Here is a 72,089-nt window from a genome sequence, read left to right on the forward strand (position 1 = left end):
TTATCAGCCTTGAGATGCTGCCGTATAGGGTTGTGGAAACGGAGTCCTTCAAAAGTATGATGGCGGCGGCGGCCCCGCGCTACTCAGTTCCCAGTCGCCACTACTTTTCCCGATGTGCCGTCCCAGCCCTGCACGACCACGTCTCCCGCAACATTGTACGCGCCCTCACCAACGCGGTTACTGCCAAGGTCCACTTAACAACGGACACGTGGACAAGCACAGGCGGGCAGGGCCACTACATCTCCCTGACGGCACATTGGGTGAATTTAGTGGAGGCTGGGACAGAGTCAGAGCCTGGGACCGCTCACGTTCTACCCACCCCCAGAATTGCGGGCCCCAGCTCGGTGGTGGTATCTGCGGCGGTGTATGCTTCCTCCACTAAACCACCCTCCTCCTCCTCCTCCTCCAACGCAACCTCTGTCTCGCAATCAAGATGTGTCAGCAGCAGCAGCACGTCGCCAGCAGTCGGTGTCGCGCGGCGTGGCAGCACAGCGGTGGGCAAGCGTCAGCAGGCCGTGCTGAAACTACTCAGCTTAGGAGATAAGAGGCACACGGCCCACGAACTGCTGCAGGGTCTGACAGAGCAGACCGACCGCTGGCTTGCGCCGCTGAGCCTCCAACCGGGCATGGTTGTGTGTGACAACGGCTGTAACCTGGTGGCGGCTCTGCAGCTCGGCAGCCTCACGCACGTGCCATGCCTGGCCCACGTCTTTAATTTGGTGGTTCAGCGCTTTCTGAAAAGCTACCCACGCTTGTCAGACCTGCTCGTAAAGGTGCGCCGGCTCTGCGCACATTTCCGCAAGTCCCACACGGACGCTGCCACCCTGCGGACGTGGCAACATCGGTTTAATCTGCCAGTGCACCGACTGCTGTGCGACGTGCCCACACGGTGGAACTCTACGCTCCACATGTTGGCCAGGCTCTATGAGCAGCGTAGAGCTATAGTGGAATACCAACTCCAACATGGGCGGCGCAGTGGGAGTCAGCCTCCTCAATTATTTTCAGAAGAGTAGGCCTGGTTGGCAGACATCTGCCAGGTCCTTCGAAACTTTGAGCAGTCTACCCAGGTGGTGAGCGGCGATGCTGCAATCATTAGCGTCACCATTCCTCTGCTATGCATCTTGAGAAGTTCCCTGCAAAGCATAAAGGCAGATGCTTTGCGCTCGGAAACAGAGCCGGGGGAAGACAGTATGTCGCTGGATAGTCAGAGCACCCTCCTGTCTATATCTCAGCGCGTTCAGGAGGAGGAGGAGGAGCATGAGGAGGATGAGGAGGAGGGGGAAGAGACAGCTAGGCCCACTGCTGACGGTACCCATGCTGCTTGCCTGTCATCCTTTCAGCGTGTATGGCCTGAGGAGGAGGAGGAGGAGGAGGAGGAGGATCCTGAAAGTGATCTTCCTAGTGAAGACAGCCATGTGTTGTGTACAGGTACCCTGGCACACATGGCTGACTTCATGTTAGGATGCCTTTCTCGTGACCCTCGCGTTACACGCATTCTGGCCACTACGGATTACTGGGTGCACACACTGCTCGACCCACGGTATAAGGAGAACCTTTCCACTCTCATTCCCGAAGAGGAAAGGGGTTCGAGAGTGTTGCTATACCACAGGACCCTGGCGGACAAGCTGATGGTAAAATTCCCATCCGACAGCGCTAGTGGCAGAAGGCGCAGTTCCGAGGGCCAGGTAGCAGGGGAGGTGCGGAGATCGAGCAGCATGTACAGCACAGGCAGTGCAACAGTCTTTAAGGCCCTGGACAGCTTTATGGCTCCCCAGCAAGACTGTGTCACCGCTCCCCAGTCAAGGCTGAGTCGGCGGGAGCACTGTAAAAGGATGGTGAGGGAGTACGTAGCCGATCGCACGACCGTCCTCCGTGACGCCTCTGCCACCTACAACTACTGGGTGTCGAAGCTGGACACGTGGCCTGAACTCGCGCTGTATGCCCTGGAGGTGCTTGCTTGTCCTGCGGCTAGCGTCTTGTCAGAGAGGGTGTTTAGTGCGGCTGGGGGAATCATCACAGATAAGCGTACCCGCCTGTCAACCGACAGTGCCGACAGGCTAACACTCATCAAGATGAACAAAGCCTGGATTTCCCCAGACTTCTCTTCTCCACCAGCGGACAACAGCGATACCTAAGCAATACGTAGGCTGCACCCGCGGATGGAAGCATCGTTCTCTCTCACCATCCAAAACGGGGACATTTCTGCTTCATCAATCTGTGTATAATATTCATCCTCCTCCTCCTGCTCCTCCTCCTGAAACCTCACGTAATCACGCCGAACGGGCAATTTTTCTTAGGGCCACAAGGCTCACTCATATAATTTTTCTAAACAATTTTTATACGTTTCAATGCTCTTAAAAGCGTTGGAACTTTAACTTGAACCAATTTTTCGTTCAACTGGGCTGCCTCCAGGCCTAGTTACCACTTAAGCCACATTAACCAAAGCGATTAATGGGTTTCACCTGCCATCTCGGTTGGGCATGGCCAATTTTTTCTGAGGTACATTACTACTGTTGGTACACCAATTATTTTTGGGCCCTCACCTACAGTGTAATCATAGTAATTTCTATGTTCTTCGCCTGCACTCATGGTGCAGAAAGGTGTGTGGGGTTGGCCTACACTTTAGCTACATAAATGTAACTGGGGCCTTGTCTATACTGCAGCTACTGAAATGTGAAAGAGACTGTTATCTCCCTAAACTGCAGCAATGGGAATGTTACTGGGGCCTGTCTTGAGTGCTACTATTACTGAAATGGAACTAAGACTGCGCTCCCCCTATACTGCTGCTAGTGATATGTTAGTGGGGCCTGTCCCTAATGCTACCGCTGAAATGTTAATAATTCTGGGCTCTGCCTATACCGCTGCTAATGGTATGTCACTGGGGTGTGGAAACAGAGGCTTCACAAAGACATGATGGCGGCGAGGCCATTTCCCACCAACGCTGTTACTGTTAACGTGCATATAACCACGGACACGTGTAGAGGACACATAGTGCCTCCAAAACATCCCCCTCCTCCTCCAACAATGAAAACATTCTTGGCAAATACCTTTGCATTGGTCCGTCTGGTGGCAGTCCAAGAATTTCACCTTTAACGACACAACAAGAGAGCACCACCACCATCCCCCCGCCACGGCCCACTTAATCCTGGCCACATTCCGAAAACCAACTACATAAAACCGCGCTACTAGGTCCGCAGTCACCACCACATTACCACCAACGAGGTTACTGTTAAGGTACATATTACCAGTCTGACTGGGGCACGCAGTGTGGGCCGAAGCCCACCTGTATTAAGCACGACATTACCTCAGCTGTGATGGGCAATGCAATGGGATATTTTTATGTACCGCCGGTGGCTTCCTGGCACCCACCCATGCTGTGGGTCCACAGGGAGTTGTTACTACATCTGTCCACTTGTAAAGAACCCCAGTCAGACTGGGGCATGCAGTGTGGGCCGAAGCCCACCTGTATTAAGCACGACATTACTACCTCAGCTGTGTTGGGCAATGCAATGGGATATTTTTATGTACCGCCGGTGGGTTCCAGGGAGCCACCCATGCTGTGGGTCCACAGGGAATTATAAATGCATCTGTTTCCACTTCTAAAGAACCCCAGTCAGACTGGGGCATGCAGTGTGGGCCGAAGCCCACCTGCATTAAGCACGACATTACTACCTCAGCTGTGTTGGGCAATGCAATGGGATATATTTATGTACCGCCGGTGGCTTCCTGGCACCCACCCATGCTGTGGGTCCACAGGGAATTATAAATGCATCTGTTTCCACTTCTAAAGAACCCCAGTCTGACTGGGGCATGCAGTGTGGGCCGAAGCCCACCTGCATTAAGCACGACATTACTACCTCAGCTGTGTTGGGCAATGCAATGGGATATTTTTATGTACCGCCGGTGGGTTCCAGGGAGCCACCCATGCTGTGGGTCCACAGGGAATTATAAATGCATCTGTTTCCACTTCTAAAGAACCCCAGTCAGACTGGGGCATGCAGTGTGGGCCGAAGCCCACCTGCATTAAGCACGACATTACTACCTCAGCTGTGTTGGGCAATGCAATGGGATATATTTATGTACCGCCGGTGGCTTCCTGGCACCCACCCATGCTGTGGGTCCACAGGGAATTATAAATGCATCTGTTTCCACTTCTAAAGAACCCCAGTCTGACTGGGGCATGCAGTGTGGGCCGAAGCCCACCTGCATTAAGCACGACATTACTACCTCAGCTGTGTTGGGCAATGCAATGGGATATATTTATGTACCGCCGGTGGCTTCCTGGCACCCACACATGCTGTGGGTCCACAGGGAATTATAAATGCATCTGTTTCCACTTCTAAAGAACCCCAGTCTGACTGGGGCATGCAGTGTGGGCCGAAGCCCACCTGAATTAAACATGACATTACTACCTCAGCTGTGATGGGCACTGCAATGGGATATTTTTATGTACCGCCGGTGGGTTCCAGGGAGCCACCCATGCTGTCGGTCCACAGGGACTTCACAATAGGGAGTTGTACCTGCCTGTGTCTATGAATTAAAAAGCCCGGTCTGACTGGGGCATGCAGACACCTTGACAGAATGAATAGTGTGTGGCACATAGGTTCCCCATTGCTATGCCCACGTGTGCAGCTCCTGATGGCGGTGGAACAGGATTATATTTCTCATTGCTTCTGTACAGCATTGTGGGCTATCGCCCCGCCCCTTTTAAAGAGGGTCGCTGCCTAGCCGTGCCAACCCTCTGCAGTGTGTGCCTGCGGTTCCTCCTCATGGCAGACTCACTTATAAATAGACATGAGGGTGGTGTGGCATGAGGGCAGCTGAAGGCTGCGCAGGGACACTTTGGTGTGCGCTGTGGACACTGGGTCGTGCGGGGGGGTTGGGCAGCATGTAACCCAGGAGAAGTGGCAGCGGAGTGTCATGCAGGCAGTGATTGTGCTTTGTTGGAGGTAGTGTGGTGCTTAGCTAAGGTATGCATTGCTAATGAGGGCTTTTCAGAAGTAAAAGTTGTTGGGAGGGGGGGGGCCCACTCTTGCCGGTATTGTGGCTTAATAGTGGGACCTGTGAACTTGAGATGCAGCCCAACATGTAGCCCCTCGCCTGCCCTATCCGTTGCTGTGTCGTTCCCATCACTTTCTTGAATTGCCCAGATTTTCACACATGAAAACCTTAGCGAGCATCGGCGAAATACAAAAATGCTCGGGTCGCCCATTGACTTCAATGGGGTTCGTTACTCGAAACGATCCCCCGAGCATCGCGATAATTTCGTCCCGAGTAACGAGCACCCGAGCATTTTGGTGCTCGCTCATCTCTACTCATGGTCCATCAACTGCCCTTATATTATTTCCTGTTTATTTCTCTCTTATGATAGATCTATGCTCATCATCAGGCTGCTTCAATTAATTTATTATTGACTTTCGAACCACGTCTGCCGGGTGTTTGCTCCAAACATGTACTACCCTTTCAGTTAAATACTTTCGGACATTGCTTCTGATGTTCCTCCCCAACTAATCTCAGATTGTGCCCCCTTGCGTTTAGTTTTTTATTAAAACAACTTCTCTCCTGAACCTTATTTAAACTTTAACATATTTATCGGCTTCCATCATGTTCCCCCTTCTCTCCTCCAGGCTATACAAATTAAAGGGGTTCTGTCATTAGAAAAAAAAATTATGTACTTCCCTATTCCGCCCCAGGCGGTCTTCATAGCGCATCTTTTCCTGGCTCCTGCAGTCCCCCGGGTCACCTCACCTCCAGGCGGATGGATCCTCTTCTTCCTGTGATGTTACATACATTCTCGGCAGTCTCCTTCCTGCAGGTCAATGTATTCTATGCCACTAGTGACGTAGCGTTCACTGCCTTGCAGGGAATGCCAAATCCTATGCCGGGGCTGCGCATGCCCACTGTTTTGCCGTGAGTGTTCATATACTACTGCACATGCGTAGTCGAGGCAATGGCCCGGCCTTCCCTGCTAGGCATTGACCTGCAGGAAGGAAACTGCTGAGAACGTACGTAACATCACAGGTAGAAGAGGAGCCAGGAGAAAATGTGATACCTATGCCTCTCCAGGCTGTCTTAAATATTGATTTTTTTTTCTAATGACAGAACCCCTTTAAGTGCCAAGTCCGTCCAGCCAAGTTTTGTACTTAAGACCTTCATTATTATTGTAGCAGCCTTTAGACCTGTTCAATTATATCAATGTTCTACACCAAGACGGTACTACTGAAATGGCACCTGCAGTTTCAGTCTGCAGCGCTCGTACTCCGTCAGCTGAAGATGGACCCATGTAGTGCTTGTATAGCAGTATATGAGGCAGTCTTCAGCTGCTAGGAGCCGGTGGAGTATGAGCTCTGCACATCAAGTACTCTTAATATATATTGCTACTAATGAACCTTTTTGTAGAGTGGAGGCACGTTGTGTGAATTGTCAGGTAATGTGGCCTGACAAAGACTGTTTGTAACGCGCAGCCCCAACAAAAATTATCCTTGTTACTCCGTTTTTATCCTACATTTATTGCAATGATATACTGGGACCATTCCCGGTGTTTGGGCTGGAGAAAGGCTGCAGCTGTCCTATTGCATTCTCCATCTAGCACTCCCAGAAAGCACTGAGGATCTTTTTTCTCCTCATACACTTCTAGGCCCTCTTACTCACCTACTTGGGGCTTCTTTTAAGCACTTGAATAAAGTTTCTATCCAGCTGTTCCTTAATGTCTGCTTGATAGACAAGTCGCTCATAGCATGATCTTGGAAGCAAACTGCTCTTCCAACCAATTTGGACTTCTATGCCAGACTGTGAGAAATCTGCTCACTTGAGTAGTTAACTACATCCATCAACACCACTCTGGTTAGGAAGTCATCGGACACCTTTAACCCTTTGCAATCCAATTTTGAATTCAGGGTTTCCTAGGGGGCTTTCTCCTTCTACCATTATACAATGGCGCCATCTGCTGACTAGAGCTAGTACTGCGGTATGTGACATGCTGGAGAGGCCCCCGACAACAGAGCGGCCTTTTAATCTACAGTAAGAATACCCTGCTGGACTTCTTCCGACATCAGAGCTGTACAGCCTTTAATCAGAATGTCTTTAGACGTCAGAGTGGATTGGAAAGGGTTAATATCCTCAGCGATCGGCGAGTCTGTGATGCTACCATTTTTTTTCTTGGAAAGACTATGGCCTAAACCACCATCATCCCTTTCTTCCCCAATGTCTCCTTGTGTGTTCTTCTCCCTTCTTTGTCAGTCTAGTAGTCCTATTTTGTTTCAAATATCAGTTCTATTTGCCCGTTTTAGATCAGGGAAACAGTTTACTTAGATGAGCTCAGATGTGACAGAATACTGAATGCCTTTATTTATGTTGACTGGCATGCACCACAAATGGATCTTGTCTAATTGCCTTGATTTTAAAGTTGCAACACTTGAATCTTTGAGTACTTTTTTTCCTTCAAATGTAATTATATTTTTTCCAATAAGAAACAATCAATTTGGCATCAACTTACTGATGCAGACCCGTAGAATAAAGTTAACATATTTTAACTGCTTAATGAATACCATGAAAATGAAAACTAGAAAACAATGGCAGAAGTGCATTGCTTTCCCATTCAACCTCACTCCACATAAAAGGTTTTAAAAGTAGTTCAATATATGATGTGGAACTGTACATTAAATGGTTCTATTAAAATGTAACTCATTCTGCAAAAATACAAGTCTTTGTATGGCTAGGTTGATTGGGATGGAAGGGGGGAGTGATGTGTTCTTAAGGACAGTTTCACACGGCCGAGAAACTCACTCAAGATTTGTGTGTTGTGAGACGCACAAATACAAACCCCATTCTTTTGACTGGAGTCATATAGATGAACGATGTTGCGGTGTAGGGAAAAAAAAAAAAAATCATCTTATCACGTTCCTCGGAATGCATTGCACATTGATTTCAGTGGGGCCTTTAATGCAACGCATGGCTCTCACATGCAGTGGGATTTTCATGTGAGTGCGATGCGAGGTGTAACATTGAAATCTATCATGCGTGAAACTCGTGTGAGAGGATCGTAATATCACAGATGTGAGGTGTTTTGCCTTAAAAACGTCTCGCATCTGCGGGTAAATAGCATGTTCACGAGCACAATATCAGGCAGAGTTTCACAGCCTGATATCGTGCTCGTCTGTGTGTAGGTAGCCTTAGGGGATAAAAGCTGCAGATATAGCCATGATTAAAAGGAACGGGGAGTCAAGTGCGGTATTTTTCAAGTTTAACCACTTCCTTGTTTCTGTGGTGCCCAACTAAGTGTGCGCCGGCCGAAAATCTGACTCTTTTCCGTGTCCCGTGCACCCCCATAGACTTATATAGATAAGTGCGCATGGGACTCTGTAAATCACTGAGTCATATTTTTGCCTGGCGAGCGGACTTTGTGGGTGGGAAACAGGAAGTGGGCGAGTATGAAAAGGATAGAATTTCTTACCGAAAATTCCTTTTTTCCGAGTCGTCATGACGGCAGTACCTAGAGGTTGCCCCTTGAACTTGTAGGGACAGGAAGCAAGAGACTTGAAAAGGCTCCTCCTGCCTCCCATTCTCCAGTGTCTTCCAAATTACTTACATGGACATGTCTCGGTTTATCAGGAAGAAATTTTATTGCTCGAAGACAAAAAAAACGACATAGTTAGGCCCATTGAACAGAAAATAGGAGGGTACCTTACCCGAACATTAACAGAGATCTTATGCCATAATGTTGCATGCAAATTATATATAGAAGTCTCTGGATATACACATATATATCCGCACACAGATATACACGCATATGTGTGCTCTTTTTTTTTTTTTATGGGAGGGAATAACGTGCCGTCATGATGACTCGGAAAAATTGAATTTTCGGTAAGAAATTCTATCCTGCAAGACCTTCCTACCCAACGACAGGTCCGAGGAGAGGTCGGTGTTTAATCTATAATGTTTTGTAAATGTGTGCAGGCTAGACCACGTGGCCGCCCTGCATATCTGATCCGGCGTAGCCATGGCCCTTTCTGCCCAAGAGCATGCTACTGCTCTCGTCGAGTGGGCCTTGAGTCCCTCTGGAATCGGCCTGTTGCTGGAAGAATACGCCTGCTGGATTGCTGTTTTTATCCAGCGGCTAATGGACCTCTTAGAAGCCGCCCTTCCTCTGCCCGGCCCCTGAAATTGAATAAAGAGATGGTCAGTCTTTCTAAAGGGGGACGTTTGTTCCAAATAGCACAGGATGGCTCTTTTTACGTCCAGGCTGTGGTATTCTCTCTCTTTATCGTTTTTGGGGTCCTGACAGAAGGATGGGAGGATAATCTCCTGCTGCCTATGGAATTTTGAGGCTACCTTAGGTAAAAAGAAGGGGTCCATTTTTAGTATGATTTTATCGTCCAGGACTAGTAAATATGGTGTCACATGAAAAGGGCTGGATCTCACGAACCCGCCTTGCCATTGTAACTGCGACTAAAAATATTGTTTTGAGGGTTAGCTTTTTTATCAATGTTTGATCGATGGGCTCGAAGGGGGGCCTACAGAGACTTTTGAGTACTAAGTTTAAGTCCCAGGGGGGTACTATACTACGGGATACCGGTCTCATCCTCTCTGCTGCCTTCATGAATCTGCGGATTAACCTATGATTGGCTAGCGGTTGGTCCAGCATGGCCGAAAGGCCCTAGTCTTAAGTTTTTATCCAGACCCTCCTGGAGGAAGTCCAAGATCTCCGCCACTGAGGTGTCTAGGTTGGAGACTTCCGACCCCCTCCAGGAAGAGAACCTCTTCCATATCTTGTTATAAATGGCGGTAGTTACAGGTTTGTGACACTGGCGCAGAGTTGATATTACCCTGGCGGACAGTCCTTGTCTTAGCAGCACCTGTTCCTCAACATCCATGCTGTCAGTTTCAGCCTCTGTATGTTGGGGCACAGAACTGGGCCCTGCGATAGGAGATCCTCTCTGGCTGCGAGGCAGATAGCATCTGCAATGGCCAGTTTTAGGAGCACGGGAAACCACGCCCGCTTTACCCAGTACGGGGCGATAAGTATGATGGTCGTACGGCTTTGCCGAATCTTCTGTAGGACCCTTTGGATAAGGGGAATGGGAGGGAAGGCATAGGCCAGACCGATGTCCCAGCTCTAAGAGAGCGCGTCCATCCCCTTGGCCCTGTCCCTTAGGTTGAGGGAAAAGTAATCGGGGCATTTTGTGTTTGTGCTGCTCGCAAAGAGGTCCACTCGCGGCCTGCCCCAGATGTCTATGATACGCTGGAACTCCTCCTGGTTCAGGGACCACACCCCTGGGTCCAGGCGTCTTCGGCTGAGGTAATCGGCTGTTGTATTCTGGGACCCGTTGAGGTGGACTGCTTTCAGGGATCGCACCGTGGCTTCGGCCCACCGGAAAATCCAGGCTGTCAATTTCAGGAGGTGGTAATTCCTGGTGCCTCCCTGGTGGCAGATAAGGGAGACCGCAGTCACGTTATCTGAGAAGACCATGACGTGTTTGTCCCTTAGGGCGTCTTGTGCCCTGTGCAATGCTTCCCAGATGGCCATGAGCTCCCTGAAATTTGAGGTCTGTTTTCTAGTACTTGGGCCCCATTCCCCTTGTAACAGGCGTTGTCCTACTTGTGCTCCCCAGCCGAGTTGGCTGGCATCGGTGACCACGCTAATAAATGGTTCCGCCACCCACGGGGATTCTGCATTTAAATTACGCGCTGCCTGCCACCAGTGAAGGGACCAAGTGACCGATAGTGACAGGGGCATCCTGGCGTCTAATGAGTTCGCTGCTCCGTCCCAGTTGCCCAGGACGGCCCTCTGCAATTTTCTTGAATGCGCCTGGGCCCATGGTATGATCTGAATGCACGATGTCATGAGGCCCAAGAGTCTTATTCCGTCCCGTATCGATATCTGCCTCTCCCCCCTGTATTTATGGATTGCCTGTCTTAGGCTCTCCCTCCTAGGTGGCGGTAAGGATAGGGTCTGTGACTCCGAGTTTATCCGCACCCCCAGAAATGTTTTGTGAATTTCGGGAAGCAGGCTGGACTTCTGGAAATTTATGATCCACCCCAGCCTCTGGAATAGGGTGATGGCCCGAGCGATATCCTCCTTCAAGGCTTCTGCCGAGGGTCCTATTAGTAGGAAGTCGTCCAGGTAGGGAACGATATTAACGCCCGATACGTGAAGGTGCGCGACCATCTCCATCATGATCTTTGAAAAGACTCTGGGTGCCATGGATATGCCAAATGGTAGGTACTAGAATTGGAAGTGACACAGGCGGCTTCCTATCTCGACCGCAAAGCGCAAGTACTTATGGTGTTGCGGCAGGATCAGGACATGGTAGTATGCATCCTTCAGGTCAATCGTGCACATATAGTCCCCCGCCTTTTCACTAGGGTTACTGCTGACCTGATGGTTTCCATTTTAAATTTTTTATAAATGATGTGTCTATTCAGGCCCTTCAGGTTGAGGATCATCCGATGCACACTGTTCGGTTTTTTAACGAGGAATAGGGGAGAGTAGTACCCTAATCCCTGCTCTACCGAGGGGACCTGTACTATAGCCCCCATATGAAGCAGATTAGTGATCTCCTTTCTGAAGACCTCCTGGAGGACGGGGGATTGCGTGGTAATCGTGAAATTGTTTGGTGGCTGGACGAAGAACTCTATCCTGTACCCCTGGGATATCAACCGGAGAACCCACGGGTTATCTGTAATGCGCCGCCACTCCAGCCCAAATTTTAGCAATCTACCCCCCACCTGGGATCCCCTACTGGGGTAGCGATTTCTTTTATCTTGGGGTAGGACCAACGGCCCGTCTTCCCTTTCCCCCGATAGGGTCTGAAGGCTGGCTGGCGCCTGGGGGGGGGGGGGGGCTGCGTTTCTGGCTGCTAGTCTCATCAACTCGGCGGAAGCGTCTGCCAGGAAGCCTGTTGCTAGCTTCAGCAGGGGTATGCATTCCTGTATCTCTTCTCTAGACGCTCTCTGCTTGACCTGGTCGTCCAGCTCCCCCAGCCAGAGAAACATAGATCTTGCGACGGACGTGGCTGCGACATTGGATTCCAGGGTATAGGCTGCTGTCTGCCATGCCCGCTTCATTAGGACGTCCACCTTATTGTCCATGGGATCCTTAGGGTGTGACGAGTCCTCAAAGGGACGCGCTGTCTTCTAGGCCATCCTGGCCACCTGCGCATCTACCTTTGGGACATCCTCATAAATCCGCACGTCCTCTCCACGAACCGGAGCCTCTCTTTGTATTCCCGTGGCAGATAAACATCTCTATCTGCGCAGGCCCACTCGTCGGCGATTACCTTCTTCAAGGTGGTATTCATCGGGAACACGGTCTTGTTTCTCGCTCTGAGCCCGCCGAACATATCGTCCTGAACGGATCTCGGGTCGACCGTGTCTATCTTCATGGTGTCTCTCACCGCCTTTACTAGTTGGTCGAAATCACCTGACGAAAAGTAATATTTTTTATTTTCGTCTTTAGCGTCGGGGGATGGTCGAATAACTCGCCTTCGGAGAATTTGCCCAATGACTGCTCCGAGTCTGAGCTCATTAACGGCGCGTAACTGGGCCTCTTTTTTCCTGCTGGGCTGGGGGAAGGCTAGAAATAGATGCCCGGACTTCTTCCCTAACAAGGGACCTTATGTCCTCCATGAACGCCGACTGTTCCTCTTTGAGGATTTTTGCAGTGCATTCTGGGAATAGTGCTTTTTTGTACGCCTCGTCTAGTTTTTTAAAACACAGGGAGCACTTCCTGTGCCTTTTCTTGGGATCCTGTTTTGTTTTGGCAGATTCCCTGTCCTGCAACGATACATGCATAGGCGTAAAAACCCCGCGTACGCTGCCGCCCCATAAAACCAATTTTGTACATATTGCACCCTTTTGGTTTTTAGATGGAACATTCACGGTTTGTAGGGCCTCCACATCGGTCTCTCTGCTTGTCATGCTGCCGGAAGGGGAGCTGAAGACAGACCTGTGCCTGGGTGCACCTTCTGTGAAGGTGTCCTGCAGTGGAGGCATGCCAGGGGGCTTTTTTGAATTTCCCAGGCTCTACTTCCGGGTTTGCCTGGCGTGTGACGTCACTGGCCCCACCTCCCCGACATCGCACGCGGCCGCGCTGGAGTCTGCTGTCGGTAGGAGAGGGGTCTTAGAGCCTCTGGCCCGCCGCTCTCCCCGGCGCTGCGGTGGTGAAGCGAGGAGGCAGTACCTGTGGTCTGCCGTGCCCCCGGACCGTGATGGGAGAGGGGTCTTAGAGCCTCTGGCCCGCCGCTCTCCCCGGCGTGGCGGTGAAGCGGGGAGGCAGGATCTGTGGCCCGCCATTCCCCCGGACCGCGGATAAGGAAAATGAAGGTAAGAGGGAGGTGAGCCTGTGGTCCGCACTCCCCGTCAACTTTTCAGCTCCCTGGAGGGAGCTCTCTTGCATGTTCCTGTAGGGACAGGAAGCACTGGAGAATGGGAGGCAGGAAGAGCCTTTTCAAGTCTTTTGCTTCCTGTCCCTACAAGGTCAAGAGGCAACCTCCAGGTATGCCGTCATGGTGACACCGGCGAAAAGTACAGAAGCCACCTTCCTGTCACCTGCCCATAAAGCACCATAAGTTAGTTTATGATGCTTTAGGCAGGTGACAGGTACCCTTTAACATGACTGGCATATCATGATAGCTCAATGATAACCTGATGTTTGCTACATCTGTATACACACACACACAGAACTTTCTAAACAGTCTTCACTATAAATGTTCTACCCCTTTTTTTGTTTTTTAAATGGCAACTGTCTATGACATCTAAGTTGATAGACGTCCACTATTATTTTCTATGGTAAAACCGGTCAGTAAAACTGCCCAACGATTCCTACTGTACATGTAAGGCTTTGTTTTTTGACCCTACCACCACTAACAATGGAGTTAAACACTGATACATCTGGCCCATGAACTTCATAGTTTAATATTTACTATGGTAACCGATCTAAAGCTGTAATCACATTCTACCACCACATGACCTCTAAAACCATTCTGTACAGGCGGTTTGTGAAAAGTATAACTTTTTATTCAAGTAATAAATTTGACAAATGCAGTTAAAACTTTCGAAATGTCACAGTATGAAGATTCAACAGTGCAAACAGCTTACAACACGGTGAAAATATAAACCTCTTCACGATAGAAAACTACAATTTAGATTATTCAGTGTGTTGTCAGAAAAACAAGTGCTTAAATAACCTCACAGAAATACTTAGAAAACATACCCAATTTTAGAAACGATTTTGAACATTTAATAAAGTATCTAAATTTCCACATATTTACATTAACTGCTGAGAAAATTATTGCTCGTTAAGGTGATCAAACACAATCAAACTACAATAGATTAAAAACCCCACACCACAGCAAAAAGATCGAAGTGGTGATAAATAAGCCGTGTTTTTGCCTTGGACAACAGTAAGGCCCCCTGACCACGGGCGTTGCGGTATCCCACGGCGGATCTCAGACGCGGGAGCCGCAGACGAATCTCCGCAGGTCAACCTATATGACAGATAGGCTGACCGCGGAGAATCGGGGCAATTCGCAGCATGCTGCAAATTGCCGTCCGTGAGCTGAGAATCGCAATGATTCTCTGCTTGTGGACACGGGGTCGGCGCTTTCCATAGCAAAGCTATCAGTGCCGTGGACAGGGGGCTAAAGGGTATGTTCATACTGTAGATTTGTTGAAGAAATTTCTACGACTGTTTTAACTATGTGTCAAAAATCAACCCCGATCAATCGTACGATCTGAAAGGCATAGCATTAAATTACTTTAGTCAGCGATTTAGATTTCCAATCTGCCGTATGGAATTATATTTTCAGTCGAAGACATTTCTGTAACAGATAGCCTTGTGTGAATTTACACATGGAGCATTGACTAGCAACACAGCAAACCATATATACACACGTGATCTACTGTGCAAATATAGTGACAGTGCCCCAATTATTCATGCCGCTGTTCTATAGTAACAAATCGGAGCAAACCTTGTGGGTTCTAAGTTAGCCAAGTCATCTTCACATGGGTTCATGAAGCAAACATCTATGTTGCACTTAGCAATGCACTTCTACATGATTGGATATAGGAGACACAGGATGGTCATCAGGCAATACTGTTTCCTTGGGTCACAAAGCAAGCTTCATTTTGCTATAGAACCGCTCAGCACTTTTCTTTATGTACGAGACTTGATATTTGACAGCTTTACCTTGCAGAGTTGGCACATTACGGAACGAGCTTTACTAGGGACTTACATCAGTTTATCTTTCTCAGTGTCAGCTTGAGGCAACTGTCCGGTGAGAAATTTACACAGTATTGAGTAACCCCCTTAATTACTCTACCTGGACCGCTGTCAGCAAAATGTAGAACAGTAACATTTGTGCCCAACTACAGCGATCGTTCGCGCAGCCGCTGACTTCTGTTTGGCTCCTACACTTTTTGACTTTAAGAATAGCAAAGTTTGTAGCACTATTCTTCAAGAACACTGAAACTTCAATGGAAACACCAGACCACAAGTTATGTCAATAAGATCAATCATACGTACCAAGAACAAAACATGACGCTTGTGTGAATGGAGCTTTAAACTTTGCTTGTTTGGCTGAAGTTGTCCTTTCGTTTAGAAGTTACTACTGAATGCTTCAAGGTGTTATCGTTTCAGATATGTGGGTAAGTGCTGATGCCAAAACCGGCACGGGCAGTGTGTACAGGTTTCTCATTTCAAACTAAAACTGAACTATAAACAGGGGTATCCCTATATCTGACATTGGTAGCATATCCACAGGATATGCTATAAATATCTAATGGATGCAGGTCCCAAGCCCTAGAACAAGGGGCCCTGCTGGAGAAAGGCTAAAACAGTTGAAACTCTGAAAAAGGAATAAAGATTTTTTTTTTTTTTATGCACCCAGGATGCCTCGACTCGTTCACATCTTGGCTCGGAGAGAAGGTCAGATTAAACTTCTATTTATAAGAGTGAATGGGAGTCACATAAACATCACAGTGCTTGGTAGTTTCTATAAAGCCTGCCCGACTCTTGACGGTCAACAGTTAATCTTTTTTTTTCCCCTTAGGATGTGATTGCGAGTGAAGAGGTGAGGCGGGATGATATCAGGGGCCCCTCATCCTAGGAACAGGTACGTATCCAAGAGGGGGACCAACATCTATTAGACATTTATAGCATACCCAGTGGATACGGCATAAGGTGTCTGAGATCGGAGTACTCATTTAATGCAAACTGTTCAAGTAACATCAGAAAAATAGTATTTTTACAAACTCATAACCCTGAAATGGCTTTTTTTTCTTTAAATCACATTGCTTTCAAGAACAAGTCATAGTTTATGTAATAACGGCAGTAAATGGTTAGAGCATGGGTTCATTCATTCTTTTTTGTATTCCCTTTCCTTGTAGATTCACTGGATTCTGAACGGCATGCTTCAGCTTCTTCCTTGGAAGGATTCTCTTCCACCTTTGGCTCCTCCTTTTTATTTGCTGTAACTTTCGGTTTTGTTACTTTAGGGGTTTGTTGCAATCCAAATAGGAAGCGGCCAACTACCTGTTCTACTGGCTGGAATGGAGAGGCAGAGACCTTTGTCAGCATCATTCTTACCTAGAAGAAAACAAAAAACACATGGTATGTGATCCACACAATCTAGACCATTCCGAATTTACACTTTAATTAAAAACTGTCTTTTTTTTTTAAATTAAAATCTGTTGCTTGGTTTAAAAAAAAAAAATCTAATTTTCCATTAACCTACTAGTGAATAGTGACTTATAGATTGATGTGGATTGAGATGGTATGGTAGGGAGGAGGCCTGATGCTGAGGACCCTCTTACATTACAGAGAGCAGAAAGTAGGCATAAAGCACGCCTTGCTCTACTGATCTTGGCCCCCTGCACACGGGCGGAAATTCTGCAACGGGATTTCCCGCAGAATTTCTGCCCCTGGCTGCCTTCATAGGATTGCATTACAAAATGCAACCTTATGCAGACATCCGCGATTTGTCTGCGTGAAAACACGCGCGGAAAACAAATCATGGCATGTTCTATTTCTGTGCGGGTCTCAGTGGTGACGGGGCGGGCTCCGCTCTGCACATGCGCCGACAGGCCGGCTGAGCTCTGCACAGCAGAAAACAGAAGACACCGGATGCGGGTGAGCCGCAGGCCTCTGCAGCGGCATGGGTCTGCATCCCGCTGTGAGAATTCTCACAGCAGGATCCGACCCAGCCATCTGTAGGCGGCCTTACACAGAGTTGTGTAATGCTTTATTTCACTTGTTGAGGAACTCCAGAGAAGTTAAAGACTTACTGCCAAACTCCCCCAAATATTAGGACTGATCCCCTGGGGTCTCAGTAGCTAAACACCTTGGAAATCAGAAGGTTCCCCAAAGAATAAACTAACAAAAACACGTTGCCCAAAGTGGACCATTTGGATGTTGAAGTGAATTTTTGCTGGACCCAATTTCCTAGGACATTGTTTGTGGTGAAAGCTTTGTATTGACAGAAGAAAGTAGCATCAGAATACATAACACTAAGGTTAATCATCTCTGTCTTAACACTAAACAAGGCGTATCTGTATGCAAAGCCAAAAAAACATGGCAACTGAATTTTATTACGGCTATATCTGATCAACATGTGTGCCAAGAACCTGATGCCAAGTCCCAACTGGCATGAAATAATGCCCAGTGTGAATAATTCACACTAGTATCTGGAAATGGGAATACCCAGTGGAGAAAACTAGATCTTGCCAGTGCCATCACTTCACAATGCTAGCTATACAACGGTTTTATTAATACTTTCTGTAAAGGCAAAAAAAAAAGTTAAGTAATCCAAACAAAATAAAATGTTGAACATCGTGCGACTTATAGAGCAGGGAAATACAAATAAAAGCAGTAATTGCTGCCTTCTGTTAGCGTTCAGCGATCGCACTTTAGATCTACAGATCTGCAATTATTTCAAAGGCTTATTTTGTTAAAAGCTCATGGTTAGTCAGTGAAGAACAAAGGGGGTTGTGTGCGTTTACCTGCTGAATATGGGTTTTTTCACAATAAAGTCAAGTCTTGCAGTTAATCTGAACTGAAAGAATTAATATTAATGCAAACTTTACTGACCTGAACTCAGTGTATCATAGGCCCATATAATGCTCTGGGCTCGGGTCTGTAAACCCCGTAGTCGGGCCGGCACACAAGTGCGTATTAGAGGAGTTCCGAAGAGTGTCCTGGCCTGGCTGCGGATCCCCAGACCCGAACTCAAAGCATCGTAAGTAGAGATGAGCGAGCGTACTCCCTAAGGTAAACTACTTGAGCGAGTAGTGCCTTATTCGAGTACTTGCCCGCTCGTCTCTAAAAATTCGAGATTCGGCTGCCGGCGCGGGTGAGAGGTGAGTTGCGGCAGTGAGCAGGGGGTAGCGGGGGGGTGGGAGAGAGGGAAAGAGAGATCTCCCCTCCGTTCCTCCCCGCTCTCCCCCGCCGGCAGCCGAATCTTTCGAGACAAGCGGGCAGGTACTCGAATAAGGCATTACTTGCTCAAGTAGTTTGCCTTAGCGAGTACGCTCGCTCATCTCTACTTACGATGCATTGAGTTCGGGGTCCGGGCAACCGCAGCCAGGCCAGGACACTCTTCGGCATTTCTCTAATACGCACTTGTGTGCCGGCCCGACTACGAGGTTTACAGACCTGAGCCCAGAGCATTATATGGGCCTATGATACACTGAGTTCAGGTCAGTAAAGTTTGCATTAATATTAATTCTTTCAGTTCAGATTAATTGCAAGACTTGACTTTATTGTGAAAAAAACCCATATTCAGCAGGTAAACGCACACAACCCCCTTTGTTCTTCACTGACTAACTATGAGCTTTTAACAAAATAAGCCTTTGAAATAATTGCAGATCTGTAGATCTAAAGTGCGATCGCTGAGCGCTAACAGAAGGCAGCAATTACTGCTTTTATTTGTATTTCCCGGCTCTATAAGTCGCACGATGTTCAAGATTTTATTTTGTTTGCCTTAGCGAGTATGCTCGCTCATCTCTAATCGTAAGTGTGTTGATGATGCTCTGAGTTCATGTCCAGAGACTCGCTGTTAGGTCAGGACACCCTTTCGACCTCAGTCACTGAAACGGATGGAGCTGAAGACCGTGTGGTTACCCCTTAAGGGTGTAGAAATGCAGCCATAATACGCTCATGTAAAAACAGACCATAATGGAATGAAGACATATTATATAAAAACTCTAAAAAGGGCAGGCTCACCCAAGTACGTGGTAAAGCGCTGAGTGTATAGAGTAGCTTTTTACCGCTGAGTGAGCCGGCATATCGTGGCGTATCTCAAGCACAGTCTTCCTGGTTTCATTTTTTTTTATTTTATTTTTTACATTTCCCGCTGTGTCGCTGAGCGACATTGCGTATAAACGCCACACATACGCAGTGTAATTGTGCATGAACAGCGTTTAATACGTACCCATAGAGAATATGGCTTCATCGTGTGTAATACGCTGTACAATAGAACATGTTGCTTTTTTTATGCAATGAATATACGCAAGTACGAATGAATCAAATGTACTTCCATAGACTCCATTTACCGTGTATTATGCGCGTAATACGCAATGAAATTACTCACGTGAGCCCGTCCTAAATCTACTTGGTATCACAAAGAATACAATGAATTGTAGAAAATTCAGAACATTGTCCTTCGTAGGTTAAGGAAAGCTCCAAAAGTGGTCGGTTAGCAGAAATCTCAAAATTTGTAAGCACGAGATGCCACGGCTGATGAAGGGGGAGTTAAGGGTGGGGGAGGCCTTACATTCCCACCAAAACGTATTTTTGGCATTAAGACTGCAGCTTCTGCTTTCGGAGCTTAAGCATACTCAGTGGTTTATTAGTAAACCTCCGATTCCTCGCAAGAATATACAGTAGATACATTTCTAACGTTCGAAATCCACACATGAACAACATTGAATTCTCCTGGTCTCAGACCGCCGGTGTCGTCATTACTGTAATCTTACCTTCATGCTAATAAGAAACATGGTATAGATTAACATCAGCTGGTGTCTTTCAACAGGCAGCAGCTCAAAATGTTGCAGCGTGAACAAAATCGATCCCACTAAACTAATTTTGACAGGGCTGTAAGCAAAGAAGAAGAAAAAACTTCAAAAACAAATATATAAACTAAGTGACACCAAAAATGGATCTACATTTCTATAAATGACTATAGTGACTGTAACCCTACAGTGGTTTTGCCAGGTCTCCTATGCTCCCCTATCTAAGGGCAGCATAGGATAGTGGAGACGATGCAGAGTACAGGGATACATAGTATTCCATGACTTGGTTCATGTAAAAAAAGGGTATAAAATGTAGCCAGGAAGATTGTGTGTCCTGTTTTCCAATCCACAAGGCATTTCCTGCTTCCAAAACACAGTCCACAATGTGGACAGGAGACGCAAACAGAGTAGCAGATACATCTGACAGAACCATTTAAATATGCTGCACTAATTAAAGGGATTCTCTACTTGAAAGTAACGGCTATGGCCTCCTGCACATGGGCGGAAATTCTGCAGCAGGATTTACCGCATAATTTCCGCCCGTGCCCGCCTGCATAGGATTGCTTTGAAAAACACAATCCTATGCAAACAGCCATGATTTGTCCGTGTGAAAACACAGGCAGGAAACAAATCGCGGCATGTTATATTTCTGTGCGGGTCTCGCAGAGGCCCGCAAAGAAATGTCAGTACTGCCAGGCCGGCTCCTTTCTGCGCATGCGCCGGCTGGGCGGAAGCCAGCACATAGCAGGAGACGGAGGACGCCGGGAGCGGGTGAGCTGCAGGCCTCTACAGGGACACGGGACCGCATCCCACTGCGAGAACTCGCAGGCAGCCCAACTCTTAGAGGGTCAGGCCCCTAATGGACTGATATCAAGGAAAGACCATCCACTTTTTAAAAGTTGAAGAACCCCTCTTAAATGGGCAGAATATTATAGATACAGGTAGCCGTGCTCGTGGGCTAAACAGAAACAGCCATTATTGTGAATACTAAAAGTGTAATTATTGTATATAAGGCCCTAGCTGAGAGAAACCGAGCCGCGGATGAAAGGTATAAAGCTACAATATACTAATGGGGTTATGTGGGATTTTAAAATTATCTAGCAATATTAGATCTGTGGGGGTCAGACTCCCGGAATCTTTGCCCAGCAGTTGTTTGAAGAGAGCGTTGCGCTCCTTTCATCATTTACTAGGTACAGCTCATTATTTTTCACTTTGTGTGTATTCTTCTCGCTCTTCTATTTCTCATACAATGAAATAATAAGTGTGGTGGCTCAGCTGTTATCACTGCTGCCTTGCAGTGCTGTCGTTGTAGGTTCAAACCTGACCAAGGGTGATGCCTGTATTGAGTTTTTCAAAGTTACAATTGCCCTTTTTGAGATTTGAACCTAAGACCCCAGCACAACAAGTCAGCAGTGTTAACCACTGAGACACATTCATTGAAGAGGCACCACCACGGATGCAAGCAGAAAGCTTAAAGATGCTTTCAACAACACTGGATTTGGCTAGTTCCAAACAGGCGAGGGCGATATCGGGCTGCGATATCACCCTTGCCATCCAAGTGAAAGCCCCAGTGATGCGAGGCGTGTTCATGTGAAAACATTACTGCGGGGGTGAATCCCCACCGCGGCTGTTACAGCTTCGGCAGAGGATCATGCAGTTTACCCATTGTTTTCAATGGGACCAGTGATGCTGCCGCCCGCCCCATTGAAAGGAATGGGATGTATCACAGGAAGATCGAACATGCTGCAATGTGTTTTCTGCATAGTATGGCGGCACCATGCAGGAGAACAATCGCTCATGTGTATGAACCCATTCAAATGAATGGGGCTGAGATTTGTGAGAGTTTTGTGCATCTCACAATGCACAAATATCGCGTGATTTTTTCATCCGAGTGAAACCGGCCTTAGTTTGTATTGAACATCATTAGGGTACAGGGGTTCAGAAGAGTGAAGCCATTCACATACTATGACATCTTTAGCAGCTCATTGCTTTCAGGTTTCCAGATCCCTCTTACAAGTTGTTCAAAGTTGGAGATCAGCCCACCGCCAGCAGCTGGAAGCAAAAACAGATATCCATTAACTACCTGCAGATACACATCACCGTAGAAGTTACCCCACCTTGTCTAATTTAATATGCATGAGCCCAACCACTGAGTAGGGAAAGATTCTTGTCATGCTTTGCCATTTGTTGATTAGGTGGGACTCATCCTCAATAAAAGATATTATGGGATAGGATAAAAAGCCATTTAATACAGGAAGATATTGAACATCTTTTATATAGTTTTCAGGGCCAATATTCTGCACTGATTAATTTTGTCAGGCCACCTCCACACGCTTTTTTTTTTTTTTTTTTTTTTTTTTAAACACACAAGCAAAAACTAATGCATTTCATGTCTTCATGGATTTTTTCCCTTTTTACAGGCATCTTTGGTGAAATTTTTCTCATTTTGTTACATAAGTAACATTGGCCTTTCCAAGTCCTAGAGAGGAAAAACTCCAGAAAAACCACTGCACCAGAGGAGGGAGCATTTTAAAAGAAATCGCCTCTTCTTGCCACAAAGAAATTAAATTGTTCAGCTACATTTTATACAATGTGAGCATAAGTAAAACTAGAAGTCTTCAGAGGTCTCTAGCAGAAAAATAAAAAATAAAAAACACGAGGCAGAAACCAATAAAAGGTTGGTGTTTACACTCAGCGGTGTATGGGGTTTAAATATTACAATTTGTTTTTGTTTTTTTAAATACCAAATATTGCCACCAGGGGAATATGTGGCACTGTATGAAAAGGTTACGGCATGTATAATGCAGCTGGTGAAAGGATTCCGTCAGTCAGATCATTCAGATCAGTACAGTCGCTAGGAGACCTCTGTACAGTTCTAATTAGGATCGCCCTCCATTACATCTCCACAAATGCTGCCGCCAAGTTCTCACCTTTTGCCCAGCCATTGGCAACCATGACTAGGAAAGCATCTCTAAAACGACTATGTGCGTGTGTGACCCCAGCCACAATCTTCCATGTTCTGGTCACTTCCTTCATTGCTGCAGCAATAACTCGCAGAGGTAGGAAAGAAAAGCATCTGTAGAACAGGTCTGATGGGAAGTAGAAGACCATGTACCTGAGTCGGAAAGGGAGAAAAAGCACATTGTAATCAGCAGGAAAAACAATAGAAAGAATCCAATGTTCTTTAATATAAACCCTTACATGTACTTATAAAGGAAGTCTGTCAGGAGTTAGAACCATGCAAAACTGGCAAGAATATTGTGTCCATAGCTTTGTTAGCAGCAACGCTCAGAATACAAACCTTCATTCCACTGTGTGCAGCTGCCACAACTGTCCAGAAGGTGGCCCCTCACCCTTAAAGCCCCGTTCACACAAGCAACACGGCATCGCTGCGAGAAAAATCACAGCGATAACGCATCACTAGTGCCTACGATATCGCCATGATACCACAACTTGGTAGCGCTACAAAGTCGTGCGACGTTGTAGCACCACATGCGAGGATTTTCGGGGGAGGCTTGAAATATAAGCCCTTCCCCGAAAATAAGCCGTAGCTGAAGAGGAAAAAAAAAAACAAAACAAAAAACACACATACATCACCTGTCTTGCGCTCTCAGCCCGGCTGCATCTCCTCTCCGGGTCCCCGGCAGTGATCATCATCATCTTCTCTTCTGGCTGGGGAATCAAAATTCCCCGCCTCCTGGAAGCACTGGCTGTAATTGGCTGATGCTTAGCCAATCACAGCCAGCACACAATGAATGGCTATGATTGGTTCAATCACTGCCATTCATCGATTGATGGCTGTGATTGGCTAAGCATCAGCCAATCACAGCCAGCGCTTCCAGGAGGCGGGGATTTTTGAATCCCCAGCCAGAAGAGAAGATCACTGCTGTGGATCCGGGGAAAAGATGCGTCTGGGCTGACAGCGTGGGACAGGTGATGTAGGTTTGTTTTTCTTTTTCTGCAGCCAGGGCTTAAATTTTAGCTTTGACAGTAGGATTTTCTATTGTCAAAGTTGCATCGCACGGAAATCGCGTTTTCGTGCAATGCAACAGAGAGGAAGGTGCCATAGGGACACATGGACCACAAAACCTCACCAGTCGCGTGCATATAGCGGGACTCGTGAGGTTTTTGTGTCTGATTGTCACATGCTACACAATATCGCATGCGTGAAGTAACCCATAGGAAAGCATGGGCTTCTCATGCATGCGATTTCTAGCATTGTAGCAATGCGACAAAGTCGCGCGACTTTGTCACCCCTGTGAACAAGGCCTAAGTGCTCCCTGTCCTCTACAGCCCCTCTGCTCCGACTCACAGCTGTAGTGGTCTACTGCCATCAGTCAGCTGTGGAGAGAGCAGGGAGCACAAGCTGTAGGACTGCCTTTGGGCAACTTGGACAGAGAGGCACATGGGGGAATAGAGGGTCATGTTATGAGCGCTGCCGATAAAATATATTTAAATCAACTTCATTTTTGCATAATCAAAACTGGTGATAGGCGCCCTATAGAGGGTGAGATGAAGCCGCTATTTGATATTACTTGCTTACGGTATACGTACGTTTTAGACTTTACAACGAAAGCCGTATTGGATAACGTCCAACACTTCACTTATGAACGGCCAAGGTGCATGGAAACTGGGCCTTTATATACAAGTTACCATCTTCTAATGTACAAGTGAAACATAAAGGAGACTGTAACCAATAATTATGCTCTCACTTAAAAGGAACCGGTCACATCCTCATGAACTAAGTTAAAGTGAGGTTAGGGGAGCCGAGAGATGCATTTCTTATACTCACATGACCCTGTGGTGTTCCCTTCTGAGGTCGGCGCACGCCAGGAAAACCTAATTTTCTCCAGAGCCCTGTGCTTCCCTATACAAATCTTTGGGATTGTGAGCGTACCGGACCGTGAAAGTGAGATTGTCCTGCGTCGCACGATCTTCAGAGTGACAACGCTGGAACCAGGAGTATAATATATACACACATTTATTTTTTCTCTTATATATATATTTATTACACAGCTCCCTGTAAAGTCATCTAACAGCGCCTTACAAAGACGTATTTGCACACGCAATATGCAGAGAACAATAGAACAGGTTCGTTTCAATGGGTTCGTTCCCGTGTGCAATTTAGTCATGCAAAAGTCCTGCTAATTGGCTATTTCAACATACAGAATTGTGGCTATGGGGGGGGGGGGGGTGCGTTCAAAAAAGTACAATAAAAATATCAGTAGTGCAAGCAAAGACTCTGATGTGCTCGCATTTGTTCCTTGCTGTTGCACAAGTACGCATACACTCATGTGAATCCAGCCTCAGTTTATGGCGCTGTGGAGATGTGGCGGGTTCCCTTTAATTGCATGAAAGTTTATTTGCACGAAGAAGCTAAAAATTACCTGATATTTGCAAAAGCCAAGTCTGCATGCTACATCTCATCAATGACATTATTCCATGCTGTCCGTTCTAACACCGATGTGCCAGTAGGTGGCGCACAAATGTAAACTAATGTGTGACAATTCTTTCCTTGCGTATCTAACAAACTCTCATGGAAGTGCGGGGCACCGATAGTCTGCAGGTTTAGTGGTTTTACATTAAAACAAAACACTATAAAGTTTGTATCACTCTGCCAATGATCCTTCTGAGACTAAATCCATTCATTTGTGGAAGGAGAGTAAAGTTAAAGCTCCTAATTTAAAGTCAGTTGAAATAATGAAATTAAAAATGACATAAATAATGGAAGATAAGAATTAAAAACCTGACTTAGCAGCCAGAGACGTGTGGGGAGAGCCGTGCCGTCTGTAGCTAAGGGGTGCACTTACTTTGCATTCCTACATAGGCAGGTGGTAGTAACATTGTGCAGAGAGGATTAGAGCTGAGGAATTAGCTGTAGTAACACCGCGCCTACAGGAACAATACCTCTAGGGCTTACAACACGATCCGATCCCACCAGATACAGGAGGTAGGCGCTCTCACTAGTGGATCAGACACCATTCCTGGCATTGTAAATGCTATAACGCTGCCCCATAAGCATTAGGCCTTATGCACACAGGTAGATTTGATTTGCGGGAGATCCGCAAATCAAGCCGCCGGTAGGGAGACACGGGCGCCCGCAGAGCAGCTAAAAGCATGCTGAAGTGATTTTTTTATTTTTTCCCAGTGTGTGGATCGCACACGCGGGAAGAAATCGCAACATGCTTGATTTTCCTGCATATCCCACAGGGACTGGCTTCCACTGAAGTCAATGCAAGCCGTCCGGTCCGTGGCATACCTGCAGCTGTCAATGCAGACGTGCCGTGGATCCGCAGGTAAAGCAGGAATTTAAAAATAAAGGACGCCAGAAATGCACTTTTTAGTCACCCTGCTTCCCAAAAAAATGCAATAAAAAGCGATCTAAAAGTCGTATGTATTCCGAAATGGTACCAATGTGAATTACAGGACATCTTACAAAAGTGAGCCCTAGCACAACGACGTCGACGGAAAAATAAAAAGTTATTGCGCGCAGAAGATGGCGGCAGAAAATAATTGTAAAAAATTTAATGTTTTTGAGAAAAAATAAAAGTAGTACAGAAAAAAAAAAGGAAAACCCTATACAAGTTTGGTATCGTAGTAATCACATTAACCCATAGAACACAGATATGTCATTTTTGTTGCGGTTTGTGCACCGTAGAAACATGACGCACTGAAAGATGGTGGAATGTCTTTTTTTTTTCCCCAAGTCTTTTCAGTACATTATATGGTACATTAAATAGCATCATTGAAAAATACAACTCGTCCCGCAAGAAACAAGCCCTCATACAGCGACGTTGATGGAGGGAGGGGGGGGGGGGGCGGGGGGAGTACATCAGCCAATCACAGGCAGCTCTTTCAGCAGGCAGGGATTTTAAATCCCCGCCTGCTGAAAAAACTGCATTACAGAGCCAGGGACAGCGCAGGGAGGACGCGGCTGAGCCCCGGCAGCTGAAGGAAGGTGAGTATGTGGTATTTATTGTTTTTAACACTACTGCCTTGTTTTTCAGGGAAGCACTTATATATTATGGGATGTCGGCAGCTGGATCCCTGGTAGGGAATTCTTTATTCCCCGGGGGGATGAAGAAAACATCTGCCGCATGGAGCAGATATGTTCTTTATCCCCGCGGGGGACACTGCATCAGCGGACGGTTAAGTATATTTTTATTTTATTTTATTTTTTTTACACTAAAATGGTTATTTTTCAGGGAAGAGCTTATATTTAAAGATCTTCCCTGAAAAATAATCAAGGGGTGCCGGCAGACCATTGCAGGCAATAGGCACAGACCTGCATTCCCGTGTGTTTGTTTTGCATTTACGTCGGTGCGCACTTTTGTGCGTACCTATGTACGGCACACGCTCGTGTGAAGCCACCCTTAGGCCGCCTGCAGACGGGCAGAAATTCCGTGGCGGGATTTCCCGCGGAATTTCCACCCTTGGAAGCTGCCATAGGATTGCGTTAACAAATGCAATCCTAGTCAGATGGCCGCGATTTGTCCGTGCGAAATCTCACTCCCCGGCTGCCGGCTCCGGTCTACGCATGTGTCAGCTGCCCGGCAGCCGGCACATCAAACAGCCGGGGCCGCGGGAGCAGGTGAGTACGCGCTGCTCTCTGCAGGGGCTCGGGTCATGTCCCGCTGTGAGAATTCTCGCAGCCGGATCCAACCCGGCTGTCTGCAGGCGGCCTTAGGGTGCAGCCTTATTTTGTATACTTACTGGAAATTCAGAAGCAAAAAAAAAAGTTGCATAATTCAAGTTTCACATCTGGGTGGAAAGCGGACAAACCCCATTATAGTCAATGAGGGTCCATTCGTCGCTGTCCAGTGACTGAGCCATTTGGCCGCAGGGATTCCCCTTCCAGGTATTTAAAAATGGATCAGGAAACCGGAATCCCCGGCGCTGACGTGAAGCCACCACTTACGAGCGTTTCACCAACTCACTAATCTACCAAACCTCATACAAGTAGAAGCCAACTCGCGTTTAAAAGTCAACCTCCTACTTTATCGGCAATGAAGCTTTGGATTGCTATGTATTCATTCAGATGACCGATTTTTAGCTCCGTAAAAACTTTGCACCGGGAATTATAAGACATTGGCGACCGAATAGGTCAGCTGATAGAGATAGATCTTGCCTATCTTTCGGGCGATATGCGCTGGCGGCTCTCATACAGATGCGGAAAAAGGAGGAGGGGGAAGTTTAGCAGCGTCTAACGCTCCGAGAACATTACGGATGGCTGTGGTTAACTTTTAGAAGCCATGCTGAGGATTTATGCCGCTTGAGTGCTTTCCGTGCTGCAGAGTATATATGCCACAGCCGCTCGTGTGAAAGAACAAGAAGATGCAAATTTTGGCCGCGACTTGACTGCGTTTTTTTTCCATTTATGCGTTTTTCAGCTACGCTGCATCCAGCGTGCAAACGCAACGCCCATGTGAAATGTTAAGCAATTGCTCATTAACCCCTTGAGTGGCGGGTTTCCTACCACCCTGTCGTGCCCACCAGGGCAGGTTTTTTAAAATGGTCTAATCATTGAATTTCAACTAATTTTGCAGTTGCGTCTCAAGAGCCATAACTTTTTCATTTTTCCATTGACATGGCCATATGAGGGCTTGTTTTTTGCGGGACAAGTTGTGATTTTTTAAACAGGGGGGAGGAAAAAAAGAAATGGGGAAAAAAGAAAAAAAGGGGCCATGTCATTAAGGGGTTAAATAATGCATTAACTTCCTTCTCTGGGTCATTACGACGCACACGGATACCACATGTCCGATTTGATTTTTGATTTTTTACCAAGTAAAGGGAGACAAGTGTTTTTATTTTTTTTACTTTTTCTTTTTTTTTGTCCCTTTAGGGGACTTCCACAGGGACCCATCAGGACCCCCGATCACATTCCGGGGGTCCGATGGTGACAGCCCTTTACATGCTGCAGTGACAGCCCTTTACATGCTGCAGTCAAATAGACTGCAGCATGTAAAGGGTTAACAGCAGAAATCGGAGGTTTTCTCTGATCTCTGCTGTAAGAGCTGGTACCTAGCTGTCCTCTGACAGCCAAGCACTAGCTCTCCCTGCCACAGAGACCATCGGCTTGCTTCTGACAAGCCGATGGTTTCTATGGCAACCTATAAACAAAGCAGGAGACTTAGAAGCAGGAGAATGCCGGCATATCGGCAATATCTTCTGCTGGTTTTTCAAAGTCCTTCCTTTGTTCTCTGTGGGTCTGTGCAGGCAGAGCACACTGTCACAGCTTGTGGCATTGTGCTCTGCATCTCCCATAGTGATACATAGCCCGGAAATCTTCCGGGCTATATCACTATCGGCAGTGGAGCTCGTCCCGGAAAATTTCCAGGCGTGCCACTCAAGGGGTTAAACCATTCTCTATTATATACAAATGAGCCTGCAGTAACCCGCTAACATCCCGCTACAGTTTTGTTTTCGCTTTTACAAAATGGTGCAACAATATGATACAGAAACAAGAGAGCTTTACAAGCCTTTAGACCCATTTACACAGGAAGCATGTCGGGCAAACGATGCCCAACATTCGTCCCTGCATGTACTCGCTCCCATGCTGCTGCACAGGAGCGAGTATAGCTGGCTCGTTCAGCAAGGGGCTGGGACGGCTGGAGATTTCTCTTCTGGCGCTCCACCGCCCCTCTCCATTCACTTTAGCAGCGGCCATTCAGTACTGAACGGCTGCTGTTTACACTGAACGCTCATCATTCAGGATTTTATGCCACTTAAAATCCTGAACACTGATCGTTCAATGTAAACAGCAGCCGTTCAGTACTGAATGGCCGCTGCTGAAGTGAATGGAGGAAAGAAATCTCCTCCAGGCGCCCCGCTGCGAGCCAACAATACCAAAGAACACACAGGGATGAGTGTCGGGGATTCTTTGCCCTACATTCGTTCCGTGTAGATGGGTCTTTACACATAGGAGCGATAAGGGGTTTCACACCCTCCCAAAAAAAAAAAAAAATGGGGGAAGACAAAATAAAGAAAGAAGATCTTACCAGACGACAGTTGCGAAGACAATATTTGTGCTATTTGACAGGACTGCAGCCGGAGGCTCAGCTAGCAATATGGAAGATAATATACCACCACCAAAGCAGCACAGCATGGCGCTGAACCAGGAAGCAACAGGACTCCGAGATGCTACATCAACAGCTCCTACAAGGAAAAGAAGAAAATACCAGCCTTAAAATCAATTAGTACGAATTAACCTCCAAACTCTTCCAAATATTCCGCAAACTTAGGCTGCATTACCACGAGCGAGAAACTCTCGTTTTATGCGTTGCGAGACGCACATAATTTGCGTGAATATGAACTCCATTCTTTTGAATAAAGTTATATACTTGAGCGATATTTTCCTCACTGCAATGCTGCAAGGTTACAAATTGCAGCATGTCCTATTTTTCCGCATGCCTCGGAACACAACGCCCATTGTTTTCAAAGGGACTAGTAATTATTAGGAAATTATAGTACCAGTGTTTCTGGTGGCACAGTGCGCCACACAGCTCTGCTTCATGCGCGTCACACACACAGCTCTGCTTCATGCGCGTCACACACACAGCTCTGCTTCATGCGCGTCACACACACACAGCTCTGCTACATGCGCGTCACACACACACAGCTCTGCTACATGCGCGTCACACACACACAGCTCTGCTACATGCGCGTCACACACACACAGCTCTGCTACATGCGCGTCACACACACACAGCTCTGCTACATGCGCGTCACACACACACAGCTCTGCTACATGCGCGTCACACACACACAGCTCTGCTACATGCGCGTCACACACACACAGCTCTGCTACATGCGCGTCACACACACAGCTCTGCTACATGCGCGTCACACACACAGCTCTGCTACATGCGCGTCACACACACAGCTCTGCTACATGCACGTCACACACACAGCTCTGCTACGTTGCTTTCGCATACGGGCTGCACGAGATTTACAAACTTCAGCTGCTCACTCAGGTGAAATCGCGGCTTGTCGCTGTATCATGTAAGCTGCATTAGCTTCACGGCGGCGTTGAACCCTCTGTGGTGACATGTTTGCATGACAGCGACAGTTTGTTTCAACACTGGACAACGGTTGACGATTAGATGAAGGCTGGACTGGTGTTGGCGGCATTAGCCCTTGAGATGATATGATATCACATTCAGGAGATGTGAAGATAGTGGTGAAGGTCTATGTTTCAATGTTGTTGGTCAGTATGCACCGCCAGGTATGTATGTGGACATTATTTTAGGTGTCATTTATTGGGATCTCCACATAGGTGTGCAGCTGTCTAACAACCAGCTACAAACTGCAAGACTGAGTACTGTTGTAGCCATAGCAACTGAGGCCGTGGGGGATGTTTTATGCCCATAATCCCTCATTCAGTGTACAAGCAGGATACAGGACCTGTGATTATGTCACAGTCATGTGATATGGCTAAGAGCCAGTAACTGATTACATGTGGTGACATCATCCCAGGTGCTGTCAGGCTCTGCATGTAACTCACACAGTACACACGGACTGACGGCCAAGCGGTGGTTAACACTTTGACAGTCAAATACATTGCACACCGTGTGACGTACAAGCAAGTGTGATGTGATGTTTCCCATTGTAATCAATGGAAAACTTGCCGATCCTGGAGGATCCCAATTTCTCAGAAATGATGACAGGCGGTTTTGCATGAAACACTCCTTGCATATGCAGGTAAGCACGCGTGGACAAGCGCGATAAGTGGGCCCAGTGTTTTAAGCACGATATCTCACTCGTCCGTGTGAATGTAGCCTCAGTGTCTTTTATACACGAGCCGATTCCCGTTTAAACGAGCGGGTGATTTGTCTTCTGCATCCAGCTGTTCCCCGCTCCGAGCACCCGACTGTTATACAGCCAAGCGCTCCGAGCGGGAGATGAGGAACACTGCTGGATAGCTGTGTTCTTCATACCTCGCCTGTCTTCAGGGAGCGGGATACAGCTGAAACAATAGTATCAGCTGCATCCCGCTGTGAATTCATGATCTGATCGCTGATCTTACAGCATGCGGAAAGATGAGCGATCAGCGACGGCTTAACGAAAACTGCACAATGCCAGTGCAGTTAGACAATGATTATCGCTCAAAAGACGGATTCGAGCGATTATCATTGTGTCTAAAAGGGCCTTAAGACTGAATGTTTGCCGTTTAAAGCGAACGAGCCAATAATTGCTCTTTTCGCTACATAAAAAGGACAAGCGAAAAGCGAACGATTCTCTTTGTTGTTCAGTTGTTGGCTCGCATTTAAATCGTTTATCATTCACTTTCGCTCTTTTAAATGACTTTTTCAACAATACTGTTCCGTCTAAAAGCGCCCTTAGGGCTGATAAAACAATTCTACCCACAAAGACAATAATGCTTCGTTAGGTGGAAGTCATTGTTAGTACAACATGAACCTATTAGTCACTAAACAGAAGGCTGGCAATACAATATTGTGATACCGACAAATTGACATGGGGGGGGGGGGGGACAAGTCAACAGACAGTTCTTGAAGTTGATGTATTCGAAGCAGTAAAAAAGACAATATAAGGATCTGAGTGACTTTGACAAGGACCAAATTGTGATAGCTAGAAAACTAGTCAGTGCATTTCCAAAATATCAGGTCTAGTCCGCCTTCCCGGTTTGTAGTGGTTAGTATCTCGCCAACATTGGCCTGAGGAAGCACGATAGGTGAACCAATGACAGGATCATTCGTCAACGGTTCATCGATTCACTTCAAGTGAAGCTTGGCCTGTCCAGTCCCAAAGATCTACTGTAGCACGAAATTATGAAAAAGCCACTACAGATAGGTGTCCGAACACAAAGTACGCTGCAGCTCACTGCACAGCCACAGGGGCGTCAGCGGCCATACTAAGTCTAGCCGATCACTTAAGAGCGCTTCTATCCAGTCTGTAAAGCACAGATGTTGGTGATTTCCTACACAGCTCTAAAAGAAGAAAACAGAGAGAAACTATGCAAAACAAAGACCAAAATGGTCTGACTTATTGGGGAACGTCCCCTTTGACCTGCCAGCCTTTACAGAGTCCGTCAGTCTACAGACTACAGGGGCTGTCACTTTGTGTAAACAGCTATCATGACAGTTAGGCTGGCAGATTCCAATTGCAGAATCCACGATCAGCATCCGCGGGCATTGAAAAGCATGCGCTTTCGCTTTTTCGCTCCCTCGCGGATACAAACGGCATATTTCGTGGAGGAGAAAAAAAAATTGCTGCATGCTTATTTTGTCTCGGACTCCATGCGGATGGCCTCCATTAAAGTCAGTGGAAGCCATTAAAACTCGCAGCCAATACGCAATTAACATTGATAATGGGCTGCGGGCAGCCGTGTCATCACTTAACGACGGAATGGGAAATACAGATATGGCAAAAAGAAACTGTACTTCACATGACCGATAGCCCGCCGCTGCAGTCCTTGCGGAATCTGACCCGCCCGTGGAGATTGTGCCACGATTCTTTTACACAGCAGAATGGGTGGGTGCATTAGCGCCCGACAGTTGTCCCTTACGATTATCACCTTTATGAGCAAGGACTGCTCACTGAATGGCGTGGAACGCGCCAGAGATCTCTTCCGCCCACCATTCAGCGTTAGCTGGCAGTCGATCATAAACAGGTGTAAATGGGCCGGTACGGCTGCCTGCGCGAACGATGATGAACCACCTTATATCCTTCCTAGACAGTTTTACTGTTTTATAATAGTTTATTGATAGGATCCATTATTTATTAATGTTTAACCACAAATAGGATACGGTGAGAAACAAACCATCCGCGGGTTCCCATACAACAGATTGTATCACTGTAAAGGATATCTATGCCAATAAATGAAAAAATTAATGTGCGAATAGAAATCAGTGTTCACGTTTCTGGAAGGGTGCCGCACAGCCAAAGAGAGAGCAATAAGCGAAAAAACATAATGTTAATATTCTATAAGGGACCAAAGAAAAAAAACAAACACAAGGATGGGTCAAAATTGGGAGGGGTAACCAACAAAATAACCACAGTACTTCTGCATTGTTATTTTGGGGGTTACCGCCACTACTTGTACCCTCCTGCTTTTGGCCCATCTACGTCTATTCCGTTTTTGATCTAGCAAGGTCTTTCCCTATTTAACAAGACATTGTATCTACACTCAGGACAGGACAATCCTGATGCAGGGACTGGTCTAGTCCCAAACACATAGCCAACTGCACTCATAACTACATAAAAGTTGTTTTTTGAAGTTGTGGCTTCAGAATTCCAATCACTTCAATCACGCATTCTTCTTCTTCTACACTGAAAAGAACTCTAAAGGCCCTTTTACATGCAACGATTATTTCACACAATTCGTTCAAACAGTCAAAAATGAACTATAATCGTTGCATGTAAACGTGGGCATCGCGCACTTTTAACGAAGGATTTCAGTTCACTTAAAATCCATCTTTTAGCTGCTGAAAGACTGAGCAAATACATGCAATTTGAATGTATTTTGCTCATCTTTCATTAGACTGCAGGATGTTCTCCCCGTGGCATGCTTATGCTAGCCGCAAGGAGAACAGGTGGGAATGAGCCGGCAGCCGCAAGGAGAACAGGTGGGAATGAGCCGGCAGATGTTTGCAGAGCTGGGAGTATGTTTAAACACACCCTGGGCTCTGCAAACAACTCATTGAGGTCCTTTTACATGCAAATGAAGATGATAAAGTGTTAATATCCATTAACACTTTATGTAAATAGATCACTACATCTTTCAGTTGTTTGAAAGATTATCTTTGCATGTAAAGGGGCCTTAATTTACTGCCAAATAGCCACCCAATTAGTCAAAATTCTTGGAAGTAAAAAAAAAAAATCTGTAGAAATGTAAAAGGGCCATTTGTCCTGTCACTGCATTCCTGCATCCCATATCCTACCTGAAGGCCTGATGAAATAGAGGATTATTTGCAATATAAGGAACGAATGAAAGCCAAAAGTTATGGCTCCAATGAGTCAAGTATGTTGTCCATCCCCGTTTCTGACATGTGATTTGCTCAATGATGGATGTATGGATGCTTTAGCTTTTCCTCACGGATTCTCCACATATTCATGACACTTCCCATGTTTCTAAGGCAGTATCTTTTAATAGACCCTTATTACTGGAACTAGCGACCTCGAGCTATTCTAAGTGGCGACTCAAGTCAATGACTCATTCAATAACGGGAGAGCAATATGAAACACAATCCAAGTAACTTCTAAGAACTGAATCAATGCCAAAACATAAAAATACATCCTGAAGAGAAGTTAATCCTCTTTGGCGACACCAACAAGTCGTTCTAAACAGCCTATAAACACATCGACACAAAAAACACAACGGACTAAATTAAAGGGCTTTCCCAGGACCGTGCAAAAACCAAATCAAATTGGCTTTCAAGAAATACATACCCCTCTTAGCAGTTCCCATCTAGCGCTGCACCCCCAATGCCCACCACACGGAACCTGAAGAGGAATCACTGCTGAACCCTGCGAGTGCTTGAGCGGCCATGTGCACGATGATCACCCGTCACTTCCTATGGGTTCCGTGTGTATTGAGTTTTTCAATGTCCCGGAAAACCCCCTTTACGAGAAACCCCTTTATTGAGTCCGCTCAATGCACCTAGTGTACAGCAGTCCCTGTTTTATAAGACCATGACTTTAGTTTATGGGGATCGTAGGATACAAGAGGTCTCCTACACTGGATTACAGTACGTTTTCAGGGCTTAGTAGCTATGCACGATGCAGACTTCACCATCCATGAGACTCAGGAGCAATGAAAACATGTCTACTGATGAACCATATGGCACATTAGGAAAGTCTAAAGGATTCTGTGTCATCAGAAGTCTTCGTTCAACCATGGACCTACTTCTATCTCATCTGTATGACCACCTTTATTCTACCAACACTAATGGCCTGGGGCAAATTGGAGAAGGACCCCAAGTTATAGTGAAGAGAAAAGAAGGAGTAGGGTGGAGGCAGCTTTCTGCTTTCTTACTTCGCCATTACACGTGTTTTTGCACATATGAAGAAAGTCTGATAGCTCCATGTAGCATAGGGAACTAATCCTAAAATAAGATGTGCCGAGTAGAGGCGAAAGTAACTGACCCCTTTGTACTTTATTCCATGCATTCAATATTGAAAAATCCTTTTAAATACCATGTAAGATATGCTAAAGTACCATTGGCCCATCCGATGGGCGGTTCCACAACCAAAAGTTGTCTGGGCTCCATCTCCCTCCACCCTGATGATTGCCATCTCCGATGGAAACGTCAATCATGACCATTAAAAGGGTTTTGTCATTAGGACAAACCCCCGACCTCATCTGGGCCCTGCGTAAAATAAAAAGCGACAGTATACTCACCTCTCCTGGAGTCCTGGGACGCAGCCGGCGGTCACAGACAATATTCATCGGTGATCTTCGAGTAGTCGAACGGTGGAAGCATGTTACCGCTGCAACAAACCAGGGGCTGCAGCGCTAATGTCGACACTCATATCCTGGGCGCCATGATGCCAGGAGCTGGGCGATGTGACACTGCGCCCTTTGATTAGCGACTGTCAGCTGCGTCCTGAGATCAGCAACCAATCACAGTGCAGCTTTCACAAGAGTGTGTTGCCGGCCTACTTTTCTGTGGCCCACCCTGTAGAAGAGTCATCAGGTGGCTCTGCATGACAGCAGACTATGAAATCACTGACTATACTGGGTGGTGTCAATGAGTTACCATGACAGATGGACCTAGTAGTAGGAAGAGGTGCGATACCATGTCAGGCTACATTCACACGGTGAGTACAATATTAGACCAAGAACCTGGGTCCGATATCGCACTTACCAGCTTGAGATTTCTACGACGATGAGATGCGGCTTTGATTAAAATATACATTTTTTAAAAGTTGCATCACTTCTTTGAAATTGTGATCTTAACATGTGTGAAAGTATAACAAGCGGTCTCCATAGACTGGGTGGGTGGGGAAGGTAAATATCGCACTCCGCTCGCACGCACATCGAACAGCTTGAGAGTGCCATGTGATATTTTTTTCCCCCCCAAGGCACTACAGGAAACAACGGGCGATTCCTCCCGCGGGAACACCCAAAAAAAGAACATGTTGCGATTTTTTTCAATCCTCCCAGCATTGCTGCGAGGAACAAAAAAAAAAAGAAATTGCTCATTTGAATAAATCCATTCAAAAGAAAAGATTTTATATTCTTGCGAGTTTTGTGTGCGTCGCACAATACAAGCACAAGTTCATTATTTGTGTGCATAAGCAGAGAGCCAGTAGAAGAAATTCTTGCAAGAGATACAATCTCATAGATAGGATACCTTATAAAGACTAATAGACTAATAAAAAGAAACAATGTTACAGCAAGCTCTTGAGACTACTCAGGCCAATGAAGAGATCCAAGTAGTCTCGAAAACTTGCTGCAACATCATTTCTTTTTATTAGTCTTTTTAAGGGCTCCCACACACTTGCGTTTTTGGTGCATTGCGTTTTTAACATTAGAAAGTCCCATTGACAATCGCGTTAAGAAAAAACGCAAACCCAAGTGTGTGGGAGCCCTTAGGCATTATATCTATGAGATTATGTTTCTATTAGTGACAGCAACAACATTTAGTTGGGTCTACTGGTAGAAATAGTAAACTGTCAAGTACTTCAAACACTATCAAAAGATGGCCACAGTGCGAGGGAGGAGCTAGACTATAAAAGGTAGTCGCTTTGCCTTGTGGGATTAGTTAGAGAGAACACAGCGACACCTCCAATTACACTATATGTTGGCCCTTATGGACAACTACGTTTGATGTTTATGTGTCTGCAGACCAAATACCAGATCTTTAGCAGCTTTTGTGAAACCAAAGAGGTATGCGATTTCGAGAGCCTGGCGGTCCTCATCTCTGCATCTATTTCAGGCAGACCACTTAGAGGAATCGTTTTCACACAGAAGCTTATTTAAGCGGACCATATGGAAGCACTTCATCTCGAGAAGCCGCATGCTAAAGCTGGAATTAAAATGAAACACGATGCCCTCTGCTACATATTGCTAGACAGGTGACTCCGGGCAACTTTTACTCAAGTGCCCGTGGCTTCCAATGCGTTACCTGGAGAAGACAGGACGTTCCAAGACGTAGAAGACGACCCCAGTCACACAGGGGGTGGGGAGTGGGAGGGGGTGCAAATTAGAAATACATGCATTATTGGCAGGAAGGAAGAAACTTCCCTCATTCGTATACTTTAAGGGAGCGTTCACACGTCGCTGATTGGCTGCAGATTTTGTGGCAGCATTACCGGAATCAAAAACTGCGCCAAAGTCTGCACTATTGGTGTTCGGCTGCAGATTCGCGACTGATGTGAGCCTGCACATAACGGCGTGCCGCTCTCCTCCGAATACTGAGTGCTCATTGCCAGCCCAATGCACACATCACCCGCTACTGCGTGCCACCGTCTCATCCGTGGCAGCCCATCTCCGCCTCATCTGACAGGCGGCAGTGTTGATCAGGTGACAGTGTGCGCTGCACTCTTTGGTACTTACAGGGATCGCTCAGTATACGGAGACGAGAGGAGCGCCATTATGTGCCGCCTGAGACTAGTAGCGGATCAACAGCTGAATTCAATCAAGTTAAAATCCGCACCAACGGTGTGGATTTTGGCGCGGTTTTGGAAGCAAAAAAAATGATTTGCTGTGGAAAACCTGCCGCATTTGCGCTACATGTGCATACTCTTAGGGCTCAGTCAGACAAATATATTTTTTTTGCACGCAGCTATGCACGCGCAAAAAAAAAAAAAAAAAGCGCTCCACAGATGAGCAAAATGCGCGTGACCAAAGGTCCGTGAATATGCTCCGCCCCCTGGAGCAGCTGTGCTTGTAGAGACAGCGCTGTCAGTGTTCAGTGATGAGGGGACTCCCTGCGGGGGTTAAAGCTGTGGCAGAGGAATGGGGCCAATGCTGCAGCTGACCCCTTGAAAGCAATGAGCTGTAGGCAACCCACGCAGCGATTTACAGGGAAGGGCTTGAAATATAAGCCCTTCTTGAAAATAAGCCCAAACTGACAGAAAAAATAAAAAATATACATCACCTAGCACATTTATTGGCTGAGTGTGGCCTTTAACTGGTCACAGCGCTCAGCCAATCAGAGGCAGTGCTTTTTGGAAGAGGGGATTTTTAAATCCCTGGCCACCAGAATACAGAAGAACAACTGCTAGGGAGCTGCAGAAAGAAGCCGTGTCGGAGCGCTAGGTGATGTCTTTTTTTTCCCTGTCAGCTTGGGCTTATTTTCAGGGAAGGGCTTATATAGTTCAAGCCCTTTTCCCATGCGTTAAGAATGGATCGCATTTGCACGGCTGATGAGTGCGATGGTTTTTTCAGCATTATTCTAGAAAATAATGGGCAATTCTTGCACAACAGGACATGAGGCGATATTTGAAACTTGTACTATAAGTCTAAGGGGGGGGGGAGGAAAAAAAATGACTGTGAATTAACCCTTTCCAATCCAATGTTGGGTCTGCCCCGACATCATAATTTGCACCGGCATCTGCACCCGATCATCAGACACATCGGATGCAGATACACTCCCGCACTGGTCCTCATCAAGCACCCGCGAGGAGAAGGCAGAAAGGGTTTTTAACCCTTTCTGCCTTCTCCTTTACACATTGCATAGCGCTCAATTAGCGCTATGTAATGCACGGAGATTCCGGCCGGCAATCATGTGACCGCCGGTGTCACCTGACCCCCAGCGGTCACATGAACGCCGAGTCGGGAGCCTTCACCATGGGGGGGTCTGCTTACCTGTCCGGCGTCTTCCGCATTCTCCCTTCTGTCTCCCGGCTCGGCGATCATGTGACCGCTGGGTGCCACCTGACCCCAGCGGTCACATGATCGCCGAGCCGGGAGGCAGAAGGGAGAATGCAGAAGACGCCGGACAGGTAAACAGGATCCCCCACGGTGCAGTGAGCACCTGCACCCTCCTGAACTCTGTCAGTTCAGGAGGGTGCAGGAAAATGGATTTTTTTCTTATCCATTCTCACCAACTCCAATTTATTTGGAGCTGGGGAGAATGGATGAGAAAAAATAATTGGATTGGAAAGGGTTAACCCATTCAAGTGCATGGCTTTTTCCGTGCAAGTTCTGACCATCTCGGACTTTGGCTCACCCGTGTGAACCCAGACTAGGGCCTCATTCAGACCTAGTATTTTGCATCAGTAAATGCACAGCAAAACCAGGAGTGGATCCAAAATACAGAAGAGGCGCAGATCGCCATGATACTCTCTCTAGGTTCCACTCCTGGCTTTGGCTGCAAAATGCTAGCGACGCAAAACCCAGATTTCTGTTGTGTCAAATTCTGACCTCCCATCGATGGACCCTTCCTGTCAGCATATATTGTATTTCAGCCCCCAGTCTCTTCAGACCTCCATCTTTTTTGTGGCAACTACAAAAAGCTGCCTGTCCGCAGGGGCCAATATTCTGGCAGTACACGAACAGGTCGGATTCTGCACCGGAAGATGTGATTGCGGAAAGGAATTGTCAATGGTCGCGTTAAAGTACAGCGTGCTGCGATTTTTCTTCCGCTAGTGGAATACGCTATTTGTTCTCGCAGGTGTGCAGGAAATTTCGAAATTTGGGAAACAGGGACTTAGTGGAGTCTACGCCACACAATAAACTGCTGCACTACTAGATGGGGGGTCTGTAACGAACCGGCCAATCAGTGCCCATTACAGCGACTCCCTGCAGCGCCCTACAGTAAACACCTATGAGATTGCAGGCAGCGAAGCGGGTGCCGTGGCAACCGGGGGCCTCCTGAAAGGCCCCAGGGCAGTCCTGGCAGAATGCCTATCAAGCTGTCCCCGTGGGGTGGCTTGATAGACTGCCTGCCCGATCACAGTATGATGTAATACTATGGCATTACATCATACTGCAGGAGCGATCAAAGCACCACAAGTTGTTGTCCCCTAGGAGGACTAAAGAAAAAAAGTGAAAATAAAGTTAAAGTTTTACTAATTATTAAAAAAAAAAAAAAAAAAAAAAAAAAATTTAAAAACCAAAGTCATTTATAATAAAAGAACCTAAGCAACAAAAATACATATTTAGTATCGCTGCGTCCGTAAAAGTCAGATCAAAGTAACGCATTATTTAACCCAGAAATGCACTTTTTCGGTCTCCAAGAAAAAAAAATGCAATAAAAAGTGATCAAAAAGTCGTATGTATTCCATACAGGACATCTCGCACAAAATGAGCCCGCGCACAACTATGACAACGGAAAAATAAAGAAAAGGTTATGGCGCTGAGAAGATGGCGGCAGAAAATAACGTAAAAAATAAATATCTTTAAAAAAAATTTTAGGTAGTACAGCAAAAAAAAAAAAAAAAAAAAAAAGGAAAAACACTTTAAAAATTTGGTACGGCAGTAATCACACTGACATACAATAACGTCATCGTGTCATTTGCGTCGCAGTTTGCGCGCCGTAGAAACAAAACGCACTGAAAGATGGCGGAATGTCGTTTTTTCAAATTACTCCACTTAGAATTTAAGTTTTTCAGTACATTATATGGTATAATAAATGGCACCATTGAAAACTACAACTCGTCCCGCAAAAAACAAGCCCTCATACAGGCACGGCGATGGATAAATAAAGGAGGTACGATTTTTAAAAAGGGGGGGGAAGGAAAAGACGTAAATCGAAAAAAAAAAAGGGCTGCGTCATGAAGGGGTTAATATACAATGCCAAGCGGCCCTCCTGAAGGCTGATGTCACCCCTGACCTAGCAGACACAACTGTCACCCCGTCCCCACAGGTCAGCTGTCACAGCCCGCACTACTCACCCGCCTGCTCCCGGGCTGACAGGACAGACACCAAGTAATGGGCGCCATCAAAGTAGGGGAACATAGAGATGCGGGAGAAATGCAGCGCCGCCTCCGAGATCAGCTCCATGGCGACCGCCGCTTCACACTGCCCTCACAGGGCTGCCGGCGCTGCAGGACCTCTGTCACGTCACGTGGCCAGTCACGTGTATGGGAGGAGTCACGAGGGTTGTTATGGGACTGGAGGGCAGTGAGCGGCCAGTGAGGTGCGGCCTGGGTGTAGAGCGCCCCCTAACGGCCGGGATATAGAGCGCCATCTCGCGGCCGGAATATACCTCATGTATTTACACCTAGCGGCAGTTTTTTTTACATACAGAAATAAAAGGCACAAAATCTCATTAATTTCATGTATAAATCTGCAGGTTTCCGCACGCCCGCCGTCTGTTAGAATGCATAATCCGTACTAAGACCACCTTCACACAGGCGTAAACCTCACATGAGTTTTGGGCATTGCCAGACCCGTAAAGCACGGGCAAATATGAACTCCATTCTGTTGAATGTAGTCCTATACGCAAGCAATGCTGCGAACTAAAAAAAAAATAAATCGCTCCACGTCCAGTTTTTTCGCGCCCCTCAGAACGTATCACGCATTGATTTCAACGGGACAGTCAAACGCACCACAGGCCGCACACGCAAGTGTGATGTTTACCATCTAAATTAAAGGAAAACACTTGCCGATCCCCCAACACGCATGAAATAAGCGCAATTTTCAGAGAAGTGATGCGAGACGTGAAAAGAACCTCGTATCCACGGGTAAAACGCACGTTGGCAAGCACCATATCGGGCCAGATTTCTCGTCCATGTGGAGGCAGCTTTAGGGCTCCTTCAGCTCACCATATGCGCAAATTCGCTCGCCTCAGAGCAACATATTTGCGCAGTGAACGAGGTAGACTTGGCGGCGTATCGGCAAATTGTATGTTTTCGCGCACGCCTGTTCATACACACAACACCCCCCCCGTCCTGATTTAAAAGGCCATTTACCTAGTGAGGTCCAGATGAGTTCTTTTTCTCACAGAATTGCGCAGCGATTTCTATGGGGACGTTTGCTGCACAAATACACAGAGGGAGCGGGGCGTATTTTTTGCACCCGACCGAAATGTGCAAAAAAAAAACAACTGACATCAAGGGGTTCTGTTCTCGGGGGAAATATTTTGCGTGGGCAAAAACACGTGAAAATATGTCCGCCTGAAGAAGCCCGTATTAATGGAGCGTAATATGCTGTTGCCTTGCGTTTTTCTGCCTATCAGGGCTGCTTCACACGGGCATATGTGCACGCCTCAACAAGGTTTTTATGGCGCTATTGGGATATTTTACTGTACTTTTTGCGCACGCAGGGCGCGTTTTTTTGGGGCCCTTGGGTGCGCAAATACACACAAAATAGAGGATGTTCTATTGTTTTGCGTCCGAGAAATGCACGCGCAAAAACGAAAATGTGAGTGAACCAATAGAAATCAATGGGTTCCACTGTCTACATAAATACGCCCGCGTGAAGGAGCCCTCGGCAGCGTATTTAGATGCGTAAAAAAGCGCAGTGAATACACGGGTTTCCTGCATGTATGCACGTCCGTTGATTTCAGTGGGCTATTATGATTTTGGGCGGTTAGCGACAGCCATATGCGCAACTACTCAATAGTTTCGATCCGTTGTGTGGTTGTGATTTTCATGGCTGAAAAACAGGACAAAATCACGAGCATATTCGCACATATGTACGTTTCAGCGCAGCGTACTGATTTGCGCTCGTGTCTGTACATACTACAGTACGTTATTGTGCACACAGGGCCTGTTTATATGCGCGTGACACCCCAACACCCCCCGCCCTGATTTAAAAGGCTATTTAACATAAAGAGGTCCAGATGTACGCTTTCCCTTGCGGTTTTGTGGACGTATTGCGCATGTCCTTGCACATTGCACACGCATTTAAGCACCTCCCTTAGACTTCTATGAGACCCTTTGGTGTGTAAATATGCAGGAAAATAGTGCAGTTCCTAATTTTTTGTGCATGACCGAAATATGCGCAAAAAAAAAAAAATCTAAATGTGAAAGAACCCATTGACATAAATACGCACCAAGATAGGACATGCTGGAGTTTTGTTGCACAACCAAAAAATACGCAGCTGGGAATTAACCCATTAAAATCAATCACGGGCCAACTGCACTTTTCAAACTCCCCGCCATTCTGTGGGAAGATCTTTCCCATACAAAATCAACGGCTTAGTTTCGTCCCGTTATGCGGCCGTGATTATCATAACGGGACTAAAGCACGACCACGTGAAGAAGTCCTAAGGGCTTATTCAGGCGACCATATGTGCAAAAACGCTCACCGCGGCGCAACGTATTTGCGCATGAACAAGCTTTTGAGGTTGATTTGTGTGTGTGTGTGTCGGCGCATTTTGATGCAGTTCACATGCGCGTGACACACCCTTTTCATCGATTAAAAGGTTAATTAGCTTAATGAGGTCCAGATGTTTCATTTCCCCCACATTTTGCGCAGTGTTTCACGATTTCCCTTACGTATTTGCGCACCTAGACAAACTGGAGCAAGTTCAGATAAGAGTTACCAAGATGGTGAGCGGTCTGCAAATCATGTCCTGTGAGGAACAGTTAAAGGATCTGGGAATGTTTAGCTTGCAAAAAAGAAAGCTGAGAGGAGACTTAATAGCCGTCTACAAATATCTGAAGGACTGTCACAGTGCAGAGGGATCAGCCCTATTCTCATTTGCACAAGGAAAGACTAGAAGCAATGGGATGAAACTGAAAGGGAGGAGACACAGATTAGATATTAGACAGTGAGGGGGATCAATGAGTGGAACAGGTTACCACGGGAGGTGGTGAGTTCTCCTTCAATGGAAGTGTTCAAACAAAGGCTGGACAGACATCTGTCAGGGATGATTTAGTGATCCTGCACTGAGCAGGGGGTTGGACCTGATGACCCTGGAGGTCCCTTCCAACTCTACCATTCTATGATTCTACCTCCAATAGAATTGTATGGGACTTTTGTTATGTAAAACGCAGGAAAATGGAGCAGGTTCTGCAGCGTCCGAGGAGCGGGCCCCAGCCTAGGAGACAGCCGTGTTAGATCAGTTCACTTGTCACGGTGCTCTAGCGTCTCCCACCCGGAGGGTGACCAGAAACACATCCAAGGGGCATGGGCAGACAAGTGGATTACCTTAGTTCTTCTTTGTCACTCGTGACGCCACCATTCCTTCCTCTGCAGTGATCTCTCCGGGGAATAAATAGGAGTCTACACATGGGATAGAATTTAAAAGGTAACGGGAATGGTTGGTAAAGCCGTTTACTGAGTAAGGCCCCCTGTCCATGGGCGTTACGGTATCCTGCCCGGCAACAGGAGCCGGCCGATGGATCTCCTTTGTCAGCCTACCTGGCTGACAGAGGAGATCTGTCAGCCTAGGCTGACCGCGGAGAATCGCGGCAATTCGCAGCATGCTGCGAATTGCTATCCGCGAGCGGAGAATCGCAATTGGCTCGTGGACAGGGGCCGGCGCTTTCCATAGCAACGCTATGGAAAGCCTCAGACGGCATGATTCGCCGGCGATTTACCGCCGGCGGAATCACGCCCGTGGACAAGGGGCCTAAGTTAAAAGAACAGTTTCCAACAGTCCTCTTTACCTCCACTGACATTTTATTGAGGGTTTAGAACACGTGAAGCGACAGGCAGGAAACACGGGAGAAACAGGGTGACTTACACAGGCCTAGTTATCTGTCCCGGACACCGACTCTTGGGAAACTCCACCAATACTCTACCAGTCCACTCTCACGGAACTTGAGACAATCTTCACCTTACACCGCACGGCGGGAAAACTCCACATTACAAGGGAAAGTAAAAGAAGGGTTTTGCAGCATTAGAGGGGTATCCTCTCAGCCTCTTCCATCTCTTCTTGTACTCAGACTGAAGGTGTCTGAGTACAGGCCAGGCGCTCTCTCCACGTGAACAGCCAAAAACCAAAGAATAGACAGAACTCTACTCACACACCTTGCATCCACATATAAATGACGAGGTCACATGACATACAAATAGATACTTTCCCAAACATAACCCAGACAGTAACCCATTCATTGCTGAAAAGGTGCAATACACATCATATTCATACACATAGCAGACAGAGAAGAAACACAGAAACGCAAGACTACATGGATCTTCCAGAACACACGTGCACATTAACTTCTGTACATTACAGTTCTACTTTTTTACGTGCTTGTAAAACGCGCTTGTGAAACCAAACCTTGAAATTAATGGGTTCTATTCTCTGTGTTTAGAGCACGTGTTTTACGCAATAGCATGCGAAAATACGGTCATGGGAAGAAGCCCTAATTGTGCGTGTAAAAAAAAAATGCACAGAATCCCATTGACTTCATGCATGAACACGCAGTGAATACACAGGTTTCCTGCATATTTACGCACACTCATTAATTTCAATGAGCTATTACGATTTCTCTGCCAAAAAAAAAAATGCACAAAGTGTCATTGATTTCATATGTAATATCACAGCGTATTGGCGCACGCCCACTGATTTCAATGCGCTAATACGGTGTGTAATGAAGATTTAAAACCAGAACCCCAGCACAGCAAGGCAACAGTGCTAAGGACTAACCCCCATGCTTTTTCTTTCTTCTTCTCCTTCATGTTCTTTCTCCTTTTTCCTCCTCCTATGGATGAGGAGAAGAAGAAAGTGGAGGAGGGGGGAAGGAGGAGAAAGAGGATAAGATGATCTTCTTCTTCTTTCCCATTCTCCTCTAGAGAAGTAAAAAGAGGGTGAAGAAGCTTGTTGGCTAGAACTGTTGCCTTATAATACTGGGTTCTAGGTTCATTCCCGACTATGGACATCTGCATGGAGGTTATATGTTCTCATTGTGGTCTCCTGAAGCATGGAGGCTCAGTCATTTGCAGTGCTGGAATTGTAGGTTCAAATCTGACCAGGGGTGATTTCTGCATTTGCCTTGTATGTTCTCTTTGTGCTTACTCATCTTGCTCTTCTATTTCTCAGGCAATAAAAGAACAAGTGTGCTGGCTCCATTCTAGGTTCAAATCTCACCAAGAATGATGGCTGTATGGAGTTTTTCAAAGTTGATGTTGCCCTTCCTGGAAGACAGATTATCATTTTGTGCTTACACAAAGTGACTCAAAGAAAGAGAAGGTAGCCTTGAACAGCATTCCATCTTTTTTGGATAGGCATCTAGCAGCATTGGCACATCTTGACTTGGCAATCTTTATCCACTCTTCCTCGCAAAAGCGTTCCAAATCTGTCAGCTTGTGAGGGCATCTTGTATGTGGCGCCCTCTTCAGGTCAACCCACAGATCTTCAATAGGATTCAGCTCTGGGCTCTGGCTGGACCATTCTAAAAAGTTTGAAGTGTGAAGCCATTCTTTTGTTGATTTGAAGGTCTGCTTTTACTTGTTGCCGTATGGAAATGTGAAATTCACCTTCAGCTTTTTAGCCGAGGCCTGAAGGTTTTGTACCAAAATGGACTGATATTTGGAACTGTCCATAATTCCGTCCACCTTGACTAAAGCCCCAGTTCTAGCAGCAGAAAAACAGCCCCAAAGCATAATGCTGCCTCCACCATCTTCACTCCGGGTACGTTGTTCTTCTGGTGATGTGCAGTGTTGGCTTTGCATTAAACATACCTTTTGGAATTAGGGCCAAAAACGTTCCCCCTTGGTCTCATCAGATGTAACACGTTCTCCCACATACGTTGACAGCCTTGATGTAGGTTTTGGAAAAATATAGCCGGGCTTGGATGGTTTTTCTTTCTTAAAAAAGGCTTCCGTCTTGCACCCTTCCCCACAGCCCAGACATAGGGCCCAGAACACAGGAGATGACTGTCACATGCACTACACAACCAATACTTGCCAGAAACAACTGCAGCTCCTTTAACATTGCTGTAGGCCTCTTGAATGCCTCCCAAACCAATTTTCATCTGGTATTTTCATCAATTTTTGAGGGACGTCCAGTTCTTAGTAACGTCACTAAATTTAATCCACTTCTGCAGACTGCCTTCACTGTGCCCCATGGTAGAGGTAATGCCTTGGAGATGTTCTGGTATTCTTCTCCTGACTGATACATTCCATTAATCAGATCCCTTTGATGTGCTGTAAGCGCTTTATGGCTTTTGCTGAAAAATGCAACTAAGAAGATGTCAGGAAAATCCTACTAGCTGAACTTTATATGGGGTAAACCAGAATCACTATAGATAATACCGTGTTTCCCCGAAAATAAGACAGTGTCTTATATTCATTTTTGTTCAAAAAGGTTTAACTTTTTTACATGTATAGCTGCCTGGACACTATTTAAATTGCCTTTTTAAATTAACTGTTAGCAGGGCTTAATTTTGGAGCAGGGCTTATATTTCAAGCATCCTCAAAAAGCCTGAAAAATGATTTAGCATCCTCAAAAATTCTGGAAAATTCTGGAAAATCATGCTATGTCTTATTTTCAGGGTATGTCTTATTTTCAGGGAAACAGGGTAGTAGAGGAGTGCTGACTACTATCTAACATGAATTTAAATGTTATTGGCTAATCTGAACACAACCACATCCCCAAATATAAGAGGGTGTTAACAAAACTTAAATAATGTGGTTGTATTATTTTCTCACCCAAAATGATTTCAGTTTATTTTTCAATGGAATTGTACAGATAACGGGTCGGATGGAAGGTGGAAATGATACTGAAATTAGTCATCTTTGTTGGGTGACATAAAAATATGGCATCTTAACAGGGTATGTAGACTTTTTTATTATATCCACTGTAGATCTGCTAATAGGCCATTTCCTCCCTGGATGATTGCAATAAATCCTGCCTTCCACTGTGTGGCAGCAGAGGCATTACTATCAATATTGTGCAATTAGATGCAAGCTTAGACTGCATTACTCTGCAGAGTACTATGTGCTATTTAAATGCCCAGCTTGCCAATATATATTATTTTTTTGCTGTTTCTCCAACACGGTGGCTAAGTGGTTAGCACTTGTGTTACAGAAATGAGGTCCTGATTGCAATCTGACGAAGGTCAACGCATGCATGGAGTTTGCATGTTTTTGACCATGTTTGCATGTGGGCATTCTGGCTTACTCCAAGAACAGTCCAAAAAAAGTGGATAGCCTGTGTACAGTGCTGTATACACAGTGTAGAAATGAGTAAAATAAATAAAGTAGTAACACCGATACTTCATGTATTACTGGCTTAGATGTGCAAAATCAACATTCAATAAGTACAAACACAAATTTCAATACAAATCCCCGTCGGAAATCTACATGTAACCGCGGATTTGAATTACTGCTGCCGTGCATCTGTATTCAGATTAGCCCCATTCCGCGTGGATTTGTGTCATGTTCCTCTATGTGAGCAGGTTCACTGCATTTTTCTATCCTTCTCAAAAGAAGGACCTCTTGTGAAATGGAGAAGAAAGTTATCTTCACTTGATACATTTCGGGCGAGTTGGCACGTAGCAGAAAATTCACCGCGGAATATTCCACGACAAGATCTGCAGCATTTTTGCATCAAAAACAGTCAAAATCAAATCCTATATATTACCGATCATCCTCTACAAGATCAGGATGTTGCCAATATATCTTCCCCCGAGCTTTTTCAAGACGCTCTGTACGTTATTTGCAGCCTACGTGTGGAGGCAAAGAAGACCTAGGCTAGCATACAGTCTAATGATCAGGAGGAAATCGGAAGGAGGTATAGGTCTACCTAATATTGTAGATTATTACCGGGCGGCCCAGTTAAATTACTGGATGGATTTGACACACACCTTAGGAGACAAGCTCCTTCCAAAATTAGCACTGGACCACTCTAAGAGCGGTTCACTAGGTGACTTGTGGTTCCCGGAGAGGAAAAGATATTGTGCAAAAGATTTTTCCCTACTGCTGAAGGGCCCATGTGAAGTAGTAGATAAACTAAGGGAGAGTTTGACTCCGAGACCATCTCCGGTGACCCCGTTAAATTTATTACCTAGATATCTGACTCTACAAGGAGATCCGGTTTCTTCCTCCATTTGGAAAAAATTTAATCGTTTTACGGTGGGGGATCTCCAAGGGATGGCTCATAAGCCGGTGGCAGAGATCATTCAAACACTTCTGCCGGACTGGTGCCCTTCATTCCTGGTGAGAGCCTCAGTGACAAGAGTCCTTGAGGATTTCCTTGGTACTAGTAGATCCACCAGGCCCAAAACGCCATTCGAACGCTCTTTAATAGATCCTCACCCCAGGGCGCGCAGAATTTCGCGGCTTAGAGGTCAATTTATAGTTCCACAGGTGATAAATAAGCCCGCATTCTTGACCTCATGGGAAAGGGAATTGGGTATCCAGCTGACATCAGCGGACACTAAGTCAATCCTGGCCTCCGCGTATGGCCTCTCTCCATGCATCCTCGCCCAGGAATCTCACTATAAATTATTGGTACGATGGTATAAAACTCCACAATGGTTGCATGCATACAAGTTGGCTCCACATGACAGATGTTGGAGATGTGGAGTGGAGACTGGCTCCTATCTGCATATATGGTGGTCATGCGGGAAACTTGAGACCTTCTGGAGAAGAGTGGGCGTGGTGCTGGGTAAGATAAAACAGAACTTTGCTTTAACACCAGAGATGATCTTTCTATGGAGACCGTCCCAAACGTTCCATCCGTTGAGAGACAGATTGGTAGCTCAACTGATCGACGCAGCTAAAGCTCTGATTCCGTTGCATTGGAGGGAAGAGTCTCCTCCCCTTCTCTCACATTGGAAGGAGAAGGTGGATTGGATTTATAACTTAGAAGAGCTCGCTAGCTGGCAAAACAATACACAAGAGAAATTCATTACAACGTGGCACCCCTGGCGTGATCTGAGGCTCTTAGACATACTAGCCCAGTAGTCAATGTGCTATCCTATACCCCCCCCCCCCATACCCTCACCCCACCCCTCTCTACCGCCCCCGGCTTCCCCCACAAGTTGTTATACAGGTACGGAATTACAAGCACTTACCCCCGGCGCCAATAGGTCCATTCGGGGGGTGGATATACTGCGGCTGCAGTACCCTGAATTGGTGTAATACGCGTTTGTTGTGAATTATCTCGTCAGGGCAGTAGATACCTGTGTATAGGTTGATGTTTATATGACAAGTAACTTTCCTTGTATGTATCGAAAAATCTTGAATAAAATTTGATTTGAAAAAAAAAAAAAAAGTCAAAATCTACACCATTGATGCAGATTTTTGACTCAAAATCAGGCGATTTCAACCTCTCGCTCCTCTCACCTAGGAAAAAAAGAAAATGATCATTCTGGCAGCCGTAACTTTATTTTAGTTGTGTGGAGGCTTGTTTTTTTTGTGTGGGACATCCTGTAGTTACTAATGGTACCATTTTGGAGTACATCCAACTTTTTATGACATCTTTCCTTGGAGACGTGGTGACAAAACACCCCCACAATTCAGCCATTGTGTATATTTTTCTGACAACATTCACTGTGCGTTATAACTAATGCATTTTGTTGATGGATCTGACTTTTATGGACACAGCAATATCAAATGTTTATGGGTTCCTTTGTTTTGATTTTTTATTATAGCTATAGGAAAAGGGTTTTTTTTACTTTTTTTTTCAGTTATGAATAACAATTTTTAACTCAATTTTTTTAAAGTCTCTGTAGGGGACTTGAACTTGCGACCATTTGAACACTCAGAGTATAATGCAATACTATAGTATTGCATTATACCAAGTTCTGACTTTCAGTCCCTCAAGCAATGCCTATGGCAATCAGCCATGGCAGCTCTGGTGGCCATCAGAAGTCCCAGACTGCCATGGCAATTGAACAGCACCTTCACTCCCACTCCATACAAACTCTGTACGTGCTCAGGTGTGAAGGCGTTAAGTTGAGCGCTCAACCAATTACAGCCAGCGCTTAGCTATTCATTAATGACTGTCCTTCTCCTTAAACTGCTCTCTGACTGACTTCTTCACTCTCTGAATCCCTCGCTGACTGACTCTCTTCGCGCTCCAGCTCTGACTGACTGTGACTGGCTGAAAGACTCACAGACTTCTTCTCTTACTGACTCTCTGACTGGAATTGACTTCCCCCTCAAACTGTCTGACTCAAGCTGTGTAACTTCTCCCCATATCCCAACTTGCTCTGCTCTGTTTTCCCAGACTTGGATCCCCTCTACCAATCAGTGATCAGTGTGATAGTAACCAATCAGGAGACAGACGTTGCCAGGCAAATAAGGACGTCGTCTGTGAGGAAAGGGGAGAAAGAGAGTTTCTCTGACAAACAACCCCAGAAATGTCTCCTAAGGAGTACATAAACAGGAGTTTTAAAGATTAGTGAATGTGTGACATCCTGTGGGACCTTTTGGGCCACTACATTATCACACGAGCTCTAGCAGCAGCTGCCAGCACTAGCATTCTCCCAATAATTACTGGGCTGAGCTTGCAAACATAGGTGTAGCCCAGCAATTAGTGCTATTACCCTATCATTAATGGCGCTCACATAATAGAAATCAAATAGTAAGTGCAATTTATAGTACGTACAAAAGCTGATCTTTAACATTGAAATCTAGCAGGAAGCAGCTCAAAACGTCAACCATCCTTGATACGAGGACCGTACTGCTTACCCTTAGAGCTGTGCCCCCGCAGACTCCAACAACAGTTTCCCTTTTAAGCCCCCAGTTATATAAGGAGCCTAGTCTTTCAAAGAGGGGGTCTCGACCGGTCAAGGTCAATCAAATATGATATTTGTCATCCACAATGAATGGTGGAGACCGCCCTCTTGGCAAGACCGATGCCTGGCTCTAGTCTTCCAGGGGTCAAGAACATGGGCTTTATATGTAAAGGGCATCAGAGCAAGTGAACAGGAAGCTCGGAGAGGGGAAAATAACACATGGCACTGGAGTCAGCAGGGATTTAGGAAAGTGGCGGGCTGGGGAAGAAAAGTGCACAAAAATTTGCGATTTTACACCAAAAACTGGTGCAAAATGGTTCATATTTGCCCCCCATTATTTATTCTCCGTTTGTAGATTTTTCTTTTTATCCTATTGTTTGTACTTGACTATGGGGGCTGCCATCCTGCCTTTGCTGCAGATAAATGCTTTACAGCAACCCACGGGCCATTCAGCTTACACACAGCTGAAGACCTACTCCCCTCTATGGGAGACTGTTCTAGGCATGTTCTGTGATCTGTCCAGGGAGGAGCAGATAAGTTGTGACCATCATCTATTGTGACTGGTGGATCCTATGTTATCTACATAGAGATGTTATGTTTCATTGTATTACTGTCTGTGATGATGAGAGGACTAGTGCAGATTTCTTTATCAGTAGTAAATATTTAGGTTTGTTTACCCCTTAGAGACCCCTGAACTTGTTAATGGGCTTTAAACCTGCTTGTATACCTTTTATGGCCCGGCTCACAGTCAGATTTCGTAATGCAGGTATTATCCTAGTGATCCTCAAGTCTCCTTCAGGGACTAAAAAATAGTGTAAAAACTTTTTTTAAATGAATATAACAAAGCAACACAATAGGTGCTCCCATGTTTGTAACGAAGTAGACAATTAAATTATTCTGGTATTTATCCTGCATGATGAACATCATAAGAACAATGTAAAAAAGTAATGCCGGAATTGCTCTCTCTCTCTTGGTTGCCTTCCAAAAAAAAAAAATTCCGTAATAAAAAGCAATCAAAAAAAAAAAAAAATACATGTGTATTTCGAAATGGTACCAATAAAAACTACAATTCTTCCCACAAAACAGAAGACCTCACAGAGCTCCGTAGCCAGAGAAATAAAAATGCCGTGGCCGGTCTCACACGATCATATTTGAATTACGTATTACGCGGGCTGTGTACGCCCGTATGATATGCGGTAACTCACAGGCAATAAATTACATTGACTTACGCAGTTCTACTCACGCTAACATGTCGGAATTGCGTAATCCGCGAAAGCAAAGATAAATGCAGCACGTTCTTTTTAGCTGCGTTTATACACAAGAGCCCGTTGTTCTCTACGGTCGCATATATAATAATAATAATAATCTTTATTTGTATAGCGCCAACATATTCCGCAGCGCTTACATAGACAGGGGGATACAGAATGACAAAAGTACAAAAATTACAGAACCGCGGTTACATAGTAATCAGTTAATGGAGACGGTAGGGGTGCGGGTCCTGCTGCAACGAGCTTACATACTATGAATAGTGGGGTGATACAGAAGGTAAAGGGGCTGGAGATGTGCACGGTATGGAGAGGTGGAATGTGAGAGATGCTATACACACAGACAATGGTCAAACATTTAGTCGTGTGACGGCAGAATCGTTTGACCGTTGGCTTGCATTTAGACTGAATGATTATCGTTCACTTTCACTCATTGGAACGAGTATAATTAAAAAATAAATAAATATCGCTTAATCTAAAAGCACCCTTTAGGCCCATTTAGACGGGATGAGTTTTGGGCAAACAATGCCCAACACTTGTCCCCACACATACAAGCTCTCATGCTGCAGCACGGGAGCTTGTATCGCTGGCTCAAAGCGGGGTAGGCTGCAGGAGATTTCTCTCCTCACTCTCCCCCGCCCCTCACTTTTCACTTAACATAGCGGCTGTCCAGTACTGAACGGCTGCTATTTACACTGAGCGATCAGCGATCAGCCCATTGTCCATCGTTTATGCAGCATCGTTCAGTGTAAATAGCGGCCGTTCAATACTGAACGGCCGTTATGTTAAGTCAATGGAGAGGGGCGGGGGAGCGTGAGGAGAGAAATCTCCTGCAGCTGCCCGCTCCTTGCTGGCCCCTCTGTGAGTGAGACAGTGATACTAGCTCCCGTACAACACCACGGGAGCGAGTGTATGCAGGGACGAGTGTCGGGCATCGTTTGGTGCACAAATACGCAAAAAGATAGAACATCTTTTTTTTTGCGCAACACAAATGTGAACGCCAAAATACAGAAATCTGATCGAACCCACTGACATCAATGGGTTCTATTGTGTCCGTATTGCATGTGAAAATATGTCTGTGTGAAGCCGGCCCTGGGGTTCTTCCTTACCTTTTAACGGCTAACAAAAGGAGATACCATATCTACAAGATTACTTTGTTTTTCTTACTGAGAACAGTCACATTTTGCACTACTGACATTGTATCAAACTTTTCTATTATCTCAGGGCTGATAAAAGGCAGATTGCATTTGTAACAGTGATGACTACAGATTTATTGCAATGATAGTAGTGAAGTTGTAACATCACTGTTTTCTCTGATGCAATCATATAGGGTGGTTGTGCATTTTTGGTCATTGCACGCAGCGACAAATGCAATGTCCCCAGTTGAGCTTTCATAGTAAACACCAAACATGGTATTCTAAAGGAACCTTAGTGACGAAGCTTTTTTGTTTTTTTCCCCCCCCTTTTAAAAAAATTGTAACTTCTTTATTTATCCATCGACGTCGCTGTAAGAGGGCTCGTTTTTTTTGCAGGATGAGTTGTATTTTTCAATGGTGCTATTTAATGTACCATATAATGTACTAAAAAACATCTAAAAAAAATTCTAAGTGGAGAGAAATGGAAAAAAAAATGAAATTCCACCATCTCTAAGTGCATCTTGTTTCTACGGTGCACAAACTGCAACAAAAATGACATAAGTTTATAGTATGGGTCAGTACAATTGCTACGATACCAAACTTATATAGTTTTTTTCCACTGTACTACATTTTTTTTAGAAGATTTTTAATTATTTTCTACCCCCATCTTCTGCATGTAATTGCTTTTTTATTTTTTCTTCGACATACTTATGCGAGGGCTTATTTTTTGCGGGACGTCCTGTAGTATGCGTTGGTACCATTTTGGAATACATATGACTTTTTGTTTACTTTTTATTGCATTTTTTCTTGGAGACAGGGTGTCCCAAAAAAATGCATTTCGGAATGATTGCGGAATTATCACCTTTCGCCGCTGTTGTGGCTAAAGCGAGTCTTCTTGCTTCGTCCCCGACACGGCTCTGAAGCACTTTCTGCTGGCTGGGGATTTAAAAATTCCGCCTACAGAAAGTGCTGGGTCTGATTGGCTGAGCGCTCAGCCAATCACAGGCAGCGCTCAGACATTCATTGAATCACAGTGTTCATAATGACCAAGAGAAAAAAGTTAGTACATTATTTAATCTGCGCAGTGCACGTCATATGGAAAAAAAAATACAAAAAAACATGGCAAAAATAGCTAATTTTGCCTCACAAAAAAACAGAATAGAAAGCGATCAAAACGTCGCATGGATCAACAAACTGTGCTATTCAAAAGTACAATTCATCTTGCGAAGAAAACAACCTCATAACGCAGTTGACAAAAAAAAAGAAAAATGCAAGAGGTCTTTGAATGCAGCGATAAACAAAAAACAATCTATTATTTTTTTACTGTGAAACAGTTGCAAAAAGAAAAACCTATACGAATTTGGTATTAGTGTAATCGCACCTGTCTGCAGAATTAATTGCACAAATTATTTATACTGTACGGTGAACGCCGTTAAAAAGAAGAAAAAAAAAGCAGAATTGCAGATTTTGTCCATCTTGTCTTTAGAAAAAGATGGAATATAAAGCAATCAAAATGTTATATGTTCCCAAAAATTGGATAAATAGAGACTAGAGCGCATCCCACAGAAATATAAGCCCTCATAGAGCTCCGTCGAGGAAAAAATGAAAATGCCATGGCTCTTGGAATGCGGCGACGCAAAAGCAAATCGTTAAAGAAAAAAAAAACAAAAAAAACATATGACCGAAATCATGCCGACCCCGAGAAAAATGTTATCACATTATTTATTTTGTACACTAAGCGCCGTAAAAACGAATCCAAAAAACAAATGACAGAAGCTCTTTTCCCCACGATCCCCCTGAAAAAAAAATTATAAAAAAGTTATATAATACATTATATATACCCAAAAATTATGACATTAGAAAACACAACTTGTCCCGCAAAAAGCAAGCCCCCATACGGCTATGTCAACAGAAAAATTAAAAAGTTATGGCTCCTGGAATGTGACGATAAAAAAAGGCTGAAAAACTAATTGGTCATTAAGGTGAAAACAAGCTTTGCCACTAAGGGGTTAAAACTATGCTTTTTGTGCATGGATTAAAATTAACCCCTCCCCCCACACCCAAACAAATCCAACAAAATGGCACCATTAAAAAATACATCTCATTACAATAAAAAAGCAAGCCCTCATCCGGCTGTCAACGGGGAGAACTCTTGAAATGTGATGATTAAAAATCGCTTGATCCTTAAGGCACAAAATCGGGGGTTAAACTCCCATAACTCATATATACGCGTAATACGCACCAAAATAGGACATGCCTTTTTTTCACACTCCTAATACACGTGTGGAGAAAAAAAGTCGGTCAATAGAAATTAATGGGCTTTTAGTACCGCGTAATCCATGGGAGACATATGGCCGTGTGAATGAGCCCTAAGACTGTGTTTTTGCGCACCATGGAAGTCAATGGGAATGGGCAAATGCGCATGCAATATGCGTGATTCTGGAACTCACACTAATTAGCCATTTCAATTGGTGCATATTTGTTTGCCCGCCAAATAAACATACTTTGCGGGCGGTAAAAGAACAGTAAACTACACCGATGTGCATGTGCAAAGAAAATGTGTTCATTACTCAAATATGCCACATTTAGGCATGCGCAAAATACACATACGCTTCTGTGTAGCCGGCCTGAGGGTGCGTTTACATAGGCGAGATAATTGTGCAAGTTGTGTTTTATGAAATGCATAGGACTCGCACGGAAATACAACGGATTATTTTCAAGGGTGATTTTTCTTTCACAGCAGTGCTGCGAGGCGGGAGATCACATTATGTCCTGCTTTCAGGCCAGCCTCACACGAGGATAGAACTTTCAGATGTGCTGTTTTCCTCACATCACACGGGTAGAGTGTCCGACAAAGCTGAGGACGGGAAAACCTTCAGGGTTAGTTCTCACCTGTTCCAGTAGCAGCACTGCCTGAAAAGACTCATGTCATACTGACAGCCTAGGTGTGCCACTGTCAGCTGTGGGGCGGGCAGGCACAGGGTTATCCCTTTACTAGCTGGTTAGGGATATACTTTCCTCAATAGATGAACACCTTCAACCTATATACTGTATATATATCTCCCATGCGGACAAAGATCGCGGCTATACTGCTCTAAAGATCGCGTGGAGAGGTTGCTTCCCACTACTTGAGGTAGCCTGTTCACACGATCCGAGGTGCATGGTGCACGTATTCCCGCTCCCATAGGAGTCTATAAAAAAAAGCACACACCAAAGATAGGTCAGGCCCTATCTTTGCACGCACCACGAGGCTTAGATGTGAGTTACACTCGCATGTCCTATCTTTGTTAGGTGCGTCTAAAATTCTTTCATGTAAACCCTTCTATAGGAAACCATTGGTTCCTATAGAAGCGCATTCCGTGCTCGCCTCTAATACGTGCAGACAGCGCTCATGTGAACGAGGCTTAAGAGTGTGAGCCGTGCCAATTGCTTGGTGAGATACATTCCAGACGCGACTGGTATGGATATAGTTTCTAGGTGTGTTCTATAGGTCCAAGTAGAAAGTCTAAAGAGCCTGAGAATATAAGCTGTTTGAGTAAGCAGTCTACTTGAGGGGTCTTTGATAGTCAATGTGTGTTTTATCTGTAGCCTTTTTGATGAGAGGCCGCCCCCTTTATCTTCATGAGCATAGATTGAATGGTCTCTAGTAAATGTTTGGCTGCTTTATTGTCAGGTACTTTTCTCAGCCTCCCCCACAACAATACAAGTTCTGATAAGAGCTCTAGAATGGTTTTGATTGTCTCCAAGGCAGTGATCTGAACCAGAAGAGAATCAAGTTATTTTTGTTTTTGCTTTTTGACTCTTGTGAGTCTCCCGGACTATTGGAGAGCTCTATCCTCCCTGTGTATTAGTTTTAACCCCTTAAGGATGCGGTCCTTTTTCCCCCCATTTTCGTCTTTTCCTCCCAGCTTTTAAAAAATCATAACTCTTATTTATCCATCGACGTAGATATCTGAGGGCTTGTATTTTGTGGGACGAGTTGTATTTCTCAATGGTGCTTTTTAATGTATCATATAATGTACTAAGAAACGTAAAAAAATTCTAAGTGCAGTGAAACGGAAAAAAAATAGAAATTCCGCCATCTTTCGGTGCGTCTTGTTTTTACTGCGTACAAACTGCAACAAAAATGACCTGATAACTTTATGCTATGGGTCAGTACAATTACTATGATGCCAGAGTTAGAGAGGTTTTTTTTTTTGCTGCACTACTTTTATTTTTTTTAAAGATATTTAATTTTTCTTAATTATTTTCTGCCCCCATTTTCTAACCGCTATTACTTTTTTTTCATAGATATAGTTGTGCAAGGGCTCATTTTGTGCGGTACATCCTGTAGTTTCCGTTGGAACCATTTTAGAGTACATACGACATTTTGATCCCTTTTTATTACATTTTTTCTTGGAGACGGGGTGTCCAAAAAACCCTACAATTCTAGCGATCTTTTTTTTTTTCTCACAATGTTCACCATGCAGGATAAATAATGCATTACTTTGGTAGATCGGAATTTTACGAACACAGATACCAAATATGTTTTTTGTTTCATTTTGTTTGAAAAGGTTTAAAGGGGTTGTCCCGCGGCAGCAAGTGGGTCTATACACTTCTGTATGGCCATAATAATGCACTTTGTAATGTACATTGTGCATTAATTATGAGCCATACAGAAGTTATAAAAAGTTTTTCACTTACCTGCTCCGCTGCTGGCGTCCTCGTCTCCATGGAGCCCGCCTAATTTTCGCCGTCTAAAATGGTCGAATGGCCAAATTAGACGCGCTTGCGCAGTCCGGGTCTTCTGCTTTCTTCAATGGGGCTCCGTGTAGCTCCGCCCCGTCACGTGCCGATTCCAGCCAATCAGGAGGCTGGAATCGGCAATGGACCGCACAGAAGAGCTGCGGTCCACGGAGGAAGAGGATCCCGGCAGCCATCTTCAGCCGGTAAGTATAGAAGTCACCGGAGCGCGGGGATTAAGATAAGCGCTGAGCGGTTTTTTTTTTTAAGTCCCTGCATCGGGGTTGTCTCGCGCCGAACGGGGGGGGGGGGGGGGTTGAAAAAAAAAAAAACCGTTTCGGCGCGGGACAACCCCTTTAATCCTTTTATAATAAGTATGGCAAAAGGGTTTTATTTTTAGAACTTTTATTACCTTTTGGTTTTTTTTTAAATAGTAAAACTTTTTAAAACTTATTTTTACTTTTCTTTTAGTCCCCAGAGGGGACAAGAACTTGTGATGCTTTGATCGCTCCTGCAGTATGATATAATGACATAGCATTACATCATACCGTGATCTGACAGGCATGGCTTGATAGGCACTCTGCAATGACAGCTCTGGGGCCTTTCAGTAGGCCCCCAGCTGCCATGACAACCACATGGCAACCCGTGATCTTATCGCGGGGGCCATACAGGACCCCTGAACATTGGTCAGGACATTTAAATGCTGCTGTTAGAATTGACAGTGTCATTTAAAGGGTAAACAACTCCGATGAGAGGTGTGATTTATTGGAGCTGTTGTAGGTGGTCTCCTACGACCCCCCTATACATACCCCAAAGCTGCAGGACGTCGCCCCAGTGTCGTTAAGGTGTTAAAGAAATCTTCCAGATGTTCATGTATCTGTTGCAATAAATTTGGAGAATCTAAGAGCGACTGGTATAGTTTCCAATTCCACTCTCTCGCAGATAGAGAGGCCTGGAATATGTTCACTTGCACATAGGCATGCTCTGATACAGAGATGATGCCCATTTCAGACTTTAACAGCTTTTATGAGGTGTGCTGATATAAAATGTAGTCTAAGGGCTCCCTCACACAGTTGCTTTTTACCGCGATCAGCGCATCGCTGTCAGTACGACGCTAATCACGGTGTAATGCTCCCATTGTTTTCAATGGGACTACTAAGACAGCTGCTCGATCGCAGTGCCGTGATTTTCGAGCGGAGTCTGTTCTATTCTTGACATTTAGCATACTTCATCAATGATGCGGTATGCTAAACTCTGCTCTCGGCCGCGGCTAAAAGTGAAAGTATAAGCGAGGCACAGCGCCGCAATTCAAATTACGGCGCTTTGCCCAACGCATGTGTGACGGAGGCTTAAATGTTAGTGGGACTTGTCTACAGCAGAATAGAAGGAATAGTCTATGTGTGGAATATAAAACAGTAACAAATAAAATCCCACGCTCAAAAAGTGTTAAAATCAATGCTAAAATCATTTTTGGCAAATTATAAAAAGGTACTCACTCGTTAGGGTGGGGTTTGAGTATTCATCAAAGAAACCCCCTCTCGATGTCCAGGAATGCCAAAGTAGTAAAGGTATTCCCCGTCAACATGAGGCTGAATCCAATGTCGTATAAACTTTAAGACATTTATTACCCTTCACAGATATAGATTAAAATATGACATTTATTGAAAATTTCTAAAATTGTGGGCTCACATATAACACTTATAGACAATACGTAAAAAGGACAGGTAACATATAAGCAAAGAATAGGCCCTTATGGATATATGTAAGACAACGTATCTCTCGGATAGATTTTTAGAGATAGCTGCCGCTCATACAAATGAGAGAGGATAGAACTCCAGAAGGTGAAAGAGTGATATCCACGTCTAAGGATAATTTGTACTTAGATGTTGATATGGTACAGGAATTGATACCTGTACTAGGGCACAGTATTCTTATGTGTACTCTTGTTGCTAGAACACTTTTTTAATGACTTCCCATTGGTAGCACAGTTATTGTGTATACAGGTGCTAAACACATGGGCTCATTGTGTGTCAGTGATGCTGACCAGAACGTTTCGCAAAGCTCGCTCGACGCGTTTCCCTACCCATGTAGGGGGCAGTTCCTCAGGAGCGCGGGTAATTATTGCCCGAAAAGTACGTAAAGACAATAGAGCAACAGGATTAGTGCGTCAAGACATAGTCCTGCTGCAGTTTGATACTGCTAAGGTGATGCCACCTGTTCGATAGTCACCTCTTCTTGCTTGTCACTTCCCGTGCGGTATCTGTGTTGGTACCGCTATCGGGCTCTCTATTTGAATATTCAGAGAGGGAGAGGGTCATTTATCCCATCTGGCATATAAGATGGTATGTGCCAGTATTTGAATGCCTCAGATAGCACTTCCGTGTAGCAGATGGCGCCCTTTAATCAGGCTTAGTCACCGGCTACTACGGCAAGGCCAGGTGATACCCTCCTAGAGAATTCCTGCAATATCCATTAGGGTACTTGCATTGGTCTGTAGATTTCTGTGACCAGTGTGGATTAATGCAATACCCAGATGGAGATTGTTCTGTCTCTCAGTGTTTGTTAAAGCGAATGCTTCTCCAGGGTCTATGGCTGACTCCTCTCACACAGCTGGTAGCTATCCCGGCTGTGTGTGATGAGGGCACTGCCTACACAGATGAAGCTCAGGTAAGTAGCAATATAAGTCTCAGATAGAGTTAGCTTCAGAGAATAGAGGGTTGTTTCGGCTAGACCTGGGGGATAATACCCCATTCAAAGTTCTTTCATAGAGACCAGGAAAGACAGAACCCCTACAGTGTCAGTCCTAGCTGGATTAGACAGGGGTAAGAGGCAGGGACAGAGCAAGAGAGGTAGCGCCTGCGGCTTTGATGGTGAGTGGCCGGCGCTTTGCCCAATGCATGTGTGACGGAGGCCTAAATGTTAGTGGGACTTGTCTACAGCAGAATAGAAGGAATAGTCTATGTGTGGAATATAAAACAGTAACAAATAAAATCCCACGCTCAAAAAGTGTTAAAAATCAATGCTAAAATCATTTTTGGCAAATTATAAAAAGGTACTCACTCATTAGGGTGGGGTTTGAGTATTCATCAAAGAAACCCCCCCTCGATGTCCAGGAATGCCAAAGTAGTAAAGGTATTCCCCGTCAACATGAGGCTGAATCCAATGTCGTATAAACTTCAAGACATTTAATAAATTCAAAACGAAAAAAGTACAGCGATAGTGCAACGCGTTTTGGAGAATTATATCTCCTTTTTCAAGTACATGATTATTATAGGTAGGATGTCAAGTAGGATTAATATAGTGATATATCCATGATTTAGCGGTAATGTAGAGGTAGAGCAAACGTAATTGCATTTGCTCGGTGAACGTACGTGCTTATGTACAAACATGGCGCTCGAACGCATGCTTCAAAGAAAAGGCTCCAAATCTGGGCATGCATTCCAAAGACCAGAAATGGCACTCAGTCATCAGAAATGCACGTCCCCCAGCATGCGGTTATCGTATGCCGTGTGTGCCCAATATCAGAAGGAGTGAACTTTACAAATCTATGGAGAATTAAAACATGTTGTTATATAAAATATTGGTCATTGTACCCAAAAAGAATATATGTGTAAATTTATGTAAAAAAGTCAATATTAAAAACAAGGAAAAACCAGAAAATATCTATATATTTTTTTTTATATATCTACAAAACACACAATGTAAAATAGACACTTTAGAAAAAAAAAGGTAAATAGGTATTACATCAATAAAAGCTATGGGGATGTGATTTGGGGCCCATGCAATAGGACTAAGCAATGTAAAATAAATGAAAAATAAGAAGACAATATAGAGATTAAAAGCAGTGTGAAACAGTCGAGATGATTAATGATGTAAAATGAAAATATGGACAGATGGGAAGTGATCGTGGAGAGAAATATTAAGAATATTCATATATTAGGATTATATTTTTTTTAAAATTAAAAATGTTATTGAAAATTGATATTTTAAAAAATATTGATCAATATATTACAAATTTAAGATAGTAATTAAATGTTACAAAAGAGTAAAAAAAATGGGAAATGATTGTTGGGAACCATAGAATGCTTAAATGTGAATTGGATAGATGAAAAGTGAGTGGAATAAAAATATAAAATTGTGAAATATTACCTTTATTAGATTTTCTCTAGCACTTCATTCAAGATATTTGGTAAAAGTTTATTGAGCCTAAATATCCAATCCATTTCTTTAGATTGGAGTCTTGTAAAGTGACCTTGTGTTACTTTCTCTAGTGGGGCGATTTGCATCAAAGAGGGATCCTTATTGTGCTCACTGGAGAATTATCGGGATAGGCGGTGTTTTTGAAAACCATGCAAGATATTAAAACAATGTCTGTTTATCCTGGTCCTAAGGGCATTTACAGGCTTCCCGATATACTTGAGACCACGCGGACACTCTAAAAGATTATATAACTTGAACCCCAATTAAGAAATTGTGAGGGAATGGATGGATTAATTTCTTGCTCTCTAAAAAGATCTCCTTCCTTCCATGATGAATATTAAAACATTTAGCATTCTAAATTCCACATTTAAAAGAGCCCTTTGAAATTCTAGCTGTGAAACTCTCAACTGGAACAAGAAAGGTTTTCTCATTGCAGGAATAGAAGGGGCCTAAAATGCTCTACTATTTTTACTGAAAATGACTGTTGATTGTTTAGAGATTTCATAGAGAAAATGGCCGGCCTTCAAAATTTCCCAATATCTTGAAATAATGTTTCTTAGTGATGAATGCTGAAAGTTAAAACAAGTGACAAATGGGGCCTTAGGTGTTTTTTCTTTCAAGGCGGCAGATCTCTGCAGGTATGTGTTCAGCCTTTGCTTTAACCCTTTTCAATACACTGTCTGACGTCTGAAGACATTATGATTTAAGGCTGTACAGCTCCAATGTTGGAAGAAGACCATCTGGGTTCTCTTACTGTATATTGCCAGCCTCTCTGCTGTCGGAGCCTATCCAATGTGTCACCTCATGCAGTACTGGCTTTAGCCAGCATATAGTGCCGTTGTATAATGGCAGAAAAAGAGTAAGGCCTCCTAGGAAAGTCAGCATACAAATTGGATTGGAAAGGGTTAAAACTTTGGCGTAGGAAGATTCAACTAATTCTTTGGGGTAACGCTTTTCAATAAAACATAGTTTTAAAATATGCAATTGTTTAATAAATCAGATGTACAGTTCCATCTAATTCTTCTGAACTGTCCATATGGGATGTTAACTTTCCATTTTTTAGCATTGCAGCTTGAGAAGGTGAGATAACGGCTTAAGTCAACAGTCTTAAAGTGCGTTCTTGTGTGGATAGTGTTGCTACAATATATAATTCCAGGTCTAGGAAGACAATACCTGTCGCCCTGATTTGGCGCCTTTTCATTGGAGCGCACTCTTAAGCACGTTACCTCCAAATCATGGATATGTCACTATAATAATCCAACTTGACATCCTACCTGTACAATTCCTGGGCTTGAAAAACAAGATATAATTCTCCAAAATGCATTGCAATACCACTGTGCTTTTATTGTATTTTGATTTAATAAAGATCACCAAGTTTTACAATGTTGGATTCAGCCTCGTGTTGACAGAGATTACCTTTACTAGTAGAGATGAGCGAGCGTACTCGCTAAGGCAAACTACTCGAGCGAGTAGTGCCTTATGGGAGTACCTGCCCGCTTGTCTTAAAATATTCGGGTGCCGGCGGGGAAGAGCGGGGAGAAACGGGAAGGGGGGGGGGGAGATCTCTTTTTTCTCACTCTCTCCCCCCTGCTCACTCCCGCAACTCACCGTTCTGCCCCGCTGGCACCCGAATCTTTTGAGATGAGCAGGCAGGTACTCGGATAAGGCACTACTCGCTCGACTAGTTTGCCTTAGTGAGTACGCTCGCTCATCTCTATTTACTACACCAAGGTGCGGAAGGGGTTTCTTTAATAAATTCTGAAACCCAACCCCCACTTATCACGGGGTAAGTACCATAAATTTGCCAATAAGAATTTTAGCATTGGATTTTAAAACTTTGAGCACAGGATTTTATTTGTTTCTTTTTTATACCCCTTTACGATTGAGCCCTACAAAAGTCTTGAGCCCTTTCCATTGTGCCCTCCCACTGGCTTGTGCCAAAGTGTTTTTATGCACATGCCTCCACAGACCACGGGTGTGATGGCCGACCTAGAGGTTAGACCACTTGCGCCAGGGGAGTCGTTTCTTATCTTGCCTTTTATGTTTGGTTTTTATCCCTCAGAGCACGGTCTTGCTTTTAAATATTTGCCTGTGTGGGATGAAAGCATCTCCAGGTGTCTACTATGTTCAGCTCCTGGAAGGAGATATAAAGTCTACTTAAAGGGGTTGTCCCCCCCCCCCCCCTGTTCGGCGCGAGACAACCCCTATGCAGGGACCTAAAGAAAGCTTACCGGAGCGCTTACCTGAATCCCCGCGCTCCGGTGACTTCTATACTTACCGGTGAAGATGGCCGCCGAGATCCTCTTCCTCCGTGGACCGCAGCTCTTCTGTGCGGTCCATTGCCGATTCCAGCCTCCTGATTGGCTGGAATCGGCACGTGACGGGGCGGAGCTACATGGAGCCGGCATCCTGCACGAGAGGCTCCATTGAAGAAAGCAGAAGACCCGGACTGCGCAAGCGTGGCTAATTTGGCCATCAGAGGCCGAAAATTAGTCCGAAACCATGGAGACGAGGACGCCAGCAACGGAGCAGGTAAGTATAAAACTTTTTATAACTTCTGTATGGCTCATAATTAATGCACAATGTATATTACAAAGTGCATTAATATGGCCATACAGAAGTGTATAGACCCACTTGCTGCCGCGGGACAACCCCTTTAAGGTGGCCTGTGAGAGCTGGAATCTCCTGGAGGAGTTGCCTAAAACTAGATTTAGGGGGACATTCAGGTCTGTTCTTAGGATTATAAGCCCTTCTGCAAAGAGCTCTCAATCATCCATGAGACTTGATTTGAATTGCGGGCATAAATATTAGCGAAGGTGAATATAGAGGGCAAAATTGTTCCCTTAAAGAAAGCACACACCCTTCAGTATCAGTATGTTGCATACAGACAAATGGAATTGAGTTATGAAAAGCTATGGTGACACCTTTGGAAGCTGACAATGAATGGCAACTATGGAACAACTGTTTAACAACAAATAAGGCCACCAATGACCCTTTTATTATGTAAATGATATTTTGGCTTCTCTTCTCTGGGACATTAAGGCCCTCTGTATTGTATGTGCAGAAGGTTACAGTAGGCATGACAATATAAGAGGAAAGGAGGGACAAAAATCAGTCAGCCCTGCAACCAGGTAGGGGGGCATGAAGGGTAGGAATTAGTGCAACAAAAACTACACCAGGGACAAAGGATCTAATCACTGCATCATTAACCCTGTATTCAGCTCAGAATACAATTCAGTACAGCACCTACGGTAGGGGAGGGGACAGAGAAAGCCAACAACAGGAGAATGCTTCCCCAATCATCCTCAACACATAAAGGAAAAATCAAATAACTTATACAGGCTCAGGAAGCTTCTAAGAAAGAAAGCACAATAGCAAAACAAACCACCTATGGAAATAGATCTTCAAGGTTAAAACACATTAGAACATACATAAAGCAAAACATAGACATTGTATGCAAGTGTAGGTGAGGCAGAGGCCTTCAAATATGTCCCAACTGTAGTCTACAAGGCTGATATTGGCGTTTTCATCCTACAATATGCCATGTCGCTCTGGGAGGGGAGATTGGCAAAGAACTGGGATTGGGAGTAGGCCAGTCTGGCAAGGCAATCATTGTAGGTGAAATGTTCCTAAGACTTTTGGCAGTCGTCACCAAGGGATTTAAGCACAGTATATTCACCCCCTTCATGGGCCTGGAGTGGAAAGGGATACCCCCAATTGATACTGCACCTCCTTTTCTCGTAGTGCTGAAAGTGGTGTCAAAGCTTTGCGTAGTTGCAGAGTGCAAGGAACTAGATCAGGGAGAATAAGGATAGGGGAGCCCTGGAAGGACAAACCATCGGATTCCCTCACCTTCTATAGGATCATCCCTTTTTCCTTCTAAAAATGTATACAGCAAGTAATGTCCTGGGGGCACATAGAATGGGTAGATTTAGGACCCAGGGATAGGTGGATCTTATCAAGTTCTTTCGGTCAGTCAGGGGTCTCTGAAGGAGGTCGCGGAAAAATTTCTGAGCCCATGATTTCATCTGGGATAATTCAATCTTGTATAGCCTGTCAATGAGAGTTCAGTGAATCAAATATCTTTTCCTGCGTTACCTCTACTGCCACTATTCTCTGATCCATGTGCTGCAGATCATGTTGTAACGCAGACTTGTCTTATGTGAGGCTTGCATCTTTTGACCATCAATTTATAACCTTTGAGGACAATGCCCATATGTGGGCCTTCCAGACCCATCCTGCATTCACAGCTGGGCTCAGCAGAGAGTGGGAAGCAGAAGCTGCTGGGGGATGTGTACTGGGCAGGGGTCTTTATAGGGCAATGAGAAAGTGTAGGAGAGGTATAAATCTCCAGTATATTGTCAGTGTATATGTAGGGTGCAGACACTGGGTCAGCCTGTCCAGCTGCAGCTCCTCATATTATGTCCCCCTGTACCACAGATTGAGCATGTGGGGGATGGCAACAGGAAATCTCCTGAAGCACCCCAGAGGGAGAGACTACAGAAGGTACTGTCATCCTCTCTGGTGCAAGCATGAGATCAGCTGTACTGGGTACTAGAGGAGCTGTGGTCTAAAGGGCCATTTACATGCAAAGACAATCTTTTAAACAATTGAAAGATTGACAGTTTTAGCAATCACTTTGCATAAAGTGTTAATGAACACAAATGTCCATCAACACTTTATTAGCTTTGATTGCATGTAAAAGGGCCTCCAGGAGCTGTTTACAAAGCACAGCAGGTGGTCTGAGCTCTGTACACAGCTCCATTGTTCTTGCATGGGCTGTCAGCAGAATATAATGTAATCTCCGACTCCTGTGCAGAACACAGCGTGTGGTCCCTGTTAGCCCTCTTCGGCTGAATGATGGATTTTATACTCACTTAAATCATCGTTTAGCTGAGCGTTTACATGCAATGATTATCACTCATATGCCATTGTTTGAACGAACTTTGAGTGATAATCGTTGTGTGCAAATGGGCCTTAACCCCTTAGTGACCAGGCTTTTTTGCTTTTTTCCATTTTTGTTTTTTCCTACTCCCTTTTAAAAAAATCGTAGCTCCTTTATTTATCCATCGACGTCGCTGTATGAGGGCTTGTTTTTTGCAGGACGAGTTGTATTTTTCAATGGCACTATTTATTGTACCATAAAATGTACTGAAAAACTTTTTAAAAATTCTTAGCGGAGAGAAATGGAAAAAAAACGACATTCCACCATCTTTCGGTGCGTCCTGTTTCTACGGCGCACAAACTGCAACAAAAACGACCTGATATTTTTATTCTATGGGTCAGTATGATTACTACGATACCAAACTTATATAGTTTTTTTTTTGCTGTAGTACTTTTATTTTATTTGTTTAAGATATTTAATTTTTTTCAATTTTCTTCTGCGGTCATTTTGTGCGCGCAATAACTTTTTTGTTTTTCTGTCGATGTAGTTGTGCGAGGGCTCAATTTTTGCAGGATGTCCTGTAGTTTCCGATAGTATCAATTTGGAATACATACAACTTTTTGATTGCTTTTTATTGCATTTTTTCAGGAAGACAGGGTAACTAAAAAAGTGTATTTCTGGCACTTTTTTTTTTTTTTTTTCAGCCGACGTTCACCGTGCAGGAAAAATAATGCACTACTTTGATAGATTGGACTTTTACGGACGCGGTGATACCAAATACATTTTATTCTATGATTTAGATTTTTTAGTAATTGATATGGCAAAAGGGGGGTGATTTAAACTTTTATAACTTTTTTTTTTACAATTTAAAAAAACTTTATTGATCTTTTTTTTTACTTTACTTTGAAGTCCCCCTGGGGGACTTTAATGTGTGATGCTTTGATCGCTCCTGCAGTAGGACGTAATGCTATAGCATTACGTCATACTGATTTTTTACAGGCAGTCTATCAAGCCACCCTGTGTGGATAGTTTGATAGGCAGTCTGCTAAGGCAGCCCTCGGGCCATTCATTAGGCCCCCAGCTGCCATGACATCTGCACGGATCCCCCGATCTCACCGCGGGGGGGGGGGGGGGATGTGGGACCCCCAAACAGTGTTCGGGGGAGTTAAATGCCGCTGTCAGAATTGACAGCGGCATTTAAAGGGTTAATAGCCGCGATCGGCTGAACGGCCGAGCGCGGCTATTGCCCGCGGGTGTCAGCTGTAATAAACAGCTGACGTCTGTGCTGTATGGAGGGAGATAGCGGCGCTACCTCCCTCCATACACGTCCTGCAGCTGCAGGATGTAAAAACACTATAGGTTGGTCACTAAGGGGTTAAGCAAGGACAGCGATGGCATCAGTGGCAGTGCTATTTTGAAGGGGCCACAGACGTCACATTGGACTCTACGTAGTGGGCACCTCTTGTGATGAGTTTAGGAATTGCTCTATCTGTCCCAGTCTCCCTCAGAAGATGGATGTGGGGTACCTGGGCCCTTTCTCTGTCCCTGGAATCTCCGTTTTCTTGGCTGTCTGCAGAGCAGGTAAGTGACAGGGTAATCGGGAGCACTTCTTTATAGCGTCCTACTTGGCCAACAGCAAGTCATACCACCCTGTGACCAGCCTTTGTTAGTTTCATATTTATCTAGGGCTTTTCTTTTTCTTAGGGGTAGGAGTAGGAGTGTAGTGGCCTGGAGGGTCTTTCGCAATAGTCATAGCAGAGGATACAGTGATTGATCAAGCTTTCAGGGAAGTGAGCATTACCAGCAGTGAGGAGAAAGGAGTTTTGAGGTCATCCTTCCACTAACCAGCGAGTTGAAACTAGCCCGGTGAACACAAAGCCAGGAGTAGGTCAGAGGCCTTTTAAAATTCCAACCCAACATCTGCATTTTACACTTCCAGTAAGCTCATTAGGTCACCAGGACAGTGGGGAATCTTTACTGAGTAACCTCTAGGAACATAGAGAGAGCATTGAAGAAAGTATGTTATTTCCAGTATACTACTCTCAAAAACATCATTGTCAATCCTGCTATATCTTCTGTATTGCTGCAGTACTGTGGAAACGTAAACTTTTGTTGGAAAGCTTGTGTACTCCCAGTTTACTACAACAAGCTAACTGGACTTGTCTCAAATTATTTTACCATTGTCACATTGGAGTACTGGCGTCACTCGTGACAAAACCACCATTCAATTTAAATGTATTCTTAAATGTCATTTGGGCCACTGTGCAACAGCTAGGTAGAGCACTGTTGCCACCACTGTCGGGAAAGATTGCAGAGCCACCTGTGACAACCATCTTGCAATCCCCGTGGTCTCCCCCACTTTGGTGTGCTCCGCTCGGCCGTTGCAGGAGTCAGAAACAACTCTGATCAGCGGACCTTGACAATCTGTGTGCACCACACAGTCTCTTCCTTTTAGAGATGATTGGGATCTCTCCATCAGTGCAATCTTCTGCTATCTCATAAATCGAGCAGAAGATGCTTAAAAGGGTTGCCTGACATTAGAAAAACAAGGCTACTTTCAAAAACAACTCACCTGTCCACAGGTTGCGTGTGGCATAGCAGCTTAGCCCTGTAGATTTCAATGAAGCTGAGCTGCAATAACAGACACCTCATGGATATGGTGCAGTTTCTGAAGAAAGCAGACATGTTTTTATCCTGGACAACCCATTTAGCGATGCATATACCATTTAAAGCAAAGCTTTACATTACAGTGGACTTTCCAGAACATCTATGGAAGGTCTTAAAAGTGGACACTACATTACAGTATTGTCTACTTCAGCGGCAAACCAACTCAGACTTAGTGTATTTTACAACATTCCTCCATTCAATGACATCTCTGGGAACAAGAGGCTCAAATGAAATGCAACAAAATTTTATTAAGAAAAATGGAAAATAAAACAAACTATACATTTTCTTGACTTTCTAAAAAAACTTAAGGCTAAATTGAGATCTACGCCAGGGATTCCATTTTCTTACTCTGTTATGGGAGCAGGAAAATGGAATCCCCTGGATGAACAGATCCGGCTCATAACGGAACCAAACTGCGCCGAACGGACTGCATTGACTATTTGGTTCCTGCATGTGTCCGGCGTTTTTACCTGATGAAAAAGTCCTGGACGGAGCCCCGGTACAGACGTAAATAGCGCCTTAGAACTCAAATTACAAAGGTAATCCTTCATAGGTTCTTGAAGGTCTTCGGACTCTAGTATTACTCCAAGCCATTATAACGGTTTCCATCTAAAAATTGTGAAATTACTACATCAGAATTTAGGACAGAGCTCTACTACAGTGTCAACAGGGTTCGCGAATTAGTTAAGGCCCTTTTATACCTGCTGATTCTCT

At 45.0% G+C, this 72,089-nt stretch overlaps 1 protein-coding gene across 1 annotated transcript; it reads right to left on the reverse strand.

Annotated features, from left to right (window-relative positions):
* Positions 1-13,994: 13,994 nt before the first annotated feature.
* On the reverse strand, positions 13,995-41,984 carry TMEM38B (transmembrane protein 38B). Its single transcript, XM_066604314.1, has 6 exons — positions 41,812-41,984; positions 30,006-30,162; positions 22,938-23,122; positions 21,972-22,059; positions 19,972-20,089; positions 13,995-16,585 (listed from the first exon to the last, which is right to left on the reverse strand). The coding sequence occupies exons 1-6, from the start codon at positions 41,918-41,920 to the stop codon at positions 16,352-16,354; spliced, it is 891 nt and encodes a 296-aa protein (XP_066460411.1). The 5' UTR covers positions 41,921-41,984; the 3' UTR covers positions 13,995-16,351.
* Between the last annotated feature and the right edge of the window lie 30,105 nt (positions 41,985-72,089).

Source organism: Eleutherodactylus coqui, chromosome 5 (genome assembly GCF_035609145.1).
Source record: "Eleutherodactylus coqui strain aEleCoq1 chromosome 5, aEleCoq1.hap1, whole genome shotgun sequence".
In the NCBI taxonomy this organism is placed as follows: domain Eukaryota; kingdom Metazoa; phylum Chordata; class Amphibia; order Anura; family Eleutherodactylidae; genus Eleutherodactylus; species Eleutherodactylus coqui.

Coding starts and splice junctions, on each gene's coding strand:
- TMEM38B (XM_066604314.1), bottom strand. CDS start 41,920: ATGGAGCTGATCTCGGAGGCGGCGCTGCATTTCTCCCGCATCTCTATG. Junction 23,123..30,005: donor GTCTTCGCAACTGTCGTCTG/GTAAGATCTTCT, acceptor TTTCCGACTCAG/GTACATGGTCTTCTACTTCC. Junction 22,060..22,937: donor TGCCAATGGCTGGGCAAAAG/GTGAGAACTTGG, acceptor TTTTGCTTCCAG/CTGCTGGCGGTGGGCTGATC.